Source organism: Dipteris shenzhenensis, chromosome 13 (assembly GCF_047967505.1).
Source record: "Dipteris shenzhenensis isolate YYH24624 ecotype China chromosome 13, Dip_SZ_1.0, whole genome shotgun sequence".
Taxonomy (NCBI): Eukaryota; Viridiplantae; Streptophyta; class Polypodiopsida; order Gleicheniales; family Dipteridaceae; genus Dipteris; species Dipteris shenzhenensis.
In genome coordinates this window covers 10615846-10687934 of record NC_141608.1, presented here as the reverse complement: position 1 = coordinate 10687934, position 72089 = coordinate 10615846, and the positions used below count along the sequence as shown (strand labels likewise).

At 43.2% G+C, this 72089-nt stretch overlaps 1 protein-coding gene across 1 annotated transcript; it reads left to right on the top strand.

Moving 5' to 3' along the window:
- The first annotated feature begins 21776 nt into the window (after positions 1–21776).
- On the top strand, positions 21777–59456 carry LOC147895011 (glycosyltransferase BC10-like). The gene is made up of 10 exons (XM_087383359.1): positions 21777–22336; positions 25188–25289; positions 25434–25534; positions 25653–25724; positions 25856–25946; positions 32144–32224; positions 32387–32446; positions 32572–32694; positions 58795–58833; positions 58958–59456. Exons 1-10 carry the CDS (start codon positions 21974–21976, stop codon positions 59087–59089), a joined length of 1164 nt encoding a protein of 387 aa, XP_087239485.1. The 5' UTR covers positions 21777–21973; the 3' UTR covers positions 59090–59456.
- The last annotated feature ends 12633 nt before the right edge of the window (positions 59457–72089 follow it).

Sequence of the window (72089 nt, the reverse complement as noted above, 5' to 3'; positions counted from 1 at the left end):
GAATTTCAAAGCAGAAGTCCTAACAACAATAGACAAAAAATGGAAGGCAGATACACTGGAGCAAAAATTCATAAAAGATTTCAACACAACTGACTCGACAAGTGGCTACAACAATCTCTGTGGAAATCTGTCATCTGCAAAAAAATACTACTTTCTCAAAAATAGAGACATAGTCTAGAGTACTTGCATGGAAGTCCATTTTTGTTACTTGAATACAACTTCTAATTTTGAAATACTTCCTCAAAAATAGTAACATAGTCTAGAGTACTTGCATGGAAGTCCATTTTGGATACATAAACAAGACTTCCAATTTTGAACTATTGTTAAGTGATATTTTTGCAGGAGTCCTGAATTTTGTATTCATTAAAGTAGGAACTCTTCTTTTTTTGGGTATTCAAGAAACTTTGGGAAATTTTAATGTGTTATAATATTGGCAAAAAAATATTACTATTTAAACTTGTCTTCAAAGTGGATCAAGTATTTTTCCTATTACTCTTCGCCTCAGCACAGTTTTTGAATTTTGTCGCAAATGAAAGAATATCAAAACAAGAACGCTTCCTATTTGTATTCCAGATACTTTCACGAATTATGTAGCTATTACAATAACAACTACATAATAGCTGCCTACCCGAATCTAGTTTTGGTGATCCCTCTATGAGTGTTGCATTTTTAAGACAATCATTGGCTTGCCGTAGGTAGCCTTAGGCCCCATTTAGACTAGGCCGGTAGAAGGCCTCGAGGTTTTGAAACAGAAGGACATGAACGCTTGTGTGGTGGTTCACCTTAGCACTTTTGAATTTTGTCACGAATGAAATAATTCATGTCCATTTTTAAAATATCAAAACAAGAACGCTTCCTATTTGTATTCAAGATACTTTCATGAATTATGTAGCTGTTACAATAACAACTACATAACAACTGCCTTCCCGAATCTAGTTTTGATGATCCCTCTATGAGTGTTGCATTTTTAAGACAATCATTGGCTTGCCGTAGGTAGCCTTAGGCCCCGTTTAGACTAGGTTGGCAGAAGGCCTCGAGGTTTTGAAACAGAAGGACATGAGCGCTTGTGTGGTGGTTCACACACCACTTGGCAAAAAAGACATAAAAGACAATTGCACACTTAATTTCACCGATAACTTATTGGCTTAGTGGTTGAGGAGATGGGTGTAGACCTCGCTACGTAGGTTCAATACCCAATAAAATTCATTTGTGGGTCAAAATTTTCAGAAATCCTTTGCTCGAGCGGCCTTCTTACTCCAAACAACCTTTTTTTCTTTGAGCATCCGGGCCCGTGACTTTGATTGGTCAAAGTGGGACAACGCCCCTTCAGCTTTTCTTTTGGAGGTCTTCCGTTGGCCTAGTCTAAACCCTACCTTACTTAAGATTCAACTTTGAGATGCTAAAAATAATTTCTAGCATTTTTCAATGTGTTTTTTTTTTCCAAATTCCATTATTAGTTGGTATGTTACCTTTAGAGCATCTCTTTCAAATTTGGGTGTGCTTTTTCGGACATGCATTCATTCCCTCTCTCTCCTCTTTCATTTTTTGGGACATGCATTCATTCCCTCTCTCTCCTCTTCCATTTTTTGGGATGTGCATTTGTTCCCTCTCTCTCCTCTTCCATTTTTTGGGACGTGCATTCGTTCCCTCTCTCTCCTCTTCCATTTCTCTCTCTCTCTCTCTCTCTCTCTCTCTCTCTCTCTCTCTCTCTCTCTCTCTCTCTCTCTCTCTCTCTCTCTCCCTCTCTCACTTTGGGTAGGCCCATTGAATACTATTCAACTTTTTCTCCCCCTTTCTCTCTCTCTCTTCTCCTTCTTCTCTGTCTCTCCACAAGACAGGGGATCCCATGAGCCCAGAGAATTACAGGGCCATTATGATTGGGCATGTCATGTCCAAGATTTATGCATCACTACTTGATTCCGAGGTTAGTAGATTTGTGGAGTGTCGAGGACTTAGAGCAATAAGACAGAGGCTGGAGTCCAGCAAGATCATGGAACCATGGATCGCATTCTCACGCTTAGGTGTATCATCGAGGAGGTGAGGGCACAAAAGTAGAGGGTTTACTATTGCTTTGTGGATTTCCACAAGGCATTTGACATAGTCTTAAGAGGTTGTGCCTATAGGATTTGGCTTATGACTAGGAGATCATTTGGGTTGTCATGGCACTTTACGAGAGAGTCTCAGGCGGAGTTTGAGCAGGATCTGGGGGGACAAACGAGATCATGAGCACTATTGGGGTCAAACAAGGGTGTCCTTAATCACCTATCCTACCTCTACATAGACGAGCTCGTGAAAGTGATGCAGACAGGGGGGATGGTTGTTCTCTTGCTGGCATGCTGATTTGGATATTGTTTTATGCAGATGATGTGGCTCTTTTGTCTTCCTCGGTAGAGGGGCTCCAGAGACACCTTGATGGACTACAGTCCTTTTGTGAGTCTCATGATTTGAAGGTCAACCTAGGTAAAACCAAGGTTATGATCTTCAATACATCTCGAGCCACATCTCGAGCCGTCATGCGCCAAGAGCAGTTCACATTTGACGGGTCACCTATTGAGATAGTTTCATCATACACGTATCTTGGGGTTGTCTTCCCCAGACCCATCTTCACTATGAGACTCGCGATGTAGGCTCACTTGGGCAGAGGATACGCTTCATTAGCCAGACTAGAGAGGCAGTGCTTCCACTTGCATTTTCAGGATCCATGGACCAAGGGGTTGCTTTTTGACTCCTTGGTCTGCCTAGCGGGGATGTATGGCAGCCTTTGTTGGGGGCCAACCTTATCGGATACAGAGTGGGCTCGTGTGGAGCGGCTACATGTTCTCATGTTATCATGGATGATTCGCGGTAAGCTATCCATTCCTCACCAGATCATTTAGGCTAAGTTTGGGTCATCCCCATTACAGCTAGATGCTGCATATTTTAGGTTATCACGTATCTATACTGAGTCATGGAGTATGGGGATTACTTCTAGGTGCAGTAGGCTAGCATTCTCCTCCTCTATGGCACTTTCAAGAGGAGGTGATTAGAGCTATTGGTACACATACATAGAGAGATGGTTTGAGCGATTGGGGCTCCACATGGATAGACTCCCTCCCTTCCAGTACAGCATGGATGCTCCTTTTTCTCCCCTCCTGTCACACGAGGTCAAACAGGTAATCAATGAGGATCTCTTACAGCTACACACATTCTGGACCTAGTTGGGACTGACCGAACTCCCAGTGAAGCTTAGCGTCTTCAGAGATCACTACTTACATATCACAAAGGAGGGTTTCATTGACCCACCAGGATACACGCAGATCCATTTACCCCACTTACTGAGGATCTCTATTGGGCAATTATGGGTCTCCACATAGACTTTGTATCAATAGTGGCAAAGCAGAGTGCCTACCCAGGGAGAGGTGCATATGCACATTATGTGATATGTAGAAGGTTTAGACAGAGGAGCACTTCATCTTTAGGTGCCCTGTTTACTACGAGATCCGAGGGCGTTTCTACTGTGTCTTTAAAGATAGCTTTGGGGTTTTGTCCCAATTCTTCCGCTATCCAGACCAAAAGATGCTTGGCAGGCTGAGTACTCAGGCACCACCCCGGGGGATTCACTCTTCATGAAAGGGGACATCACTTGCGTGCATGAACTTCAAGAAAACCCCCTATTTAAGATCCATGTAGGATGATAAAACACCCCTATTTAAGCTTATAAGATACCACCAAAATTCTGTTATGTCCCCCCTTTCCTTAAATCTACGTTCTTTCTCAAGCATTTAGATCGCACAATAAGAAAATTTAGATTACTTCCCCTATGACTATTTAAAACCATACACAAAACCAAACATGTTTGGACTAGTTATCCAAGGTTACCTATACTATGTCCCCCCCTCTTAAATATGGCATGGCCCCCCTAACTTAAATTCAATATTGGGAAAAAATAAAAGGCCCCCCACCCCTAATGTATAAGCTTATGCCTCATTAAAAAAAACCCCCCTATTGTACACTCACGTGATATCATAAGTTTCCTCTTGTGAATCCCTCGGGGGCACCACAAGAGGATACTTCGATCACGGAGGTAGGAGCACACTTCTTCCTTGGTAGATCCCTCTCAGAGCTCTATCACGAAGTTCTTTTAGCCAAATCACATGGACCCCCATGAGACGAGGCCTCGACATGATCGTGACCCAGAGCCAGTGACTCGATAGCTCAAACAGAGGATTGATGCACAGATTACACTTAGGGGATATCCCCTCCCTATTCAGTATCGGAGCCTGGCCGACAAGGGTTATTGTAGCCCTTGTCAAGCACAAAGCTATGACCAAGAGATGTCACAGGGCCACCCCCGTGAGTGGCCGACAACACTTTATCGTGATTTCATGCCTCCATTGCCTCATCCACCCTGATGTCTTGATGATGATGATGATGAGATTGATATATAGTCAACCACCAACATGACTATGTTGTACTTAGTGCTGCTTAGTACTACCATTCCGCATTTTTTGCATTCTACATTGGTGTGGATGCTCATTTAGTAGCTCCACCCTCATAGCTTGTTTGTACCAGGATTTTCACATTCTCAAAGACCCATCGGTCTTCCGAAGTCTTTAATAAACTTTCTTTCTTTCTTTCTCTTCTTCTTCTCTCTCTCTTGGCAAGCCACATGAATGAAATTCATCTTGTTTTATGATTGTCTACATGCTACAGAGGACGTTTCTATAGCCAAGAATTGTGGAGAGTCAGAAAATAGTTATATTCGTCCTTTTCGGCTTGAAGATAGGAAGTTCCACTCATATCATGAAAAGGAGATGAAACAAGCATGAAGATAGGAGTGACGTGATTTTCTCCCTATTGGCGGTCAAGAAAACTCTCAACAAGACCTTGAATGTAGGTGCATCTGTCAGAACATAGGCAAAGAAAATTTATATCTACTTGTTCTCACATAAATCCCTACTTTGAAGGCTGGAAAATCTCTACGTTTTGAGTGTGCTCATGGGTATGTCCTCTTGGGTTATCTTGCCTTCTTGTCATAGAATGATATCTTTTCATGATTTATAACTGGATGTCCCTTTCCATAGGATGTAATATAGTGATAAATGGATTTGGCATTAAGGATATACCATGACCCACATGGGCTTGGTAAGCTGACCGCACATTATGCTAAAAATTATAGCTAGAAAGCAAAGCCCATGTCTCTTTTCAAAGGTCAACAAGACCTCACGAGAGGGGTAGATGAGTCCACTACACACGCTCCAAGGCTAGCATGTGCATATGACCATATGTAAATTATCTCCTGGCCTGCTGCTGTTGCGGAGCATTATTGAAATCATCCCACAAAATAGCATTTGCATCCAAAGATACTATTACATAGCTTGCAAGATTAATGCTCTAGGATCTGATGATTATGGGCCATTGACCGAGGCAAACACAATTATCTCTTCTCGTAGAAGACATTGCATGACAATTCATTAACCTTCTTGATCATTGAAGGAAGGACATGTTTCACATGCTAAAAAATAAGCTATTGCCCACATAGAAAGTGCCATATTCTACAAAATGCCATATCCATGCTGATTATGCTCTTGTAAGGCCACTATATTAGGCTATAATTATTTGATGTATGCCTAAAGAATTTTCCTTTTTAGGAAATCAAATAACCTCTATCCATTATAAGTGAAACATTTTATTTATGCTAGCATATTTACAGATATGTACACACTTTGCGACACAAATAGGCAAATCAAGACTGCATGCCAACCTTAACATCCAAGACATGATCCTGATGTGATATTATTTCCTGTTGGTTAGGCAGTAAAAGGGCAACGTTATCCTCTAGGATTATGCAGGGACTACCGTTCTTACCCATATATAGTATGTAATCTATGAATAAGGCAAAAACTACATGCATACTCTTAGGGAGGATGTTGTCAAGGCTGAAAGCACTCGTCAAGGATTGACAGAAACTAGTCACTTTCAAGAAATATCTCATCCTGAGGCTACTTGTCTATGTTAGGCAATGTAATGACCATGGGAAGGTTGAGAAGTGGGTAACCAAGGCCAAGCAAAGAGGGTTGCTTCTCCCAGGATTTTTAAAATGGTTTGCACTATAAGAGGTAATAGTGAAAAATTTTTGCCAAGTAAAAAATGAGGATGGTAGCTTGACTAATTCACGAGCACAACTTGCTCATGCCTGTGTTAGCACTATGCCAAACAGTTTAGGCAAGTTGTTTCTATATCACATGTAATGTCCACACTACAGGAACTTCTTCAGCATATCAGTCTAGTTTTATCTCTCATTAGGCCTCACAAATTGAAGTGCCTTTTAGGGATAGAGAATTGAAAGATGCCATCCAATCATGTGGCAAATGGAAATCTCCAAGTTGGGTCTCATGTGGAGTTCTTCTTGCAATATTGGGATGACATTTCACTTGCACTAGTATGTCCCCCCTACATTGAAAAATGGAAAACTCAATGCTTGGGAAAGTCAAAATGCCACCTAGTTGAAAAAAGGGCAAATTAAATTATTCCTAAGAAGCATTTGTGTGAACCCTTTATAGATTGGAGGTCCATGACACTCATGCCTCTCATCTACAAGCTAGTTGCTAAGATGATATTGAGTTATATCAAAAGTTTCTTGCATGAGGGTTACACCCTCCTCAATATGGGTTCATTCCCCATGCTTGTCATTTGTTACTATTGGTGGTTAATGTCATGGCTGCAAAATTGTATTAAGTTTTTTTGCTTCCTCCTTGGGTTTCTACTCATGCAAATCATAAGAAAAATGTGTATGGTCTATGACTCATCCTTCTCAATGGTGGAGAAAGATATTGCAATATATATAGACTTGCAAAGTCCCCCTTCATCAATAGATCTTATTATGGCAAGTTCTACTTGGAGTTCATCCATTTGGCAAAATCTTGGCCCGCCAACTTATTGCTCCTGGTACTTGTCGTAGATGTTTGTCCCCATAAGAGTTTATGCCTCATCTATTTTGGCATTTCTCTCCGACTCATGACTTCTTGTTTTTTTATAGCAACACCTTTAGGCACATTTTTCTAGTGCTTGCTTTGGCAAGCTATCCTAGTTTTTTTGAATTGTTAACCCTGTGGCAACAAGGGCCAGAAGTGCATTCTAGAGCAATAACGATGAGAACATTGTGTGTGTAGAGTAGCAGCAAAGCTCCGCTTGTAATATCTTGAGCCCAAAATATGGTATAATAAATCTTAAAGGATAAGGATAGCCAAAATCCTCTCTAGAAGAGATCCAATCATACTTGCAAAATCAAAATCTAGAGAGAGAAATATTAAATCTAGAGAGAGACTAAAAGCCTACACTTTTTGAGGTCCCCCCACTTTGTGTAGGGACCCAAAAAGCCCCCCCACTTTGTGTAGAGACTCAAAACTCTGCCCACTTTGTGTAGAGACCCAAAAGGTCCCCCTAAAAAGAGGAGGGACTCTTGTCCAAAGGGTCTCCTACAAAAGAGGTCCCACCATAGAGGTACCTACGGATCATGTAGAGACCAACATATATAAATATCTCTCAATGGAATGAAGCTCCCACTCTTTGGGGTTCAATGTTCAAGATCACTATTGTGTTCATGTGATTGATATCCATTGCGTCCATGCTCTCTTACACTATGATATTCTAGCATGGCCTTACCCTTACCCTAGTTGTTTTGAAATTGTTAACCCTGTGGCAACAAGGACCAGAAGTGCAGTCTAGAGCAACAACAATGAGATCATTGTGTGTGTAGAGCAGCGACAAAGCTCCACTTGTAATATCTTGAGCCTAAAAGATAGTATAATGAATCTTAAAGGGTGAGGATAGCCAAAATCCTCTCTAGAAGCCCTCTTTCTCACCCACATGCACATGAGATCTGCTTTCCACCCTTTAGCCTATACCTCTCACCAGAATACGACTCGAGAATCTATGCTACAATGAGTAATAACACAACTATAGGTGACAACACCCTCGAAACCTGCACTTGGGAGAAATAGTTACAACATTTTGGCACTGTGCACCTAGCGTCGGGCGCCGCTGCCACTTTGCCCACTACCATTGCATGCCATCGCTAGTGCATGCCACCATCACCTCGTAGGAGAGAGAGAGAGAGGGAGGGGGGGAGAGAAGAAAACGTAGAGAGAAGAGAGTTAGAGGATTAGGCTTAAAACTAATCATAATTAGTAATCATATTTGAATATTTGCAATGGATCAGATGCCTTTGATCTTGCTATGATACAATGGTTGGATACTAATGGTTCCAACTATGCAGTAGGGAGTATGTTATGTCACTTGGCAAACACAACAAAGACTACCCAGTATACTTTGCAAGCAAGTAGCTAAATGATGCAGAGGTGAATTACAACACAATAGAAAGAGAAGCTTTGGCAATGATCTACAGGGCAAAGAAATTTCAATATTATCTATTGGCTACTGAGTTTATCTGATACACAGATCATCAAGCCTTATTATATCTTGTGAATCGGCCATGTACCACACGCCAGATCACTTGATGGCTTCTACTGCTACAAGAATTCAATTTCAAAATTGTGGTGAGAAAAGGAGCACATTTCATTGTTGATCACATGTCACGATTGAGGACATGAGAAGAGCCGGAAGGAATAGAAGATGACCTACCAGATGTTGCATTATTTTAAATTGACATCGTGCCTAACTGGTGCACAAACATCATTCAGTACTTAATGGCAAGAAGACCACCCCCTAAAATGAAAGCAGTGGATGCCATAAAACTAAGAGCTGAGAGATTGGCCGTGCAATAGCATTGCTGTCCAAGCAATTTCATAGAGGACGTGATTGGTGAAAGGGAACCTACCAAGCAGCCAGTCTCTATTATTCGGCTTGGTTTGGAGCATTTAATTCCAAAGCTAATGCAAGAGCTCAATTTGGAAAGTGAGGAAGATCCTCGAACAATAGTTTTGACTACATGCCTTCTCAATTATCAGCTCCAAGTACTTAAGGATGTAATTATGCAATATAAGGATGCATTTGCATGGAGTTATATAGAATGCATGGTGTGCCACTGGCAATTTGTCAGCACCAGATACCTTAGTTCCAATTGCTAAATCCGTTCAACAACAATGACATAGAATGAACCCAAACTATGCCAAATAGGTCAAAGCCATACTAGACAAGTTAATCCAAGAGAACATTTATTACAAAATGGGGTGCTTATGCCACAAAATTTATTCCTTTTAGATTATAGAATGCACCTTCTACTTTTCAGAGGTTCATGGCTAATACTTTTTGAGACTATCTCACTGAGTTTATTGCTATCTACTTGGATGATTTTTGTGTGTATTCAAACACCACCCAGCATCTCATGTACTTGGACAAAGTCTTTGACATATGAGGACAAGCATGCATACCTCTCAACTGGCCAAAAGTGTCTTTTATGTGCATGTTTGGCCATGTGATTTCTAAAGATGGTATTTGCACCAAGCCAGGTAAGATCAAGGCTATTGAGAAATTCCTAAACCCAAGAACCTCACTCAACTAAGGTCATTTGTGGGTTTTATTAGTTTTTACAAGAGATTTATCAAGGATTTTGCGAGTCCATTGTATGAAATGACCAAGAAGGACACCAAATTTCAGTGGACCATGGAGTTAGCTGCCTCTTTCCATGATTTAAAGAAGAGAGCCACTAAGACACCCATCCTTCATCAACCAAGGTGGGATTTCATCTTTCATGTCCATGTGGATGCATCTGGTTATGCCATTATGGCTGTTTTGGATTAGTCAGAGGGTAAAATGGATTACCTAGTTTACTATGCATTGTGCAAGTAGGCTAATGACTCAAGCTAAATGCGACTATACATCACCAAGAGGAAGGCACTTGGCATTGTCTATAGCATACAAAGATTCTAACATTATTTTCTTGGTAATCAATTCATCTTCTATGTGGACCACTTGGCATTGTTACATTTGATCAACAAAACAATCATTCAAGGCCACTTGGTTCGATGGATGCTTTTACTGCAAGAGTTCAATTTCAAGATCATTAACAAACCAAGAGGAAAACTCATGCTAGGGTAGACTGTTTGTCTATACTTCCTGATGTGCAATTGTTTTTTGTTGGGTTTGTGGGGATACCGAATATGATGAATTGATGCAATACCTCTCTCAAACAAACTTTTTTAGCACATGTCCAATGACAAATGCAACAGCTGGCTCTAAAAGCGTGGCGATACACTGTAATTGCTGGCCATTTGTATCACCAAAGACTAGATGTTATACTATGCAGATGGGTTTTACCACATGAAAGGAAAGTTGTTCTCATCGAGCCTATAGGTGGACATATTGGTGGAGAGTTAATGGCTCGTAAAGTTTTGTAGGCCAGGCTATAGTGGGAGACCCTATTCAAGGATGCTCATGCTTGATGTGCCAAGTGCAATGTATGCCAATGAACAGGCCGACTTATGAAAGACCATATGCCTCTTCAACCAAGCCAACCTTGGGAAGCTTTCAAGAGATGGGGATTAGATTTCATGGAACCATTCAAGACTGCTCAATATACACTAAAAAATTATGTCTTGGCAGCCACAGATTATGGCACCAAGGCAATGAGAGGTGACTCGGCACATAGCACGGCTAAGTTCTTATTTGAAAACACCATCTACAAATTTGGATGTCCAATTGAATTTGTCAGTGACCAAGGAACTCATTTCATGGACAAAGTATTTCAATCTTTGACCAAGGAGATCATGGCGACATCATGACCCGCGATGCAATGGCCAAGCTGAGTCTTCCAAAAGACTTATTAAGCTCATCATCACCAAGACGGGAAGCACTCACCAGTGTGATTGGGACATAAAGCTACATGCAACACTGTGGGCTTATCATACAGCCTACACAGTAACAACAAAATTAACTCCATTTTGTATGGCCTTTGGATCATAGGTAGTAGTCCCTTTGGAATTCATGGTACCTAGTCTTTGAGTTGCTACCAAGCACCATCTTTGTGAACCAGAAGCTATCCAAAAGCAATTTAGTTGGATGAGTTACAACTTTGAGCAGCTTGGTTACAAGAAGTAATCCCTATGCAAAGCTTGGCATGATAGGCACATTGTGCCCAAGCATCTTAAAAAGGGAATGTTGGTTCTCCTTTTCAATGTCAAGCTTGGCCTTTTGAAGCCACACTTCTTTATAGTCCAACAGTGGAAGGAAGAGTGGCACCTCCACCCAGATGAAGTTCTTGTCAGCATTAATGCCTTGCATCCATGGCCATCAAATCTAGTACCTGGTCATCCTAATCTAGTAACTCATCCTGATCTTCTTCATGCTTATCTTATGGACCAAGATGCCTCGTATCCTCCTCCACCTTGATCACCACCCTCGGTGACCTTGCCAAACCCAAAACCCTTGAAATGAAGAAGGCATCTTCAATGATAGCCCAGGTGTTTCAAGTCATCCTATTTTGAAGACTAGCTCATCACTGCCACTCCATGAAGAAATGAACATCCGCAAGCATGAAGAAATGAACATCCGCAGGGACACGGATGATGGTGAGCCAAGGTGAAGTATTAACCCCTGGTCAACAAGGAACCTGACCCAAGCACCAGGCAACCATATCCTAGTTGGACCAATGAGGCACCAAGCATCAAGTGGTCCAGTTAGCGGTTTATAAAAGTTCTCGGATAGGGTCTTAGTAGGTCGATTGCTTGAACCACCTAGTAAAATGGGAACCGGTCTATAAGAGTCTTGACATAATATAGAGACAAGTTTCTTGGCTCGCAAGTGTCTTATGTGAGTGGTCAGTTCTAATGAGTCTCAAGTCTTGTTGCAAGTGAGTGAGTGGTCCCGCCTTGAGCCAAGGCAAGCATTTGTGCAGCCCTTTATTGTTTAGAATTATATTGGCTGAGGCCTTTGATTAATTTATTTTTTTTGCAATTGGTTGTTCTTTGCATATTTGTTTACTCGTTCACACATGCAACATAGACCCGCTAGTTCACGATGATGTTCTACAATCAAGCGCCGAGTAGGGAGATTGTGCCAAGCTAATTGCATAGTGCAAGATAGAGCATCTTCTAGCCAGGCACCATGCATGCACTGGTCACATAGCTCTTGGCATTGAATATTTTGAGGGGTGAGCGGAACCAAGCGATCTCCTTTCCCTTCTTGGAGACTTATGCAAATTGTCCCTAGTCCATCTTCTTGCATTGGTTGATTTTCACCCCTTCTTGAAAGAAATTCCTACTCCTCTCTTTGGTTAATTCCTCCCCTTGTCCTTCCCTTCTTGTATTTCTATTTCATTTCTTCCTCCTATGGGCCTCCTCCCTCCTCTCTTTGCTCAGATTTTGGGCTGCATACATACATATGACATACAATTGTTGTAGTTGGTGTTGTAGGTGATTGTTGTGTGGGGTTTCTCTTCTTGGTAAGAATACCTTGAAATGGGTGGATGGATCGTTTGCAAGTATGACTTAGCTTTCAATTGGACACAAGTGTAGTGCTCCTAAAAATTGACCTTTACTATATATTTTTCAATAGTTGGGATATTGCCTCACCTACATGGATTGTTTTGAATCTTATATGAAATTTTGTGGTATATGAGGACATTTTGGCTCCTTCTCAAATCTCCATTTGTTGACTATGGGGGCATACCAATTAACCTATCCTTTTAGATAGGTTAATCTTCGCACACTTTAGGTTGATCTTTTTAATCTAAGGGAAGGCCACATTTGTTTTTGGTGCATCTAGGATAAATTCAGATGGAGAGGCATGAGGTGAGCAACATTTCCAAGAAGGGATTGCTAAGATTCATACCAACAACCTCTAAATGCATGCATATGATCTTTACCATTATGTTGTCCATTTGTTCATTGTCACTACATGCAAGTAAACCAATAATTGCTATGTTTTTCCTTATTTCAAGGGAGAAGAGCCTTGCAAATGGCCTACGGTTATCCTTTCTCATTCACTTGATCTCTACCCCCCCCCTTCCCCCCCACCCTTCCTGAAATTAATGCATATGGAATTTGCATTTTTTGTTGAGAATGGTATCACATTTGCACCATAAATTAAAGTTGTATTAGTTTTTGCTCTTGAAATGAATGTCTTTCAAGTATGATGCCTAATTCCTTAAACATTGTAAGTGAATTTTGGTTGGAAATTTAGATAGCTCCATAATTAGCCTACCAATTGGGAGTCCACAAGCTAGTGGTGCATGGTTTTGGTGCCCATGTTTGGGAACAAGGCTTTGTAAAGCCATGGTTTTGGGGTAACAGAACTGATTTGGTTACATCCTAACTAGTGGTGAGAGTAGTCGTTCTCCTTATCTGGCTACATACGAACTAGTCATTATCATTCTAGTTGGACGACTCAATATTTAGGACACCAATTTGGTTAGGTAGTTGGTTCATCTTATCTAGCTAGCACACAAGTTAGTTTTACTATAATTGAACTAGATGGGCTTCATTCGCATTCCCTCGGAGAGATTCCATCTTCCCAACATAAGATTTCTAAACTAGGTTTGGTTTTCCCAAATCTAAGGGTCTAGTTTTCATTGAATACCTAAGTGCCTAGTCTTCACTTAATATGTAAGCGTCTAGTCTTCACTTAATACATAAGGGTTTTCATTCAAGTTCAACTTTCCATTGATTATCCATTACATGTAATTATGTGAATTATCGAAGGCTCAAATTTCTCATAAATGTGTCCATTGGAGCTAGGCTGTTGGTGTCTCCCAAAGCCTTGGCACTTATCTACCGTAGCATTAAACAAATTATTTTCCTTCTAGCATTTGGCTAGGATGTAGTTTAGCAGTTATAGCTGTTATGTGAGTAAAACAACTCATCAGGGGCTCAACAACCCTAGAGTATATATACATGAATAAAGAGCCCAATATCCATTTCTTCGTCATGGGGGGAAAAATAAAATATTTAGCCACCCCATGAGTGTTAAGCAATCTTTTGGCATCAACATCAATCAAATGCTTGGGCAATGATTATTACATCCAATAGCTGGAAATTGGTAATTTGTTGATAGAGATCTTGATATATAATCAAAAAAACATTTACAGTATGCATTTGTCACATGTACAAGCCTTAAAGAGGGTTTCTTCCATGAAACAAAAGACTCTCTTCCCATCTAGTAGAGCAAGATCAAATAAAAGACCTGACATTTTAGCATACTTATGTGTACCCTTAATTGGTTCTCTCTAGCTCCCTTCAATATTTATACAGTGGGTTTGCTTCCACTTTTATATTTATATAGCGGTTCACTCTCACTCTTTGATATTTATATAGTGGGTTAGTCTTGTTCTTTGATATTTATGTATTAGGTTGCTCTTACTTTTTGATAGCTATGTACAAAACCAACTTAGATGCATATGTTGTCCCATATAATATGCCAAGATTAGTCATCATGGACACCTCATGCTATCACAATGTTCTAAACATTATCCAAATACCCCTTGTAGTTTTAGCTAGATTTTCATAAAGTGATGACTACAAGCTTTCAAATAAAGTCAAAACTCTTGGAAATATCAACCCTTGACATATTTTTAGATTGCTTCTAACAATGACACAAGTGTCCTTGTTTTCAAGTACATGTCTTATCATTTTAGGAATTCTTGTTTGCTTTTATGTGCAAGTACTCAAGCTAGTATGGATTTTTGGCCAAAACCCATACCGCTTGGTAACATAAGACACTGCAAACTTACTCTCAACCATGGCACAAAATTGCTTGGTGTAGAATTAAATGCTGAGGCAATGTGGTAGATCTCTCTTTCAAATCAAAGCACCAATCAAACACATCATCTGTTAGATGCATTAGTTTTATGAGCATAAATTCTTAAAAAACTCTTATTGAAATTTTCTCTAGTTTTCAACTAGATTTTCATCCTTGTTGTATAGCTCTGCTATATTCATCAGACATGCCAATGCATTGATGTGAGTGTAAAACCACTTTTTGGATGTTCTTAATCTTTAAAGACATAACTTGTGACAATGCCCGTCTAAGCCATTTTCTTTTTCTTAGCATAATTGGCTAAGAGTAGCCATTTCTAAGACCCTTATAGGCCATCCCTTTATAGCATATGGGTAGGCATTTGGCAACCACATGGGCTTTATGTAGTTTTTGAGTTGAACTATGGCTACTATGGGATGTATTAGTGGTAATCTATTATCTTGCTAGACATCAACTTGCATTCACATCAATTGAATGCATGATAGACCGATGACTATTTTTCATTTCAATGGTCATGCTATTTGGCACTTTGCTAGATTCCTGGGAAGTTTGTGTTGCCCAAATAGGAATTCCCTTCAGCAATGTTTAATGTCTCTTCTCTTGTACTGTTCAATAGTAGGAGTTCACAGAATCCCGTGACCATACTCACGTATTAGCTATGCCAAACCATCACATAAGTGATAGCATCATGTGGATGCTTAGTTTACTATTGCATAACCTCTAGCATATCAGTTAGGTGATATCCTCTTAATGATCCTTTCATCGACCTCAAGTTTCAATGGGATCCTGGTCAAGGCTAAATATCCTTTAGGCATCAATTAGATGCTATCTTTTTGTGGCACCACTCAATTGCTTGGGTGTCAACCAAGATGCCTATCATTTGGGAACCCTACAACTCTTGCCCATGCCCATGCTTAAGAAACCATCATCATGTCAAATTTGAATGAATCTTTGGGAACCCTACATTTTTGCACATTTCCTTAGCATGTTACGATGTCTAGCATCTCCTAAACATGGATGCTTTAGGAAACGTTTGGTGCCTCCTCCTAAACTCCACACTCCTCATCATATATCAATTATTTTAGCCACGGTAACATGTCAAGCACCTAGATCTTTTGATAGTTGGGCAAATGAGCATACCTAGTAGGATCATCAGAGATATTCATAGGTCATTATGCTCATTGTATCCCTCTTTCCTACTTGGCACTAGGTGGTAACTATACGGTAATACCCCTTTTTATGACATCTCCATCTAACCCATTGGTGAGATGTCAATTTGCCCCATTCTTTTGGTGATGCAAGCGAGCATCCAACAATGCATCAAATACATCAATGGCATGACATGGAATTGAGGTATCACATAGCCGAGTCTCCACACGTCCTTATCAAATGAGGGTTTCCATCTCTAAGAATTTGTATTGTGGGCACTTCCACACTCTAGTGTTTCATCCCTGGGGCACCAACTCAATATGTAATATGTTACTACCCTCGTCCAAAATCTAGGGTATGGGGGGACAAGGTCCATATATAATATGCATGGATTTCCTTAAAATTTTTCAAATATGCAAGGGAAAAATATGAAAATTTCATGGTCCCACAAAATATAAGGTATGTACCTTGAAAAATATGCAAGATTTTAAGATTTGTACATATTTTTCATAATATGTGAGGCCCAAGGGGAGGGGTCTTTTGGATGAGGGGGGATAAAACAAAACTAACACTAAAATATGAAAACCCATCTCCTTTCAAATTAGTGTAACTTTTTCATGTGTTACCCAAATTTCAAGGTGTATAGACATATTTGAAGCTCTTTTAGTGTAGAACACAACCATATTAATTTGAATAATTTCTACTCATGGCATATTGTTAAATTCATCTCATACTCAAGATTTTGATAGGTTTTCTTACTAACGGGAGTTGACACCCCAGGGTTTCATCTCACCATTGAGTATTTATACTATAGAGACCACCTGTATCCTTGGTCATTTTATTCCATGGGCCCTAGCCTACACGCTAGAGTGACCATTTATCTTATGCTCCCTAGCCTCCCATATCGCATCCCACCTTCCTTCCTTAGTAGAGGCATATATGATATGGTGTTGCAACCATACAAGCATTGGTAACACTTTATCTCCCTCCCTAGCTAGTTATCCTAATCACCTCTAAAGTCAACTATCCTAATTAACTCTAAAGTCAACTATCCTATAATTAACTCTAAAGTCAAATAGTGGATTATTTCTATATTGATCCTCCCACTTCTTTTCTAATGCACATGCAATGAGTGATTTCTCTACTATTATTTTCCAGATAGGAAAGTCCATTCCTATATTAATGAAAACGATTTTATGGTATAACAATACTTGCACATTCTTGGGTTGATGTATTATACCTTAAATACTCGATCAACCTGTAAAAAGTTACTAAACATGCTTTCATGATTAGATTGGTCCCACTCAAGAACAAGCTTTTCATTTTATTTGGCAAATAGGAAATATTCTATGAATGAAAAAGGGTTGAGGAAATTTCTTTCTTTTGCATATAGAAAAAGAAGTTCACAATGCAAAGGAACCAACTTAAATAGAAACTTTATTTCTTTTGTTAAGTTGGTATATAGTACTTTGAATTTTGACCCATTTTGCAAGAGAATCACAAACACAGTTTTCAATACTTTTGGCTAGCATTTTATCACATATAAGGTTATCTCATCCATTTTTAATAATATTCATAGTGTTCAACAATTCTTCAATAGTTCATCCAAGGGAAAACAAGCTCATATGAACATATTACCTTCATCTCCCATGGTAAGAGAATGCATGCCATCACTACAACTTCTAGGGATGAAGTCTTCTCATCATGTAGACGCTACCAGGATGTATCTTACTGACATAGTCACCCGGTTGATGCGGAATTCACTAGCGAGATGAACACATGAACCAAGAAAAAGAAAATTCTAGGAGAGAGTCACGTCATTGATGGTGGACAAAGGATTTCTCTAATCAATTGAGAAATGGGTACATGGTGCATGCATGATAGGCTTCCATATCATGTGCCTCTTAGTAGCATTGCCACCTACTAGTGAAGCAATCACTTAGAGGAGAGATACACAATCACTCTATTAATGTATATCATCACATATAATCCACATCTCCAAAAGGAGTTCACTCATCAAGGGGGCAATGACAAGTTTCCCTATCATACACCTCTTAGTGGCTTAAGCATGAATGTAACCAAACTAGACAAACTTATTTCATCTAATTGAAATAGATGGTAATATCCATCCAACCAAACTAATGGACTTTGTTCCCAACTAGCCAAAGTACATGGACTTTTGTTGCTATCCAATTGTTTTAGATTGAAGTAGTTCCCATCCAATCATTCTAGATGGACATAGTTCCCATCTAGTTTGGCTATGTCCATCTAAACAAGCTAGATGGAGTTAATTCCACCCAACAAAACTAAGTGAACTTAGTTTCAATGTAACTAAAATAAATGGTCTTCATTCCCCCCACAAATCTAGGAGAGCTTAGTTCCCATTCCATTGAATTAGATAACAAGGTTTCCCATCCAATACTCTAATGTTCAGCTCATAAACTAAAGGTTTTACTTCAAGTTCAAAATTTCCCTTGATTATCCATTCACATGTAGTTATGTGAACTATTAATGGCCTTTTTTTCTCATAAGTGTGTCCATTACCAAGCTAGGCTACTAGTGTCTCCTAGAACCTTGGTAATGTTTAGTGTGCAACATTAAACACATTTGTCTATGATTAGGTTTATTGACCTTCATAAGAATATGGATGTTTAATATCAAATTTATGCCCTTACTAGGCTATGGTCATTAGCTAAATTTCCCTAGGATATGGCCAATACATGTCCTAATTACTAGAAATCAATGCTCCACTCTTATGTAACTACAAGGATACCAACTAGCTATACTTTGTAAGGCTCCCATAATGAGGAGAAGCTATTAACGAGCATAGATGCCCAATAGGTTTCAATATAGACACTGGATAGAGGTTGAGTGTAGTGTGATGGTCAAAGACACAAGCATTAGTGAGGGTGCAAGGTAGCGCTCAAGTAGTGGGAGTCTAGGGTTGGAAACCTCGAGGAATGTTTAATTGGCCATCGACCTAAGGTCAAACGATTGTGCACCAATTTTCCTCACCACAAGGGCTATAAAATGATAGCCTATGTATCTTGTCAGAATACACCTTCTAGCACCCTTGTATTCACTTAGTTAAAGCCTCTGTCCTGTCCTCTACTATTTTCAATATGCCATTGAAGTTTCTTCATTGAAGCTCTTTGTCTCTCTCGTCTACAAAGATCTTATTGTGTGTTTTACGTGCAAAAGCTATATTTTCTTACATGATATTAGAGCTTTGGATCTAGAGTCACTCTAGACAAGAAGTGTTGGCTATTCTTTTCTATTTATGAGCAGATTTGGAGAGATGGATCAAGTCATACCAAGAGCATGGCCCCCATAGATTGGCTTTAAAGGAAAGTTGGACTAGAGAGCTACACCCTAAAATGATAGTCTAATTGGGCTCTCGCACCATCCCCACCCTTGCGAAATGATAGCCTAAAGTGGCCACCTTTTCCCTAAATTTGATTGAGCAAGTTAGTCCTAACTTCATAAAAAGCTTATTTTCATTATTATATCTTTCCCTAAATCGTGCCATAAACACAATATTTTGTAAATCATGCCTGATTTGATATGTAAAATGATCCCAATTTGGAGTTGGCAAATGAGTTTAGCTTTTTTTTGGTGACGAACACACATTCTTCTAAAATAATTTGAATGTCATTGTCGCCTAGTTCTAAATGAGCACTCGGTTTTCTAAAACTTACCTTTAAGAAAAAAGCTACTATGGACCTTAAGGATAGTTGTTAGCAACCTTTTAAAAGCATTGCAATTATGATTTTGTCCTTGATTCCAAAGGGGAATCTAATAGATAGGCCAACTAACCCAAAATAAAGACCATCTAGCTTATAACATCATAAGGACTACAAGGACGATAACGTAGATCCTTAGAGAGAGATTAGAGGAGATTTAGCATTCTAGATTCCAAAATCAATATTACTATATTACTACTTTCTTTGTATTCCAAAATCAATGTTAATGTATTACTACTTTTGTATTACTAGAGAGCACAATGCTCAACATGGAGGGGAAAATAAATTAGATGCTATAAATCAAAGTGGGGGCAATGATGGTAAATTCGAAGTATGTTACAAAGAGACTTTCGATGTTAAATTCTAAGTATGTAATGATGTTAAATTCTAAGTATGTTACAAAGAGACTTTCAAGTCAGATCGCCAGCTTGACACCACACAAAAAAAAATCTTGGGCTTAGGTCATTGCCTTCCCGAGAAGTTTGCTCATTTAGCCCTTGAAAATTGTATATTAAATTATGCAAGATCTACACAACAAAATGTCTTTGTCAATATATGCTTAGCCTTATAGTGAACCATTTAATAATCTAGTAACATGATCGCTATATGTTATTGCAAAACTTGCTCTTGAATGTAGTAATCAGGGTGCTCAACTCAATGAAAATTTTCATGAATGCTTAATGTCTTAGTTTCAAGCAGTTAAATCTTAGGTTTGATATAACAATGATTGCTAGATTTAGTTGTGTGCATAAGTCGAGGCTAAACAAAGCTAATTTTGGGAATGCAAAATGATAACACTTTTAAGTAATCAAGCTAATTGATTGATTCATTGATTAATTGAGAGAGAGAGAGAGAGAGAGAGAGAGAGAGAGAGATACACTTATAAGGTGGGACGAGTGGATGAATCAATAGAAAGCTGGAAAGGCAATGCTGATGGCATGATGTTGTTAGTACAATAAGGATAGGTAGATAGGGTTAAACAAAACTATATTCTCAAATATTAGAGCATGTTAAAGCAAAGCAATCCCAATATTTTATAGGTACAATTCATTCTTTGAACTTTAAACTTAGATTGTTTTTTCTTACTATTGGGTATTTATTTCATGTGGGATTATCATTGCTCTCAAAAAGCATGAATTTTATAGCATTTCGCATAGGTGGAACTTATTTTTTTTAAAAGTTTCTTCACACACTTAAAGGGAAGGTAGTACATTGTGGTTCCTTAGGGGTGGGAGATGTGGCTAGAGGGGGTGGTGTGCTAGGGTGTTAGATAGTGGGCTCCTTCTTGCCAGGGTGGAAGTCAGTCAACACTACATAGAATTCTCCTCCATGGGGGGGCATGTGGCAGGGGGGTGAGCGGATTGCACGGTCCTCAAAGTGGAGATCCATGGGGATTGCAAAGCAAGGTTATAAAAGGCAAACAATAAGGGGAGGGGGGGGGCAAAGAGTTATGGAGAGAGAGAGAGAGAGAGAGAGAGAGAGAGAGAGAGGATTGCACGGTCCTCAAAGTGAGCGGATTGCACGGTCCTCAAAGTGGAGATCCATGGGGATTGGAAAGCAAGGTTGTAAAAGGCAAACAATAAGGGGGGGCAGTAAAAAGAGTTATGGAGAGAGACAGAGAGAGAGAGAGAGAGAGAGAGAGAGAGAGAGCGCTCTAGGGAAGCGTTGTGCTATCTGGTAGTGGATGATAATTCTCGAGAGGGGCAGATAGGTGTGTCTCGGAGAAAGGAGAGAGAGGAGGAGAGAGAGAGAGAGAGAGAGAGAGAGAGAGAGAGAGAGAGAGAGAGGACACCTAGGGAAGAGACGTGCTATTAGGAAGGGGATGATAATTCTTGAGAGGGAAAAGCAAGAGTGAGCACTACTGAGGGGCCGGGGGGAGGTGGGTGTGTGTGTGTGTGTGTGGGGGGGGGGTCACTGAAACAAAAGTGTGTGGTTTTTGAGTTCCCTTTTGTGAGATAACTCGCACGTGTGTGCCGTTCCACATGTCGCTCGATCCGCCTTTCGCTTGTGCATGCATGTGAGACATGTCGGGCAACAAAAACCCCAATCCCGAGTAGTGCTCCGAATAGGAGAGAACATCCTGTCCAATAGAAAAACTATAGAAAAACTAGAGGGTTCAATCTTGTTTTTTTCTGGCCAAAAAGTGGAAAGAGGGTCTAACCCACACCAAATGCACCCTGGAAAGCAAAACCATGCCTTTTGCCATTCCCCTGTCATCTTCTTCATTCTTAGGTATTAGGCAACCTGCTCACTTTCGTCGTCTTCTTCAACAAAAAATTCACCAAGCTTTTGGCTATGGCGAACCTCTGAAGCTCTTGGCAATGGCGATCCTCTGAAGCTTCTTGGCTATGGCGTCCTCCTCCTCCTCCTCCTCTCCCTGATCTCCTCCCATGGCTTTGGCCCTGGCTATGGCTTCTTCTTCTTCCTCCCGTAAATCCTCCTCCCGTCGCCTCGCCTGGCTCTCCGCCCTCTCCCTCCTCGTCGCCTTCTCCATCCTCGGTGCTTCCCTAGCTTACCGCTCCCCTTGCTTCTTCCTCTCCCCCTCCCTTTGCCCCCCCTCCTTGCTCCTTCGCTCCCCCCCCCCCCCTCCCCCTCCCCCCCGTTCCCGCACCGATGAGGAATTCGCCTCCCTCGCCCTCAGTTCCGACCTCCTCTCTCAGCCCCGCACTCTCTCCCTCCTCCCCAAGATCGCCTTCATGTTCCTCACCCGTGGCCCCCTCCCGCATGAGCAGCTCTGGGAGCGCTTCTTCCTCGTAAGCTCCCTACCCCGCCTGCTTGCTTGCCTTGCCTTGCCTGCTGGTTTTCGTGCTGCATGTCGTTTTGTTTGGGTGGTTGGGTGAGCTCTGAGCTCCTACATTTTGCTCGTCTTTGAACCCCCTGCGATGTTGCTCCTCCCTGTGTTTGTTTAGCTTGATGGCGAGCTCCAAACGAAGGCTCCCATAGACTTGAAACGCCGTCCCGCACAAAGATGCTCGAATTGCGAAGTATGGGTCGTGAGACTTTTTTAACAACACGCACGGATCATCGCATCTTTTGTATTTCTGGCGTACGCGAGAAAGACTTCGCATCACATTGAGGTGCATTGGGACCCATTTTTCATTCCGTATCTCGAAACTTATGCAAATAGAAGCCAACCTGCACTACCGGCTGAGAAAGCGCCTTCTTGGAGGGGTCCTATGTATCTTGAAGTAGAGACCAGTTAACTTTGGCTAACACGATAGAACTTAATAATCTCACGAGAGTGCGTATGAACCGCCATCCTACCTTGTCGGTAATGGGATCTCCTGTATCATGTAGCAGTGAAAGAAAACATAAATTATTTGAATGGCGACGTAGTTGAGAAGTATTTTCGTTGGGGTCGCAGCACCCAAAAACACTACTTTTGCTGTGCATTTGATGGGTTCTTTAAAAAGATGAGGCGAGAATCGGAGTAATCCCTAGTTGCTCTTGCAAATGTCGAGTCAGAGAACAGTTGAATTCGTAGATGCATAGCGAGAACGAAAACAACGCTGGCCTTTACGTATCCGATTATGCCCTTCTGCGCCGCCTTTGTGTCTAATTCTGGCCATCTTGAATGAATTTTGAAATCTTAGACAATTTGGCGCCATTGTGACTCTCGTATACGGCTGGAAACTTGTTTAGGCAATCACACTTTTGGCTGGTCCCACATGCCACGTGTTAGGCCGTTTCCTCCTCCTCCTCCTCTCTCTCTCTCTCTCTCTCTCTCTCTCTCTCTCCCCCGGCCCCCCCCCTCCCCCCCTCCTTCCCTTCCATGTAGAAGTGCTTACTGCTCAATATATTTGATCGTTCCAATGCATCCCAAATTTACATGGGATATCAACCCATTGATCTGCCATGCGTCTCTAGCGCCTTTTTTTGGGCCTAACCCTACATTATATGAGAGGCATAATGCCCAAACAACCCCCCCCACATTGCTAAACCCAAGCTATATTACGTACCAGGCGCTCCCCTCAAAAGTATCTGCTCCTTGAATTGCCAAATGTGTTCACTGAACACCGCCACTATCACCACATAACAGCGGCACACCATTATCTAGTCCCACTGCTCCAGTCACAGGCCATGGTCAGCCAGAAACTAGAACATGCCGAGAACATGCGCATCGTAAGTTGTTGTGCAGTTAATTACGGCCCTAGGTGCCAAGCATGTGGCTGAGTGTTCGTCTGAATGACAGCCACAGGCTCTGATACCACCGCATAAGCCCACGACATGGACTAGCATGTGGCCCGTCAATCTCCACATGCCCCTTGTTAGGCCGGATGCCTAGCTGCCTGCTTCTCTCTCCCACAATGATAAGCCCACGACATGGACTAGTATGTGGCCCATCAATCTCCACATGCCCCTCGTTAGGTTGGATGCCTAGCTGCCTGCTTCTCCTTTAGTGCTAGCCTTCGTCATGGCTGAGTCTGCCCTTCACCCCCAGAGTGCTGACAGAAACTCAGTACGAAGACTTTGTATAGATGGATGCTCAAGTATGTGTGGGTGTGGAGATTTGTATGTGTGAGAGCATATGTTTATACTATGGTCTACACCCACTGTTGGGGGCTGACGACGTCAGTGGAGATGTTAGTTCCTGCTATGCGTGATGGAGTTTATGGTTTTCAACCTTATGAGTGACTATCATGAGATTGAAACTGCACTATCTTGTGATTTTAGAGGATGAGTTTGGGCATGTTCATGGACTCATCTAGGTATATGCTTCTCTCTCCCATACACACACTCTCTCTCTCGTGATCCCTACAAAGGGCCCCAGTGGGTATATTGAAAGAGGATTTAGTGCTTACTATATTTCACCCTTCCAATTAATCCCTTACGTTTATGGGATATGAACCATGAATGTGCTACGTTTCTAGAGCCCCCATTGCATATTTTAGACCCTTACGCCCCTATTACGCAAGAGGGCGAGCAATGCTGCCCCAATAGTTACATTTTCTGACTCCAAGTATCGTCTCTGCTTATAAATACCCTAATTGAATCCAAATGTTGTCATGGGGATGGAATTCTGATTAAGCAGTGAGATTCTAGAACACTTTCCTTTCTCTGCTCCCTGCATAGTGTTTCTTTTCTAATTTTGGATTTCGTTTGGTTAGTATTTCTGTTTTAGTCCTCTTCTAAAGACTAGCTTTCCTGCTCCTCTCCTTGATCTTGGCTTGGTTTACCTTTGTCTTTTAGGGTTGGAAATATTAGTCTTGCAAAGGCACACCTTTGTTGGGGGACTAGTCCGTGGTTTCACAAGTGGGCTAAAACTTTAGATATTGCCAATGTTGACAGTAGATTATCAGAAAATGCTCACTGTTGATTGTGTGCCTGCAAGCTTTCTATTGCACATTTTTATGGTTTGATATCTGCTCATTAAAGAAGATGTCTCATGGCTCATAGGTGGTTACTGTTGCCCTATGGCTGCTTTGATATGTTCAGCTGCTGAATGAGAGTGCATGCATTCATCCTTTGTTTGAAGTCTTGATACTTGGGGCTATGTGTAGTGGCCAAAGGCATGGCCAGAGAAAATGACGTTGATCACTGGCTTGTTGCAGTTTATTGTGGAATTGACACAACATGGGCTTCGTTTGCGCCTGCCATGACCAGGGGCACGAAGGCATATACTCAATTTATGTGCACAGTCCTCCTCAACAAGGGAATTCTTGGAAAAGTCTGGTCTTCAAAGATCGGGAGATACCTAGTAAAAAGGTATTTATACAAGCAGCCTTTTTAGGTTCTGCTTAAGTTTTTTCTATTATTCTATAGTTGAAAGATATGAAGTTTGCCTTTACTGCATGAAAGTATGTTATAGGTGCAAGGACATGTTTTTCAGTGAACCTGATTTCTCTGCAGGTTGAGTGGGGTAAGATTGATATGATTGATGCTGAGAGACGCCTTTTGGCTCATGCTCTTATGGACAAGGATAACGAGTACTTTGTGTTATTGTCTGAGAGGTAGTAATGCAGACTCTTTTCTTGGTATCGTTTGGTGTGCTTACATAGAGCTCTTTACTTTATCAGTTTTTTCATGTTACATTATTTTACTACTCAAACCATTGCATATTTATTTTAGCTGTGTTCCTCTGCGGAGTTTCAACTATATATACGACTATCTCATGAACGCAAGTATCAGTTTTGTTGATTGGTAAGAAGCACTTATTATATTGTGAGCTAATACTCAACAGGAAGGGAATCGTTGCTGGATATACTGATAAATAACAGAAGAAATGCACTGTTCTGGGTATCAAAGGTGGTTTCTTTGTTGTTGGCGTGCAGCTTTTATGATCCTGGTCCCCATGGAATTGGGCGGTACTTAAATGAGATGAAGCCTGAGATTCAAAAAGAGGACTTTTGGAAGGGTGCGCAGGTATTTATTTTGCTTTTACTATCACTCAATATGCTTTCAATGAATCGTCTGCCTGGTGGATTGTACAATTTCCTACGTTTTCATTTTTACTAGAGAGAGCCATTGGATTCAATTTTGTTGATAGGAAAAGTGTTCATCCTTGGCATGCAAACTCTGACAAATCTGATTGTCCTTAAGGTTCATCATACCATCCAAGCACGCTATGCATATTCCATGCATCTTAATTTGGCTCCAGTATACTTTCCTCTCAGGTGCTGAGGTACCAGATTTGAGTGGCCGTACCAAAACAAAGATTGTTCATGAGAGTTAGCAGTAGTTGCCTTGTGTTTAGCTGCTAGCACTTATACATAGGTCACGTCTCAGATCTACTATGTTGTCCATCTGCATTGAGAAAGATATCGTAATGTCATCCAAAGGCCACAAAGGGCTTGAGAACGTGTGTATCTCTCTACAAAGGTTGTGCTCGATGTATTGTTCGTTGCCTTTCATGCATGGTTGGGGAGACACTTTGGGGGGACTGCAGTCGTCATGTAACCATGGATCAGGCTAGTACTTCAGTTTAAAGGGTGTTCAAGTGATGCTTAGCAGGTCCTGATGTGTGTTAAGTTCATGACCATCCCTTGTGAAAATTCAGAGAAACTAGACATGCATCAACTACCACTGCAAAGGTCCTGATACCATGTCAGATAAATAGAGAGCTTGCATGCTACATCCAACTCCCCACAGAAGATGACTTTCCGAAGATCACACAACCTGAACAGAGACTCTGCGAGCACACAATAGCATAAATCACAAGCATAGATCTGAGAAGTGTACAGCATATAGTACAGGCAAAGCATGTGTTTGCTTCAAAATAGGACATGCAATATACACTATCAAGTAGCAGGGTGAGCCTTGCTAGGCTGCACTATGACTCTTGGATCTAGTGGCATGAATTCCAAAAGGGGGCTCAAGGCCCCCTTTATATAGGTGAGGGCTGGGCAGAGCCCATGTAGCCTGGCCTGCAGCTCATGTGGCAGCCCATAAAGTGTCTGTTGGGGTAAAGGCACTATTGCCACCCAAGTACAGTTAGTACACTTAAGTACAGTTAGTACTTTTATTTGTTAAGTACACTAAGTACGGTGTACTTAGTGTTGTAACCTTATCCTTTCATACAAAAGGTTGACTGTGTGCTAGGGGAGGTACACACATACTTCTTATCCCCACACTCTTGTGTCCATCGAGGTGTGTGTCGGTGTGCTCTCTCTTTCTCACTCTCTCCTCCCTCACAAGTGGTATCAGAGCTTGAGCCTGCCTATCTTTCTCCCATTCGTCCAGCAACAGCGCCAGCAGCAGCCTGAGCTACTGCATTTCGACGTTAGCAGCATCGATCTGCTGCTTCAGCAGGGCCGGCAGCATTCAGCGCTGCCAGCACCAGCAGCCAGCGAGGCCAGCCGACGCCAGCAGCAGCGCTACCAGTGACGCCATCAGTGGCGACGCCAGCAGCAACGCTACCGGCGACGCCAGCAGCGACGCCACCAACGACGCCAACAGAGGCGACGCCAACAGAGGCGACGCCAGCAGCGACGCCAACAACGGCGTCGCCAACAGCAGCGCCACATAGGGTATGCCTTCAGGGCCCAGCGTCGCCCATACAGGCGACGCCTTCAGCGGGTCGCCAAGTCGCGGCATAGGCGACGCCACCAGCAGGTCGACAAGTCGCCACACAGGCGACTCCTCCAGCGCACATCCAAGACGGCCCGCCAGGCCTACGAGCTCTCGTCAGAATTTCTCCAACTGCTCCGGCAGTGTTATAGGTACAGGTGCATCCTTCGAGCTCATTGTGAGCATTACTGGTATTGGGGGAAGTAGATAACTGTCTATGCCTACTGTGTGAGGAAATCCTCAACATTGAATTGCAGAATCAAGGGGCTTTTGTAGCCAGTGCCAAGTATTGGCTTGTATACGCACGCATTGCGTTTATCCTCCTATTTGGAGTTGATTCTTGCAGGATTCGTATGCATTTGTTGACCCACGGGACAGTAGAAGCTGCATTGAGTACTACATTGTAGACTTGAGCACTGAATGTGCCAGTCAAATTGGGGGTTTTGCAATTGGATGCATATCAGTGCTGGGGGAAGCAATTTAATGCCTTACAGTGGTCAGTGAAGCGGTAAATGCACTCAAATTCTGAGAATTTTTGTCTCCAGTCAAGGGGCTTTTGCCTAAATCCTACTCTAAACTGTGTTATACAGTTTTAGTGGTATCTTGAAGCTTGAAGTTGACAGGTTTGAACAGTCAAACAGTCATTGTATAGAAGTACAGAGTGCAAAATACACTGCTGTTTTTCACTGTAATTGCAGGGCAGATGCTGCTTTAATGTCAGAGTATTGCTGATTGTACAACAGTGCATTTAATGATGCAAACACAGTTGCTGTTCGGATACTGCAGCAAGCAGTAAACAGTTATAATTCTCTGTTTAATTGGGAGAAATATTTGCAGGTGCAGTTCCTGTTGTTCCGCTGCAGGAATTAAATTTTTGAGCACAGTTCAAGTGCCTGTGTGCACTTGGTTTGCAGGGAGTCAGGCATCCAAGTGTGGGTTATATTTCTTGCTGATTGTAATGGCTTCATCCTCGGAATCTTCTCTTCTTAATATTAAAAAATTGCAGGGTGCTGCTAACTACTTGATGTGGAAAAAGATGGTCCTGAATGTGCTAATTCTCAGGCAGTTTCATGCTCCTATTATACACAAAGGTGTGAAGCCCACTTACAGGAAAACCTCCTTCCTATAAGCACTTGAGGGTCTTTGGCTGCACTGCGTATGTGCATATACGCAGAGAAGATCGCAGCAAGCTTGATCCTAAGTCTCTTAAATGCATTTTTCTTGGATATGGTGACAGTGGTGAGATGGGTTACCGCCTATGGGATCCTGTGAATAAAAAGCTAATTCGTAGCAATGATGTCTTATTTGATGAGTCATGTATGTTTAAGGCAGTAGATAAGCCTTCTGATGCTACAGAGGTTGACATTGATGACTTGGGACATCCTGTACAATTCAGGCAGGCTGCAAATCAGCCACAACAGCAGCGTAATTAGCCAATGCATGATGCTGCAGCAGGTCCAAATGGACAGCCCACAGTGGCGGAAGATGTACTATGGGACATGCCACCTTTGGAAGACCTCCTAGGCATAATTCTGCAGCCTGATCTACTGAAACAGCCACCTGTTTTAGGTGAGCAGCAAGTTGGACAGCAAGACCAATGGGTCCGAAGGTCCACTCGACAAATGAAACCACCAGACAGATTTGTTCCAGGAGCAGATTTTATTATGCTTACAGATTGTGGAGAACCTTCCTGTTACAAGGAAGCCGTGCAAATGCATGATAAAAGGCTATGGGAACTAGCCATGAAGTTTGAAATGGACAGTCTTCATAAAAATGGTACTTGGGAATTGGTGCAGTTGCCTAAGGGCATGAAAGTACTGCCATGCAAGTGGGTGTATAGATTGAAAGTCACACTTGGAGCTAAGCCAAGGTATAAAGCCAGGTTGGTTGCCAAGGGCTTTAAGCAGGAGTATGGTGTCGATTTTGATGAGATTTTTTCTCCAGTGGTTAAGATGACCACACTTAGGATTGTACTTGCTTTGGTTGCATGTGAGAATTTGGAATTATGCCAAATGGATGTGAAGACAGCCTTTCTTCACGGTGATCTTCATGAGGAGATCTACATGCAGCAGCCAGAAGGATTTGCAGTCAAGGGCAAGGAGTCACTTGTATGCAAGCTTAAGAAGAGTCTTTACGGGCTGAAACAGGCACCAAGAGAATGGTATAAGAAATTTGATACCTTCATGAAGTCCCAAGGTTTCAGGAAAAGTGATGACGATCACTGCTTATATACCAAAAGGGCTGCAAATGGCAGCTTAATCATTCTCATTTTATATGTGGATGACATGCTTATTGCTGGTAAAGCTCGTAAGGAGCTTGATGACCTTAAGAAAAGATTGCATGAGGCCTTTGATATGAAGGACCTTGGTGATGCAAATCACATACTGGGAATGCGGATACGGAGAGACAGGGGACAGCGTTTGTTGTATTTGTCTCAGACCGAATATATTGGCAAAGTATTGCACAGGTTTCATATGGAGGGGGGGAAGACCCTTAGTTCTCCATTGCCTCCATATGTGAAACTCAGTGCAATGGACAGCCCACACTCAGATGCTGATAGGGCTGAAATGGCCAAGATTCCGTATGCTTCAGCTTGTGGCAGTCTCATGTATGCCATGGTTGCTACCAGACCTGATATTGCGTTTGCAGTGGGAGTGGTTAGCAGATATATGGCAAATCCAGGCAAGAAGCATTGGAATGCAGTGAAAGGTATCATGAGATACCTGAAGGGCACACAGGAGTTGTGCATATGCTTTGGCAAGCGAGATAGATTTTGCTGGTCATCCAGATAATCGGAAGTCTACTACTGGTTATGTTTATACATTCATTGGAGGTGCAGTGTCATGGATGTCAAGGATGCAGCAGTGCATAGCCTTGTCTACCACGGAAGCTGAATATATTGCAGCCACAGAGGCATGCAAGGAGGCCTTATGGTTATCTCGGCTAGTGGGAGACTTGGGCATTACAGGTGATATTCCATTGTTGCATTGTGACAGTCAGAGTGCTATTCAGTTGGCACACAATCCTGTCTTTCATGCAAAGACAAAGCACATTGATGTGAAGTATCACTTCATCAGGGAGGTAATAGATGATAAGCTGATTCAGCTTGTCAAGATTCACACAGATGATAATCCAGCAGATTTGTTGACAAAAGGCTTGCCTGCAGAGCGGTTTGCACATTGCCGACAGTTGATGGGTATAGGTTGAGTCTCATTTTGGCCTTGTACTCCATTGTGTATATGCTGTATTTCTCTCATTTATTTTCTTACTTGAGGGCATATTGCTTTTAAGTGGGAGGTTGTTGGGGTAAAGGCACTATTGCCACCCAAGTACAGTTAGTACACTTAAGTACAGTTAGTACTTTTCTTTGTTAAGTACACTAAGTACAATCCTGTCTTTCATGCAAAGACAAAGCACATTGATGTGAAGTATCACTTCATCAGGGAGGTAATAGATGATAAGCTGATTCAGCTTGTCAAGATTCACACAGATGATAATCCAGCAGATTTGTTGACAAAAGGCTTGCCTGCAGAGCGGTTTGCACATTGCCGACAGTTGATGGGTATAGGTTGAGTCTCATTTTGGCCTTGTACTCCATTGTGTATATGCTGTATTTCTCTCATTTATTTTCTTACTTGAGGGCATATTGCTTTTAAGTGGGAGGTTGTTGGGGTAAAGGCACTATTGCCACCCAAGTACAGTTAGTACTTTTCTTTGTTAAGTACACTAAGTACGGTGTACTTAGTGTTGTAACCTTATCCTTTCATATAAAAGGTTGACTGTGTGCTAGGGGAGGTACACACATACTTCTTATCCCCACACTCTTGTGTCCATGGAGGTGTGTGTCGGTGTGCTCTCTCTTTCTCACTCTCTCCTCCCTCACAGTGTCCACCTGGCTGCTCCGTGCTGCAGCATACATCTGCCCCTTCGGGGCCCGGGCTCCATGTGCTACTTATGTGGAAGCTGTCCTTGCTGCCCACATGGCAGGCACAGACCTACTTCTCTCTCTCAGATCTGACACTGTGACAGCACCTTACTCTACGGACATGGATTCCCTCTGTTCTCATCTGATGCTGCTAACCATCCTCCCCCATATGGGGGCTCACAGGTAGGGAGGTGAACCCCAGATCCCAACACCAACACACACTCGTAGATGTGCATGCTCCAGAGAGCAGGGGAGGGGCAGTTGCAAGTGTGCATGTTGCTCATTGTATGCCTTTTAATAGTTCGAGGAGTAAAGCTATTGTGAATGCAAATTTAATGTTTTTGGGTATTTAAAAGTGATGGAATATTTGGGCTTTGCAAAACACTACTTTAGATCTTTTTGCTTAATCTATTGGGATACTATATCCTGTGAAGCGGTCATGCTTGTATTTCTTGCCTTATCAAACAATCATTTTGTGACCTCACCTTGAAGACTCCTTCTATTCAAGGAGTTGAAAGAATGACAGAACGAACTGAATGTGCATTTTTTATTGCAAGATGATTCATTCTGAAAAAGACTTGAAAGAGAGTTGACGGGAGCATGGCTTACTGTAGTGCTTCTTTTCCAGTGGTTTGCAGTTAATCGAAGGCATGCTCTACTCATAATAGCCGACTCCCTTTATTATAAGAAGTTCAAAAGCTTTTGCAAGGTATGGTACAGTTGTTGTTGGAGTCAATATTTTTACTGAATGTGGGAAAACATCCCCCCCTCCTTTTTCCCCCTTTCCATCTGAGGTGAACAAATGATATACTGATGATCAGTCAGCTGATGTCTCACTGCTCAATTCTAACCAAGCTCTGGTTGCATACAGCCGGGAAATGAGTTTCATAATTGCTATCCAGACGAGCATTATGTGCAGACCTACCTTCATGTATGTGCATTTTCCATAATGGAATAATACAACCTCTAATACTACTTTCTGTTGAGTTGTAGTTATGAAGCGTTTAATCGAAATGCCATTTTGAGCCATCATGGTTATTTTTTGAAAATCCTCAGATAGTGGATCCCATGGGAATATCCAATTGGTCTGTTACACACGTGGACTGGAAGAATCAAAAATGGCATCCCAGATCCTATAAGAAGGAGGAGATAACTTTGCAGTTACTCAGGGAGATCCAGGTTAGTTGGTTTGGTTCCATAAAGCTCCCACATTCTTTGAATTTCAGAAAAGATATGATTACAATTAGAACTGCTGACTATATGAAGGAAGTGCACTCTGATCATCGTTCTTAAGCTCATCTTCTCTCCTGGGAAAAAGAACAATTTTAACATGAATTTCTCCAAGTAGCATTATGAATTTCTCCAAGTAGCATTATGCTCGTGTCATATTAGCTAGTCCCTGCTATGCTGATGGTTGTGGTGACCAGTGTGAGGCTGAAAATTGCAGTGCTCGTTTTGCTTTCATACAATACTTTTGGGCATGGCTTTGAGTGTGCCTCTGATTTTCTGTTGACACAGAGATTTGATGATGTGTTTGCTGCTTTAAAAATCTGAAGCTAAAAGCTTCAACTGTATTGCCTTGACTTTGATGAGGATGCAAGAGATCATGTTTGTGCAGGTTGTCTGTACCTTAATATTGTATGCATCAATTTTTCTGTGTGTGATACTACCCCACAAATATAACAAAGCAAACAAGTCCCCCCGCCCCCCCCCCCCCCCCCCCCCCCCTCCCTTTCTGCCTCCCCCTTCCCTTTCTGATTTTGACATCCAATTTCCCCCTCTGCTTCTTGGGAATATGGACGCAGGCACCACTGCCAGAGACTTTTAAGTGAGAGAAATCAGGTTTCCTTACAAAATATGCTTCAAAAGGAGTTACCTTAGGAACAGCGGAGGTTGCAGAACGGTTGATGATGTGGACTACCGTAGCTGTAGCCTCTGCCCAAAGAAAACGGGAACTTCAAGATGTGCCATCATGGTCTGAGACATCTCCACTACCGTTCTGTTCTTCGTCTCAACTACCCTTGCCACAGAGGCAGTACTTGGTCTGGCCGGATGCCCTTCTCCACATAAAACTCGTCAAATACTTGTGAACAAAACTCACAACCCCTAAAGCTTTCGGTCAATCCGGATTCATTCTCCAAAAGAGCACACCGGGAATATGCCAGGGCCTTCAGAGCCAGAAAATACACCCATGTGAATCCGCTGAAATCATCAACCAGCAACATGAAAAACAAGGCACCCCAGGGCTCGGGACCGTCATAGGCCCACAGAGATCCACATGAATCATCTCAAGAGGTTTAAAAGTCCGCTTGGTAGCCTGCTTCGGAAAGGCCTCTTGATGCTGCTTCCCTTGTAGCATGAACTGCAGTGCCCATGCTTGCTGACCACGTTAGGTAACCCAAGAACCATCTGCTGTCGAGCAGCTCGCCGTAGCGCATCTATGTTCAAGTCACCAAACCTGAAGTGCCACTGGTCACCTTGAGGGGTCCCGGGATAGAAGAGTGTGCCATCAGCTTGTAAATGCCATGGTCCACCGTACCATTACACACTACCTGGCCGGTTGCTTTATCCCTGACTGCCAGATAGCCTACATCGAACAAAACTTGTGAAGTTTTCGTCCATGTTGCGGCTTGTTGGTATTGCGATAGATTCTTTCTATCTTAAGTGGTGCGTTGCCCTTATCAGCTAGATGGTCTAAGCATTTTTTGCTTGGATGCTTGGTGCCCTATCAGCTAGATGGTCTAAGTAGTTGTAGCTTGAACGAAGATAATGTGGACTACTTTTTGATTAGCCTTCTCCTTTAGTGCTAGCCTTTGTCACGGTTGAGTCTTCCCTTCACCTCCGGAGTGCTGGCAGAAACTCAGTACGTGTGGATGCTCTAGTATGTGTGTGTGTGGATTTGTATGTGTGAGAGCATATGTTTATACTATGGTCTACACCCACTGTTGGGCGTTGATGACATCAATGGGGATGTCATAGTTTTTAGAGGATGAGTTTGGGCATGTTCCTGCACACACACACACACACACACACACACACACACACACACGCACACACACACACTCACTCTCACGCTCACGCATGCGCATATATACTGTTGTGCCAAGATTGCATGTCTCTTGAACTGACAGTAAATTAAACCCAAGAGACGGGCATTACAATATCTGAGAGGAGTGCTTCCCCCCCTTTGCCGCCCTGAATATTGATGGTTGAACTGTCTCCTATGCAAATGCCATCCTCAGTGATCATGAAGTTCTTGAATCCTGCTGGGGATGTGGACATGTTTCGAGAGGCTCCACTATTACTTACATACATACATACATACATACATGCATGCATGCATGCATACATACATACATACACACACTGACAGTAAATTAAACCCAAGAGATGGGACAAACAATATCTGAGAGGAGTGCTTCCCTCCTCTGCTGCCTTGAATAATGTCAAGACTGCCTTCACCAAGAACCTTGATGGTTCATTCAATTTAAAAAAAAACAACCTTGATGGTTGAATTGTCTCCTATGCAAAGAAGTTCTCCAACTCCTCCATGTAAGCGTATTCATCCTGCCTTTGGTGATCAAAGGTGAATAAAATGCAGAATATTTGGAAGAGAGATGGGAAAGCAAAGTAACGGCCATGTCCTCAGATGAAATCTCCTTTCATGCCTGAAGAATCTCCTGCTGAAGCTCCTGGATCTGGTTGATGTATTCCCGCACGGTTGATGACTTTGCGGGATCCAACACTCTCATCTGGACCTCAAGAGAGACTCTCTTCATGGGAAAAGTTCTGTTGTACAAGGAGGCCAAGTGCTCCCAAATCCCTTTGGCTACCATCATGTGCCTAACATAATTAATATTGTACGATTGGATATAGTCTAGTTGTACAAAGATATATATATATATATATATTATGAGGAGTGCAATTCAAGAAAATGAAATATATATATATATATATATATATATACATATTATGAGGAGTGCAATTCAAGAAAATGAAAGAATGTACCCTCTGCATTGACCTGGTCCCAAAACTGAGCCAGATTCTCAGCATCCTTCTGCTCTAGGATCCATAGGTTTGCTTCAAGAGGATTTGGCCACGGAACCCCCCATGACTCTCCACACGCTGTAATTGTTGCCATTCAATTGCCGGTCCACTAAAAAGGTGGGTAACACCGGAATCTTTACCTTGTTGTCAGCCATTTCATCTCAGAGAGGGTAGCCATTTCCATAGGAAGGAGGAATAGATTTGAAAAGGGAGGGCGGGTGGGAAAGAAGGTTGAGAAGGGGACTGAGGGAAGAAGAGAGAAGAGGGCTGGAGAAGACGATGAAGAGCCTGTTAGAGAATAGGAGGGAATGAATCACTCAAACCTCCACCCAAGATCTCTCCAACTCTTCCACACACTCAACTCAGATAGATGATCACAGATGCAATAAACACTCACTTAGAGATAACTTAAACGGAGAGAGAGAAAGAGTATATTCATCCACTGGAAGGTGGGCAGAAAATGGTTCCAAGGGAGCAATACAAAACTCAGCGGAGTGCTGGAGAAAACTGATGGAACTCTTTCTCACAAACTGAACCAGCTCTGAGTGCATAGCACAGCCTTGGAAGGAGGCTTTCAGTCTTGCACTGGATGCTGGAAGACTGAAGGAGTGGGCCTTTTATAGGCACTGCCCAGGCCCTTTGGGTTGACTGACCAGCAGGGTCGGTACCCTGTCTGGTGGCCGACCAGATGGCCCTAGAAATCCGACCAGGGTTGGCCCTGGTCGGTGGCCCTGGTTGGGCCAACTTGGCCTGCCATAGGCCCCTATTTAAGGGTGCCCTGTGCAGCCAGTCTGTGCAGCTGCAGGCGCTTCCAAGTGAGGCCCAAGGCCCCCTGTTTCCCTGCTGTTGCAGGCAGCAACCAGCCCGTGTGCTGGTTGCCTATGATGCCAGTCTGAGTCTCTCTCTTTCCCAGCCCTTCTACCTCTCATTGCCCCTTGTCCCCTCAAATTGGGGGCTCACAGGTGGGCACAGTGAGTTTCTAACACCCCCCCTCAATGTCACAAGTGTGGGCCAATCCCCATGCGTTTGATGAGGTGCTCCATCTGTTCTCGAGGGAGTGCCTTCGTGAAGAGGTGGGACAAGTTGTCGGCGGTCGGGCAGTAGATAAGCTCGATCACGTCGTCGATGATGAGCTCTTGAACAAAGTGGTAATGAACTTCGATGTGCTTGGTCTGCGCATGGTACACTGGATTCTTAGCAATGGCTATGCAACTCTGATTGTCGCACATCAGCACTGTTGCGTCCTCTTGACACACGTGCATGTCCTCCAGAATCCACCTCAATCACAGTGTCTCACAAGCTGCTGTACACGCGGCTCTGCACTCTGCCTCTGTAGATGAAAGGGCCACTGTGGGTTGCTTCTTACTCAGCCAAGAGATGGCACCAGATGCAAGTAAGAAACAATACCGTGTTGTCGATCTTCTGGTGTCAACATCACCCGCCCAATCACTGTCACAGAACCCGCCTAGTTTGATGCCTTTGGTGTAGGTGATCCCATAGGTGCAAGTACCCTTTAGATACCTCAGCACTCGTAAACCTGCATCCCAATGACTCTTCCTGGGAGAAGCAGAGAACTGGCATAATAGCCCATCTGCATAACAAATATCAGGTCGAGAATTGGTAAGGTAAAGCAAACTTCCTACCAATCGTCGGTACAAGGGAGTATCGACCGGCTGAGATGTGTCGTGAACACTTAGCTTGAGCCTGACCTCCATGGGAGTTACTGCTGTCTTGCAATCCTCCATCTGAAATCTCTTCAGAAGTTCTCTGCAATATTTCTCCTGTGAAATGAAGATCCTGCCTTTGGCCTGCTTTACTTCTATCCCAAGGAAGTAATGTAATAACCCAAGGTCAGCAATCATCTCAAACTTAGACATGAGTAGCTCCTTGACCTGTGAAATCTTCTTGACATGATCACCTGTTAAGATAAGATCATCAACATAGAGGATGAGTACCAGTGGCAATCCCTTCTCAATGAACAAGTAAAGGTTTGCCTCAGAAGGACTCCGACTTAGCCCTATCTTCTGAAAGATACATCAATCCTTTGGTACCAAGCTCTGGGGGCCTGTTTCAACCCGTATAACGCCTTCTTCAACCTGCAGACCTTTAATGGGGACCCTGGATCTTGAAAGCCTTGTGGCTGCTCCACGTATACCTCCTCCTCCAGGGTTCCATTAAGGAATGCGGACTTCATGTCCATTTGAAAAATAGGCCACTGGAATTGGGCAGCAAGGGCAATCACTGTCCGGATAGTAACCATGCGGGCTGTGGGAGCAAAAGTTTCATCAAAATCCATGCCTTCAGTTTGAGCAAAACCTTTGACCACTAACCTTGCTTTATACTTAACCAAGCTGCCGTCTGATTTGTATTTAAGTTTGTATACCCACTTAGTGCCGATGACTTTCCGTCGCGGGGGCCTGGCCACTAAGTTCCAAGTATTGTTCTTCAGGATAGCATCCATCTCTGCCTGCATGGCAGCCTGTGTGAGGGAAAGAAGGGGGTGGAACGATAGGAGACAGAGACACAAGGAGTGTGGGTGTGTAAAGAATGTGTTGAGCCACACCACAAACTCAAAGGTTTTATTAGGATTAGGTATTCACCCTATGACTGTCTTAAGACAGTCATACGGGTCGTAACATTTTAAAGGGTGGCAATGTGCCTTTACCCCAACAACCTCCCACCTAAAGGCCAATGTGCCTAAAGGGGAGAAAAGAATAAAAATTACAGCAATATACAGTCACTGTATACAAGACCATAAAATAAGAATGGTCTCAACCTAATCCCATGATGCGGCGACAATGTGCAAACCGCTCTGTAGGCAAGCTCTTAGTGAGCAAATCTGCAGGATTATCATCAGTATGCACCTTCATAAGCTCAAGCTGCTTGTCTTCCAGTACCTCCCTGATGAAATGGTATTTCACATCTATGTGCTTGGTCTTCTGATGAAAGACCGGCGGATTCTTTGCCAACATGATAGCACTCTGACTATCACAATGCAAAACTGGCATATCTCCTGTAATGCCCGAATCTCCCACCAGCCGAGTAAGCCATATTGCTTCCTTGCAAGCCTCAGTGGCTGCAATATATTCAGCTTCAGTGGTTGACAGTGCAATGCATTTCTGCAAACGAGACACCCATGATATAGGACCTCCTGCAAATGTGAAAATATAACCGGTAGTAGACTTCCGGTTATCTGCATTTCCTGCATAGTCTGAATCTGTAAAACCATGCACCAATGCGTCCTGCCTACCATAGCATATGCACAAGTCTTTGGTACCCTTGAGATACCTCAAGACGCCTTTCACTACTTCCCAGTGCCGCTTGCCTAGATTTGCCATTTGCCTAGATTTGCCATATACCTGCTGATGACTCCCACCGGACGAGTGGCAACCATGGCATACATCAAAGAACCAACTGCAGATGCATACGGAACCTTGGCCATCTCAGCCTTATCATCATCTGATCTGGGGCTGTCCTTACGGCTGAGTTTTAAATGTGGAGGCAACGGGGTACTAATAGACTTCCCCCCCTCCATTTTAAACCTCTGCAGTACTTTGCCAATGTACTCTTCCTGTGACAGAAACAAAAGTCCCTTGGACCTGTCACGAATAATCCGCATACCAAGAATAACCCAAGTCTTTCATGTCAAAAGACTTATGCAGTTGCTTCTTCAAAGCACTAATCTCCTGCTGAGATTTGCTGGCAATCAGCATGTCATCCACATATAGAATGAGTAGCATCAAACTGCCATCCTTTGCCCGTTTGGTGTACAAGCAGTGATCGGTCTCACACCTATGATACCCTTGGGACTGCATGAAGGCATCAAACTTCTTGTACCATTCTCTTGGCGCCTGCTTGAGTCCATACAGGCTCCTCTTGAGCTTACACACAAGCTGCTCTTTCCCCTTAACAGCATATCCCTCTGGCTGACTCATGTAGATCTCATCATGGAGATCTCCGTGAAGAAAGTCTGTCTTCACATCCATCTGACATAAATCCATGTCCTCATGAGCAACAAGAGCTAACACTGCTCTCAAAGTAGTCATCTTGACTACAGGGGAAAAGATCTCATCAAAGTCAATGCCCTTCTCCTGCTTAAATCCCTTGGCAACCAATCTGGCCTTATACCTCGGTAAAGCATTTGAATCCACTTTGACTTTGTAAACCCACTTGCATGGCAAAACCTTTCTGCCTGCGGGTAGCTGCACCAAGTCCCATGTATCATTATGAAGTAAGGAGTCCATTTCTGACTGCATGGCTTTCTCCCACTTCCTTTTCTCTGTTCTTCCCATAGCTTCCTTGAAGTTGGAAGGCTCACCACAATCTGTCAGCATGATAAAATCAGCCACATTATTGGCTCCTGGAACAAACCTGTCAGGAGGCCGTTGTACACGGGTGCTCCTTCTAACAAAATGCTCCGTATTAGGCTGCTGTCTAGCCTGTTCGTCATGCATGATGGGTGGCTGTACCACCATATTTGGCTGTCCTACAGCGCCATTTGCTGGCATATCCAGTGGTGCATTATTGGCAAAATTGTCTGGCTGATTTTCAGCCTGTATACCCTCTTGAACAGGGTTATTTACAGCAGCCTGCTGCTGCATATTAATGGGCATTCTTTGCTGTCCGACATCATCATAAACAACCCTCCTGTATTCCACAGGTTGCACGGGTTCTTTGTGTACACTATCCTCTTTAAAGATGACGTCATTGCTGCGTATAATCTTCCGTTTGACAGGATCCCATAACCTGTACCCCATTTCACCTTCGTCACCGTAACCCATGAAGATGCATCTGAAAGACTTTGGTTCCAGTTTGGTGCGCAGTTCTTTGCGTGCATGAGCAAAGCACTTGCAGCCAAACAGACGTAAGTGCTTATATGAAGGTGGCTTGCCAGACCACACCTCCTCTGGCACTTTCAACTCCAAAGCCTTGTTCGGCGACCTGTTAATTAGGTGAACTGCTGTTTGCACGGCTTCTGCCCAAAAGCCATGGGGCAGTGCAGCATAAGACAACATACATCGAACTTTCTCCTGAATAGTTCGATTCATCCGCTCACTCACACCATTTTGAGATGCATTATAAGGGGCTGTGAGTTCCTGTTTAATTCCCTTAGCTTCGCATAACTGTACAAAAGCATGTGACACATACTCACCCCCATTATCGGATCTGAGGCATTTCAGCCTGCGTCCTGTCCGATTCTCAACCTGAGCGACAAACTTCTTGAAAGCATCTAAGGCATCGCTCTTATGCTTCAAGAAATAGACCCACACTTTGCGTGTGGCATCATCAATAAAAGTAATGAAATACTTTGCACCCCCTAGTGATAGCTGTGGCATCTCACACAAATCAGTGTGCACTAGATCAAGCGGTGCTCTATTCTGGGGAGTTCTCCTCTTATGAGGAGTCATAGAATGCTTTCCAAAAATGCAATGATCACAAGTAGGCAAATCTGAAAAAGAAAGAGACGGCAGATAACCCAAACGTGACAGTTCTTGCATTCCTTTAACGGACGTGTGTCCCAACCGGCTATGCCACAATGAAACCTTCGGCAGCTCGGTTATGGCAACAACATGATTACCTACACTGGAAACATAAAGAGGGTACAAGGTATCACTCTTATAACCCTCAGCCACTACAACCTGGCCATCAGTAATCACCCATTTGGAATCCCCAAATGTGGTGTGGTAACCACTGTCATCCAACAAGCCAGTGCTAATCAGATTTTTCTTGATTTGCGGCACATGGCGAACACCATCAAGCATAAATATGCGCCCGTCAGGGAATACTATCTGTATACTGCCAATCCCTGCAATCTGACATGCATAGTTGTTCCCAAGGTGAACAACTCCATGAGTACCTGTGTAGGAAGTAAACCACTCCCTATGAGGCGTAACATGAAAAGAAGCACCTGAATCCAAGAGCTAGGTGTGCATGTCATGGCCATCAACAACCAATGTATGTGCAATTACAGCAGAAGAACATAATACATCATGTCTGTCACTGTCACTGTCCTCTGTTGCAACATTCACTGCATCAATGTCATCTCCCTTGGCCTTGCCTTTGCCTTTGCTTCCACTGCCTGCATCCTTTGCCTCAGCCTTCTTGGGTTTCTGATCCCGTATAAACTTGAAGCACTTAGACTTCACGTGTCCCTTCTTGCCACAGTAAAAGCATTCAATATCCTTTTGGCCACGGGACTGACTGCGGGATTTGGACTTGCCAGCAGATCTCCCCTTCTGCTGAGTCCTACCTCTTTCTTGCACCTGCAAAGCATTGGAAGACTTGCTGCCCATATTGTTCTTCCTGCTCATCTCCTCCATGAGAAGAGAGCTCTCCACATGAGCATACATAAGAGTGACATTTGAATTGGACAAGGTTGTCTTAAAAGTGTCCCAACTCTCAGGGAGGGTACACAGCAAAAATGCAGCCTTGAACTCCTCGTCCAAGTTCAAACCCTGTGCAATAAGCTGAGTAAAGATGGCATTGAACTCACTCAAGTGTGAGGTCATAGCTGTACCTTCCTTCATGCGAAGGTCGGCAAGCTTCTTCAACCAATAAACGTTACTGGCTGAACTCTTTTGGGCATACAACTCTTCTAGCCTCTGCCATAGGCCATAAGAGGTCTTTTCTGCCTGAACATTGAACACAAGAGAATCAGTGAGAGTAAGCATGATAGCCGCCCTTGCAGACAAATCAAGCTCCTCCCACTCATCATCTGCCATCCCAGATGGCTTGACACCCTTCACCCTTATGGGCTTAGAAATCTTCTTTAGCAAAAGTACATTCAAACACTGTTCTGCCCATAATGCATAATTGTGTGCCCCTTCCAATTTCTTTATGTTCAGTATTGAGGATTCACTTCCCCCTGATGCCATATTAGACAAGGAAAGTGCCTGACTCCCTGTAAGTCAAAAAATGACTAAATAAAATTCTGATTTCTCAGAAAACCTGCTCTATCAAGAGCCAGGAGCACTCACAATAGTGCTGTTTTTTACTGTCAAAAAATCTGCAGCAAAACAGAAAATTTTCCCTCCAGTCACTGTACCTTCTGACACACTGTACCGTGCTCAAATAGGCATAAAACAGTAACTTCAGAATGCTGCAGCTGTTCCACAAGTGCTTTACTGTTGGAGATAAGTGCACACTAAGTACTATTTCCTAGTCTACATTAGTCTAAGTCTAAGTCTAAGTCTAAGTCTAGTCTTTATGTCTTGAGTGTGTGCCATGTGGCACTTCTACAATTATCCCATAAACACTCTTGCTTTATGTCTTGTACTTTGGCCCATATATTCAATGGGTCACATCATTCTAATCTATCAGTCTAGCTTGTGTCTTGTCTACACTCTTCTCAAGGTATTTCTTGTCTTTCAGTCTTGTCATTTCATTTCCAGTTTCTAGTTCTAGTTCTTTTTCCATATTCCAACATGGTATCAGAGCTAGGTTGATCCCTCTTCTCTCCCCTCAGTCTTCCTCTTCTCAGATCTCTCCCCCGCTGCAGATCTGCCCCTCTTCTCAGATTTCTCCCTCTTCACATTTCTCCCTCTTTCTGTCCCGCCATTGCGCTCCAGATCTGCACTCCCTCTTCATATTTTCCCCTCTTTCTGCCCCGTCATTGCGCTCCAGATCTGCGCGCCAGATCTGTGTGTATTCCAGATCTGTGTGTATCCCGCTTCAGATCTGCGCCAGATCTGCGCTCAGATCTGCGCAGTTCAGCCACAGATCTGAGCGCCAGATCTGCGTAGCCCTGCTGTCACTCACCTGCTGTCACGCCAGATCTGCACAGTCCTGCACCCGTACCTGCTATCCGTACGTCGTCCGCTGTCCGTACGCCGCCCGTATTTCGTACGACGTCCGTACTTCGCCGCCCGTACTTCGTACTCTGCTGTCCGTACAGTCCGTATGACTACGGAATCTGTACCTGCACAGGCCGACTTCTCCAGCTCCATCTGTTCGACCTCCTCGACTGCGCTCTTTTTACACTTCTACTTCTGCCCGGGATTAAGGTACTGAGCTTTTGCCTCTTTCAGTTTGCTGAACAGTCTCTCCTTTTTTTGCTGGTTCCTCCTGCTTCGATGGGCTGTCATATGCTATGGCCCTGACAAAGTGGTGAGAGAACCGGCTTCTGGGATCTCTTCCTCTCATTTATTTCTGCAATATTGTAAGGGAATAGACACTGCCCTTGCATCCTAGCAAGAGGTAAGACCTTCCCACATGGCATCTTCCTCTCAGTCTCTCATATCTATCGACAAATTCAATGGGTCCAACTTTCATACTTGGCAAATCAAAATCAAGTGCCATCTTATGAAAGAAGGTCTTTGGGACATTGTTCACCGTGTTGCTCCCGAAGGTCCATCTGAGCAAGTTGTCACTGCCAAGAACGACAAAGCCTATGCTATCATATTGCTCGGCCTTGGAGATGATTACATTCATCACATCTCCGACATACAGTCTGCTCCTCAAGCATGGATCACTTTGGACACTCTTTTTGGAGCCCGATCTAAAAACTCTAAGATTGCACTTATGATCTCATTCTTTGATCTACATATGCAGGAAGGAGCTACTATAGCCTCTCATGTCAATTATCTTCGCAGTCTTATGGTTCAGCTTGCGTCAGTCAAGTCTCCCATCTCCGAAGATATTGCTATTGCTGTGCTTCTCAAAAGCTTACCTGACTCCTATGCTACTCTTGTCACTACCTTCAAGTATCATAATAATCCTTCTCTTGAGGGTATCATCAATGCTCTCCAAGAGGAAGAAAGAACTCAACAACGCAAGGTAACTGACACTGCATTTTTAGCAAAGAAAGGAAGTTCTAAGGTAAGAAAGCCTTGCACCCATTGTGGCAAAACTAATCATGTGGAGAAGGACTGTTTCAAGGCTCATCCATGCACCATTTGTGGCCGTGATAATCACCGGGAGAGGGACTGCTACTCCAAAACCTCTACATCAGCTCCTGCATCTACCTCAGCCCATGTTGCTGCAACATCTCCATCAGCTGATCCTGCTGTTCCTTCCTTACATGATGAGAAGTGGGCTTTCTGATTACTTCTATGTTTTGTCTACCACCTTGACCACCGATGATGTAGGTCAAGGGGTTCTAGTGTCTTGGTCTTTCTATTTGACTACAGTCAGTCTTCTGTCTATCTAGTCTTGTCTGTCTATCTATCTGTCTATCAATCTGACTGTGTTTTGTTTTAGATCCATCTTGTCCTTACCCTTGTGGACCCATATGAGGATATCACTTGAGGAGGGGTGTCTCAGGATCATTTGTCTGTCATGTTTTCTCTCTCTCAATCTATCAGTCTGTCTTCTAGTCTTGTCTTTCTGTCTTACTCCTAGTGTCCACTTAAGGAGGGTGTTGGAGATAAGTGCACACTAAGTACTATTTCCTAGTCTACATTAGTCTAAGTCTAAGTCTAAGTCTAAGTCTAGTCTTTATGTCTTGAGTGTGTGCCATGTGGCACTTCTACAATTATCCCATAAACACTCTTGCTTTATGTCTTGTACTTTGGTCCATATATTCAATGGGTCACATCATTCTAATCTATCAGTCTAGCTTGTGTCTTGTCTACACTCTTCTCAAGGTATTTCTTGTCTTTCAGTCTTGTCATTTCATTTCCAGTTTCTAGTTCTAGTTCTTTTTCCATATTCCAACATTTACAAGTGCATCATCATCTGACGAAACACAAAACACTGATGTCCTGATCACTTCTCCCACCTCAGATCAGGTATTGCACTGATTTTATATGCATAAACCACTTGGCATACACTGTTTTGTCCCCTGAAAAAAGCTCCAAACACCTCAGCCTGTCACAAACCTGCAACAAAGCATGGGACAAATCCCAACCAATCACCCTTCTGCCAAGGGGATAAAAGGCATCTGAAGTTCTCAAACAGTAACTCAAGTGCTCACAAGCAAAATCTGGGCAAAAGCCCCTTGATTTGACACCTGTACCAAGTGATAAACGCCCTCAACAATGAGATAGCATACAAAATTCAGCACTCTCTTGGCACTTTCACCTGACAATGTAATGCATAAACTGCCCTGTGTACACAGTAACAGCACAGATCCCAACGTACAAACACTGAAGAGAAAATCTTTTGAGCACTGTCAACGATGGACAGTTAGGGACCGAGTAAACTCGATGCGCCCTAGCCAAGCGTGGCTCAACTGAGATTTTCTAAGTGCCGTACACAAAATGTGACCTGCAAAGAAATGTCACTGATACAATGCGGAAAACGAAACCAATGTGGGCACCCTGGCTCCACACTGCCTCAAGGCATATACTGCATACACTTCCAGGCAGAAGCCCTTTGAAATTGTCACCCGAAAATTGAGATTTGCACTCAGCAAAAGCATAAAAGCCCTCTGCAAATTAAGGCATCTGACCTTCTCGAAACAAAATAACTGTGCAACCACCACACTGTGGCACTAGTCACCTCAAGCACGAGGGACACGAGTGTACTTGCTGTACCTCAAGCGCACAGTTTTAAAACTGAAAAATCCGGGAATGCATTAAAAAAAAACTCGTTGTACTTCTGTACCTGCGTGTACTTGCAAGTACCACGCAAAAGAGCAGAGTGCTCTCCCTTTTTCCTTCTTCCCCAAAAAAATTTCTGTGCCTGCTGTACCTGCAAGTACCTGCTGTGCCTGCACAGAGTACCTGTTGTACCCTGTACTTGCAAGGGCACAGATCCCCAAAAAAAAATGTCGAACCTTGGCTGAGCGTACAACCGGTACGGCTGTACTTGTACGTGCACGCGTCCGTACAGCCGGTACGGCTACTTGTTGCGGCTGGTCGCGGTCGCGACTGGCTGGTCGGCTGCTGCCTTGTAGCCGGTCGGCTGGCTGCAGCCGCTGGTGGCTGCGGCTGCCTTGCTGGCTGTGGCCGCCTGGTAGGCTGCGGCCGCCGGTTGCTGGTAGCAGCTAGCAGCAGCTAGCTGCTGCTGCAGCTATGGCTGCTCGCAGGCTTGCTGCGCGCAGCTGGTCGCGCACCTGCTGCGCGTGGCTGCTCCTGCGCGCGCTGGCCTTGGAGCTGCAAGCTGACAGAGGGCACGAGGCCCGAGGGGAGAGGGAGGGGTAGACCGGAGTGAGAGGGAGAGGGTGGCTCTGATACCACTTGTGAGGGAAAGAAGGGGATGGAACGATAGGAGACAGAGACACAAGGAGTGTGGGTGTGTAAAGAATGTGTTGAGCCACACCACAAACTCAAAGGTTTTATTAGGATTAGGTATTCACCCTATGACTGTCTTAAGACAGTCATAGGGGTCGTAACATTTTAAAGGGTGGCAATGTGCCTTTACCCCAACAGCCTGCCATTCTGGATTGTCCTTCGTCTCCTCGAAGGTCCTTGGCTCGTCAAGCTGAGCCACCAACGCAAAATTCACGGATGGGGTCTTTTGAAGACGTTGGGACCGACACAATCCGGAACTTCTACTCTCAGGTAATTCGGTGACCCGAAACTCTTCCAATGTCCTTAGGTACCATTGGGGCAATCTTTTCTGCTTCTCTGTGGAAGGAGAAAGTGGAACTGCTTCTGGAACATCCTGCTCTTCCTGAGTATCTTGTGGAACATCAGCTTTTGATTTTGCCACCTCTTGGATGGTCAACCTGGGGCGGGGTGGGTCGGGGGTTGAGCAGTCTCCTCCTTAATCTGAGGCTCCTCCTGGGATTCAGGTTCCTTTTCCTCGAAGACAACATCCCGATTGATAAGGATTTGCTTCTTTACTGGGTCGAAGACTCGATAGGCCTTGGATTCTTCGCTATACCCAACAAAGATACATTTTTTGCTCGGAGAATCAAGCTTGGTCCTGTCTTTCTTGTGCACATGCACCCATGCGTTAGAACCAAAAATGCGAAGATGAGTGATAGAGGGCTTCTTACCATAAAATGCCTCATATGGAGTCTTGTCCTTGACGGCCTTCGTCTTGGTCCTGTTTAGAATGTGTACGGCTGTATTGATAGCTTCACTCCAATAGGCTTTAGAAAGATTCCTCCCTCGGAGCATAGCAAGCCCTGTCTCTGTGGTGGTTCTATGCTTCCTCTTGGCTACCCCGTTTTGCTGAGAAGTATGTGCTGTGGTGAGTTGTCGCTTGATCCCATGCTTGCGACAAAATGTGTTGAACTCATTTCAGATTAATTCTCCCCCCCTGTCTGTGCGGAATGTCTTGACATCCTCCCCTGTCTCCTTTTCAACTCTGGCCTTCCAGTCCTTGAACTTCTCGAAAGCCTGAGACTTTTTAGCCAAATAATATACCCAGGTCATTCTACTCAAATCATCCACAAAGAGAACTGAGTACTTGGATCTTGCCCACGATGCTGTAGACATTGGGCCACAAATGTCGGTGTGAACCAACTCAAGTGGTTTGCTGGCCCGAAACGAGGCCTCTTGTGGGAACTTATCCCTGTGCTGCTTGCCTTCTAGACAAGCCCTACAGACATCATCCTTGCCTGTAATTGGTGGAAGTCCATCCACCATCTTCGACTTTGACATTTCAGCCAAGATTCCATAGCTGACATGACCAAAGCGCTCATGCCAAAGTTTGGACTTTCCGTTGTCTTCATGAACCAACATTGCATTGAGACGGTACAGTCCGTTCTCTTCAACTCCTTGAGCCACCATCTGTCCATTTGCTTTGGATGTCACAGTGACCTTGCTATCTTGAAAGAGAACTGCCATGTTGTTTTTGTCCATTAGACTTACAGACAGTAAATTCTTGCAAAGGTTGGGTACATAAAGTACTCCAGAGATATCCTTCTCCTCACCCGTGGTTGTAATGAAAGGAATGCTACCAATGCCCTTCACAGGACATGTCCGGCTATCCCCGACAGAAACTTTGGAATATTTCGGGTGTGTACTTTCCATGGTTTTGAACCAAGTCCTTCTGTTGGACATGTGCTTGGAAGCACCGCTGTCAACATACCAACCCTCTTTACCTTCACTGCCTGCTGTACCTGCAAGTACCTGCTGTGCCTGCACAGAGTACCTGTTGTACCCTGTACTTGCAAGGGCACGGATCCCAAAAAAAAATGTCGAACCTTGGCTGAGCGTACAACCGGTATGGCTGTACCTGTACGTGCACGCGTCCGTACAGCCGGTACGGCTACTTGTTGCGGCTGGTCGCGGTCGCGACTGGCTGGTCGACTGCTGCCTTGTAGCCGGTCGGCTGGCTGCAGCCGCTGGTGGCTGCGGCTGCCTTGCTGGCTGTGGCCGCCTTGTAGGCTGCGGCCGCCGGTTGCTGGTAGCAGCTAGCAGCAGCTAGCTGCTGCTGCAGCTATGGCTGCTCGCAGGCTTGCTGCGCGCGGCTGGTCGCGCACCTGCTGCGCGTGGCTGCTCCTGCGCGCGCTGGCCTTGGAGCTGCAAGCTGACAGAGGGCACGAGGCCCGAGGGGAGAGGGAGGGGTAGACCGGAGTGAGAGGGAGAGGGTGGCTCTGATACCACTTGTGAGGGAAAGAAGGGGATGGAACGATAGGAGACAGAGACACAAGGAGTGTGGGTGTGTAAAGAATGTGTTGAGCCACACCACAAACTCAAAGGTTTTATTAGGATTAGGTATTCACCCTATGACTGTCTTAAGACAGTCATAGGGGTCGTAACATTTTAAAGGGTGGCAATGTGCCTTTACCCCAACAGCCTGCCATTCTGGATTGTCCTTCGTCTCCTCGAAGGTCCTTGGCTCGTCAAGCTGAGCCACCAACGCAAAATTCACGGATGGGGTCTTTTGAAGACGTTGGGACCGACACAATCCGGAACTTCTACTCTCAGGTAATTCGGTGACCCGAAACTCTTCCAATGTCCTTAGGTACCATTGGGGCAATCTTTTCTGCTTCTCTGTGGAAGGAGAAAGTGGAACTGCTTCTGGAACATCCTGCTCTTCCTGAGTATCTTGTGGAACATCAGCTTTTGATTTTGCCACCTCTTGGATGGTCAACCTGGGGCGGGGTGGGTCGGGGGTTGAGCAGTCTCCTCCTTAATCTGAGGCTCCTCCTGGGATTCAGGTTCCTTTTCCTCGAAGACAACATCCCGATTGATAAGGATTTGCTTCTTTACTGGGTCGAAGACTCGATAGGCCTTGGATTCTTCGCTATACCCAACAAAGATACATTTTTTGCTCGGAGAATCAAGCTTGGTCCTGTCTTTCTTGTGCACATGCACCCATGCGTTAGAACCAAAAATGCGAAGATGAGTGATAGAGGGCTTCTTACCATAAAATGCCTCATATGGAGTCTTGTCCTTGACGGCCTTCGTCTTGGTCCTGTTTAGAATGTGTACGGCTGTATTGATAGCTTCACTCCAATAGGCTTTAGAAAGATTCCTCCCTCGGAGCATAGCAAGCCCTGTCTCTGTGGTGGTTCTATGCTTTCTCTTGGCTACCCCGTTTTGCTGAGAAGTATGTGCTGTGGTGAGTTGTCGCTTGATCCCATGCTTGCGACAAAATGTGTTGAACTCATTTCAGATTAATTCTCCCCCCCTGTCTGTGCGGAATGTCTTGACATCCTCCCCTGTCTCCTTTTCAACTCTGGCCTTCCAGTCCTTGAACTTCTCGAAAGCCTGAGACTTTTTAGCCAAATAATATACCCAGGTCATTCTACTCAAATCATCCACAAAGAGAACTGAGTACTTGGATCTTGCCCACGATGCTGTAGACATTGGGCCACAAATGTCGGTGTGAACCAACTCAAGTGGTTTGCTGGCCCGAAACGAGGCCTCTTGTGGGAACTTATCCCTGTGCTGCTTGCCTTCTAGACAAGCCCTACAGACATCATCCTTGCCTGTAATTGGTGGAAGTCCATCCACCATCTTCGACTTTGACATTTCAGCCAAGATTCCATAGCTGACATGACCAAAGCGCTCATGCCAAAGTTTGGACTTTCCGTTGTCTTCATGAACCAACATTGCATTGAGACGGTACAGTCCGTTCTCTTCAACTCCTTGAGCCACCATCTGTCCATTTGCTTTGGATGTCACAGTGACCTTGCTATCTTGAAAGAGAACTGCCATGTTGTTTTTGTCCATTAGACTTACAGACAGTAAATTCTTGCAAAGGTTGGGTACATAAAGTACTCCAGAGATATCCTTCTCCTCACCCGTGGTTGTAATGAAAGGAATGCTACCAATGCCCTTCACAGGACATGTCCGGCTATCCCCGACAGAAACTTTGGAATATTTCGGGTGTGTACTTTCCATGGTTTTGAACCAAGTCCTTCTGTTGGACATGTGCTTGGAAGCACCGCTGTCAACATACCAACCCTCTTTACCTTCACTGCCTGCTGTACCTGCAAGTACCTGCTGTGCCTGCACAGAGTACCTGTTGTACCCTGTACTTGCAAGGGCACGGATCCCAAAAAAAAATGTCGAACCTTGGCTGAGCGTACAACCGGTATGGCTGTACCTGTACGTGCACGCGTCCGTACAGCTGGTACGGCTACTTGTTGCGGCTGGTCGCGGTCGCGACTGGCTGGTCGACTGCTGCCTTGTAGCCGGTCGGCTGGCTGCAGCCGCTGGTGGCTGCGGCTGCCTTGCTGGCTGTGGCCGCCTTGTAGGCTGCGGCCGCCGGTTGCTGGTAGCAGCTAGCAGCAGCTAGCTGCTGCTGCAGCTATGGCTGCTCGCAGGCTTGCTGCGCGCGGCTGGTCGCGCACCTGCTGCGCGTGGCTGCTCCTGCGCGCGCTGGCCTTGGAGCTGCAAGCTGACAGAGGGCACGAGGCCCGAGGGGAGAGGGAGGGGTAGACCGGAGTGAGAGGGAGAGGGTGGCTCTGATACCACTTGTGAGGGAAAGAAGGGGATGGAACGATAGGAGACAGAGACACAAGGAGTGTGGGTGTGTAAAGAATGTGTTGAGCCACACCACAAACTCAAAGGTTTTATTAGGATTAGGTATTCACCCTATGACTGTCTTAAGACAGTCATAGGGGTCGTAACATTTTAAAGGGTGGCAATGTGCCTTTACCCCAACAGCCTGCCATTCTGGATTGTCCTTCGTCTCCTCGAAGGTCCTTGGCTCGTCAAGCTGAGCCACCAACGCAAAATTCACGGATGGGGTCTTTTGAAGACGTTGGGACCGACACAATCCGGAACTTCTACTCTCAGGTAATTCGGTGACCCGAAACTCTTCCAATGTCCTTAGGTACCATTGGGGCAATCTTTTCTGCTTCTCTGTGGAAGGAGAAAGTGGAACTGCTTCTGGAACATCCTGCTCTTCCTGAGTATCTTGTGGAACATCAGCTTTTGATTTTGCCACCTCTTGGATGGTCAACCTGGGGCGGGGTGGGTCGGGGGTTGAGCAGTCTCCTCCTTAATCTGAGGCTCCTCCTGGGATTCAGGTTCCTTTTCCTCGAAGACAACATCCCGATTGATAAGGATTTGCTTCTTTACTGGGTCGAAGACTCGATAGGCCTTGGATTCTTCGCTATACCCAACAAAGATACATTTTTTGCTCGGAGAATCAAGCTTGGTCCTGTCTTTCTTGTGCACATGCACCCATGCGTTAGAACCAAAAATGCGAAGATGAGTGATAGAGGGCTTCTTACCATAAAATGCCTCATATGGAGTCTTGTCCTTGACGGCCTTCGTCTTGGTCCTGTTTAGAATGTGTACGGCTGTATTGATAGCTTCACTCCAATAGGCTTTAGAAAGATTCCTCCCTCGGAGCATAGCAAGCCCTGTCTCTGTGGTGGTTCTATGCTTCCTCTCGGCTACCCCGTTTTGCTGAGAAGTATGTGCTGTGGTGAGTTGTCGCTTGATCCCATGCTTGCGACAAAATGTGTTGAACTCATTTCAGATTAATTCTCCCCCCCTGTCTGTGCGGAATGTCTTGACATCCTCCCCTGTCTCCTTTTCAACTCTGGCCTTCCAGTCCTTGAACTTCTCGAAAGCCTGAGACTTTTTAGCCAAATAATATACCCAGGTCATTCTACTCAAATCATCCACAAAGAGAACTGAGTACTTGGATCTTGCCCACGATGCTGTAGACATTGGGCCACAAATGTCGGTGTGAACCAACTCAAGTGGTTTGCTGGCCCGAAACGAGGCCTCTTGTGGGAACTTATCCCTGTGCTGCTTGCCTTCTAGACAAGCCCTACAGACATCATCCTTGCCTGTAATTGGTGGAAGTCCATCCACCATCTTCGACTTTGACATTTCAGCCAAGATTCCATAGCTGACATGACCAAAGCGCTCATGCCAAAGTTTGGACTTTCCGTTGTCTTCATGAACCAACATTGCATTGAGACGGTACAGTCCGTTCTCTTCAACTCCTTGAGCCACCATCTGTCCATTTGCTTTGGATGTCACAGTGACCTTGCTATCTTGAAAGAGAACTGCCATGTTGTTTTTGTCCATTAGACTTACAGACAGTAAATTCTTGCAAAGGTTGGGTACATAAAGTACTCCAGAGATATCCTTCTCCTCACCCGTGGTTGTAATGAAAGGAATGCTACCGATGCCCTTCACAGGACTTGTCCGGCTATCCCCGACAGAAACTTTGGAATATTTCGGGTGTGTACTTTCCATGGTTTTGAACCAAGTCCTTCTGTTGGACATGTGCTTGGAAGCACCGCTGTCAACATACCAACCCTCTTTACCTTCACTGACTGCATATGCTGAACAATGTTCACTGATTAAAAACAACTGTCCAGTCGTCACATTGGCAGAATCATTCTTAGGTTCTTCTTTGTTCCTGGCTTCTCTCTTCCGCTTCTGATCCACCTTCTTCTTTGGGCATTCATTGGCGGAGTGGCCAAGCTTTTCACAGTAATAGCACTTCATTTTCTTCTTGCGGTCAGCATCCTCTGACTTCTTGGACTCCTTTGGCTTGCCTTTTCCAGGCTTGTCTTTGGCGACTAATGCCTTCTCGTCGGTTTGCGTAAAGAGTTTCTCTCGATCTTCCTCCTAAAGCAGGAGTGGGCCAAGCTCCTCAAAGGTGATTGGCTTAGTCCGTTGACCCGCGGTGACCGTAGTCACAAAACTTTTGAAACTCCGTGGCAACTTGTGGAGTGTGAGCAACGCCAATTGACTCGAGTCCACCTTCTGACCAACCGCTGCGAGCTGGTCCCGCACGACTTTCACCTTTGTCAGATGATCATGCACACTATCACCCTCATTCATATCAAGATTATAAAGCTGATGCTGAAGAGTAATGATACGGGCTGTATTATCGGTTTCATACAGCTCCTTCAGTATGGCCCACGCCTTTGAAGACGTCTCTGCCAACTGGATATGAGGAATCACAACATCTCCTGTCGTGCCAATAAGCATTGCTAAGGGTCGAGCATCCCTCTCCTCCCATGCACTGAGTTCTGCTTCAACTAAAACTTCACCTCTTTTGTCCACAATGTCCTCCGGCTTCTCCTCGGTCCCAATGACTATCTTCCACAGCTTCCGTGCCAACAGATGGCTTCAGATCTTGACTTTCCAGATTGGATAGTTCGTCCCATCGAACTTTCCAGCTTCACTAAAATTGGGAATAAATGAAGAAGGAAGATGACTAAAGAAGGAGGAAGGACGAGCAATGGGTGTAGAGGCTTTTGAACGCTGATCCATCTCGGTGAATAGCAAATTGAAAAGAAATTGAAGCAAAAAAGATGTACTGACCTCCCGTGCTAGCCTGAGCTGAAAACAGAATCTCCTTTCTGTCAAGGGACTCCTTCCTTCAGAGAGTGCTTTGATGAAGAAAAGTTGAGAGCCTATGGCTCTGATACCATGTTAGAGAATAGGAGGGAAGCCTATGGCTCTGATACCATGTTAGAGCATAGGAGGGAATGAATCACTCAAACCTCCACCCAAGATCTCTCCAACTCTTCCACACACTCAACTCAGATAGATGGTCACAGATGCAATAAACACTCACTCAGAGATAACTTAAATGGAGAGAGAGAGAGAGTATATTCATCCACCGGAAGGTGGGCAGAAAATGGCTCCAAGGGAGCAATACAAAACTCAGCGGAGTGCTGGAGAAAACTGATGGAACTCTCTCTCACAAACTGAACCAGCTCTGAGTGCACAGCACAGTCTTGGAAGGAGGCTTTCAGTCTTGCACCGGATGCTGGAATGACTGAAGGAGTGGGCCTTTTATAGGCACTGCCCAGGCCCTTTGGGTTGACTTACCGGCAGGGTCGGTACCCTGTCTGGTGGCCGACCAGATGGCCCTAGAAATCCGACCAGGGTTGGCCTTGGTTGGTGGCCCTGGTTGGGCCGACTTGGCCTTCCACAGGCCCCTATTTAAGGGTGCCTTGTGCAGCCAGTCTGTGCAGCTGCAGGCGCTTCCTCTCTGCCTGCATGGCAGCCTGCCATTCTGGATTGTCCTTCGCCTCCTCGAAGGTCCTTGGCTCGTCAAGCTGAGCCACCAATGCAAAATTCACGGATGGGGTCTTTTGAAGACGTTGGGACCGACGCAATCTCGAACTGCTACTCTCAGGTAATTCGGTGACCCGAGACTCTTCCAATGTCCTTAGGTATCATTGGGGCAACCTTTTTTGCTTCTCTGTGGGAGGAGGAAGTGGAACTGCTTCTGGAACATCCTGCTCTTCAGCAGCAAGGGGTTTCAGACTGAGTTTCAGCTTGGAGAGGAGGCGCCTGCAGCTGCACAGACTGGCTGCACAGGGCACCCTTAAATAGGGGCCTGTGGCAGGCCAAGTCGGCCCAACCAGGGCCACCAACCAAGGCCAGCCCTGGTCGGATTTCTAGGGCCATCTGGTCGGCCACCAGACAGGGTACCGACCCTGCCGGTCAGTCAATCCAAAGGGCCTGGGCAGTGCCTATAAAAGGCCCACTCCTTCAGTCATTCCAGCATCCAGTGCAAGACTGAAAGCCTCCTTCCAAGACTGTGCTGTGCACTCAGAGCTGGTTCAGTTTGTGAGAGAGAGTTCCATCAGTTTTCTCCAGCACTCCGCTGAGTTTTGTATTGCTCCCTTGGAGCCATTTTCTGCCCACCTTCCGGTGGATGAATATACTCTTTCTCTCTCTCCGTTTAAGTTATCTTTGAGTGAGTGTTTATTGCATTTGTGATCATCTATCTGAGTTGAGTGTGTGGAAGAGTTGGAGAGATCTTGGGTGGAGGTTTGAGTGATTCATTCCCTCCTATTCTTTAACATGGTATCAGAGCCATAGGCTCTCAACTTTTGTTCATCCAAGCACTCTCTGAAGGAAGGAGTCCCTTGAGAGAAAGGAGATTCTGTTTTCAGCTCAGGCTAGCACAGGAGGTCAGTACATCTTTTTTGCTTCAATTTCTTGTCAGTTTGCTATTCATCGAGATGGATCAGCGTTCAGAAGCCTCTACACCCATTGCTCGTCCTTCCTCCTTCTTTAGTCATCTTCCTTCTTCATTTATTTCCAATTTTGGTGAAGCTGGAAAGCTCGATGGGACGAACTATCCAATCTGGAAAGTCAAGATCCGAAGCCATCTGTTGGCACGGAAGCTGTGGAAGATAGTCATTGGGACCGAGGAGAAGCCGGAGGACATTGTGGACAAAAGAGGTGAAGTTTTAGTTGAAGCAGAACTCAGTGCATGGGAGGAGAGGGATGCTCAACCCTTAGCAATGCTTATTGGCACGACAGGAGATGCTGTGATTCCTCATATCCAGTTGGCAGAGACGTCTTCAGAGGCGTGGGCCATACTGAAGGAGCTGTATGAAACCGATAATACAGCCTGTATCATTACTCTTTAGCATCAGCTTTATAATCTTGATATGAATGAGGGTGATAGTGTGCATGATCATCTGACAAAGGTGAAAGTCGTGCGGGACCAGCTCGCAGCGGTTGGTCAGAAGGTGGACTCGAGTCAATTGGCGTTGCTCACACTCCACAAGTTGCCACGAAGTTTCAAAAGTTTTGTGACTACGGTCACTGCGGGTCAACAGACTAAGCCAATCACCTTTGAGGAGCTTTGCCCACTCCTGCTTCAAGAGGAGGCTCGAGAGAAACTCTTTATGCAAACCGACGAGAAGGCATTAGTGGCCAAAGACAAGCCTGGAAAAGGCAAGCCAAAGGAGTCCAAGAAGTCAGAGGATGCTGACTGCAAGAAGAAAATGAAGTGCTATTACTGTGAAAAGCTTGGCCACTCCGCCAATGAATGCCCAAAGAAGAAGGCGGATCAGAAGCGGAAGAGAGAAGCCAAGAACAAAGAAGAACCTAAGAATGATTCTGCTAATGTGACGACTGGACAGTTGTTTTTAATCCGTGAACATTGTTCAGCGTATGCAGTCAGTGAAGGTAAAGAGGGTTGGTATGTTGACAGCGGTGCTTCCAAGCACATGTCCAACAGAAGGACTTGGTTCAAAACCATGGAAAGTACACACCCGGATTCCAAAGTTTTTGTCGGGGATAGCCGGACATGTCCTGTGAAGGGCATTGGTAGCATTCCTTTCATTACAACCGCGTCGTCTCTGTGCCATCCCTGGAAACGCCTCCTCTCCAAGCTGAAACTCCCTCAAACAAGTCACCCCTTGCTGCTGTGCACCTGGACAGTCCATGCCTGTTTAGTTACAAGAAACGGTGTTTTGGCTGTCAGAAATGGAAACGGTGTTTCTGTTTCCCTGATTTTTGGGGAAACCCTCACTGCGGGTTTTTGCGCCTGCTGCCTCTACCCTCTACCCACCTGCTGCAGCCTGCTCTACCCTCCACTCTCCTCTACCCTCCTCTATTGTACTCTCCACTCTCCTACTCTCCTACTCTCCTCTACCCTCCACTGTCCTACCTCTTCTCCACCCTCCAGTGTCCACTCTCTTTTACCCTCTCCACTACCCTCTACTCTCCTCTACCCTCTTCACTCTCCTCCTCTTCCTACTTCTCATACTCCCTCCGACCTCCTTGAGGAGTCCTCATCTACTCTCTCTCTCTCTCTCTCTCTCTCTCTCTCTCTCTCTCTCTCTCTCTCTCTTCTCTTTAAGCACTATATTGATAATTTTATTATGTATAAAATTTTAATTTTTACACATAAATTGTACTATATTGCCGTTCTCGTTTCCCCGTTTCGGCTCGGGCCGGGAACTCTGTTTCTGCCGTTTCCTTTTTGGATGGCAACTATGTTTACACTTCTTCGAACAGCAGCCCAAATCTCCACGCAGTTTGCTGGCTCCAAATGCCCTCCAGGATGCTTGACAAGTAGGTCCACATGGGACTGTGGACATCCCCTCAAGGATGTCCTGCTTCCCAACCCCCTGCTGCTGCTCACAAAATCAAGGTAGAAAAGTTTTTGTTACCTCTTTTTTCTTCTCTTTCGTTTTCTCTTTTATTTTTTGTGTAGATTTTTGGACTTTAGAACAACAAAAAATCTAAAATTGTATGATTGGATATGTTCTAGTCTTACGAAGGTATGCATATAGAAAAATTTTGATGCTCTGAATGAGCATGAAGCCACAAAAAATCTAAAATTGTATGATTGGATATATTCTAGTCTTACGAAGGTATGCATATAGAAAAATTTTGATGCTCTGAATGAGCATGAAGCTTACATACTCTCTCAGTAACTCTGTGGCCGTACTAGGGACTCGGTGCAGAAGCATGAGTGCTGCTTTTAAAAGCTAGCCACCCATCATCAAATGCGAAACTCCATTTGATGAACACCACCCTTCACTAAGCTTATGACACAGGCTTAACTGATCACTAAGCATAGGACGTAGGCTTTTGACTGCAGCTATGGGATAATAGAATTATTTTTTCCTGGACAACTGTTATTGCTGTAGGTCATATCCATTCGCACCACCCTTCATACTTTGCCCTCCCTTCTCTCTCTCTCTCTCTCTCTCTCTCTCTCTTTCTCTCTCTCTCTCTCTCTCTCTATCTATCTATACAGAAATATATATCGATATTCTGAATCTTAATTTAGCATCCAGAATTGTGATTGGCATTGATTTTTATTATTATTGTTGACCTCTCTTTTCAGTATTTGAGAGGTTGTCTGGTCAGCTGTCTCTCTCTCTCTCTCTTCAATCTTTTTATAGATTGTGTGCGCCTGCAGAATTCTCAACAAGTCTTGATTTTTCTTGTTATGCTAAATATGTTATCCTGTCCTTGTAAAAGGTATCTCAACGGGAGGCCATAAATTTCACCTGGCTGGTCTAGCTTTTTGACAAATGAAATTTCAAACAGAAATGAACATAACTTGATGCCTTGTTTATTTTATTTGTCCTATTGCTTTCTGAAGTTTGTTCAACAGCTCTAGATTGCTTGGGATGATAACCTGTGAGTTTTGGAAATTGTCGCTGCCTTTGCATTCTAAAGATGAGCATTTTTGCAGAACATCAATGAAAGTGTGCATGTTACAAGTGATTCCAAGGTAAAGCACCAATCCCTTAGTGCAGCTAAATGTAAGGTCCTAATATGCACTTCATATATGTGAAAGAGTACTGGTTCCAGGAGTGAGCTCTTGATCATCAGCCTTTATTTTTCTTTTTGGGCAGAAACTTGAGATGAGACGGCCATGCATTTGGAATGGTGTACAACGTCCTTGTTATCTTTTTGCAAGAAAATTCCCCTTGGATACTGCCAGTCTTTTCATGAAGCTGTTTTCAAACATTACATATACGGATTGAGCCATCTTAAACTGAGGTTGCCTTTAAAGGCTGATCATTGGTGGTGTCAAGAAGGAATTTTAGGAGAAAAGGAAAGGAAGTTCAAGCAACTTCTCTCTCTTCTCTCTCTCTCTCTCTCTCTCTCTCTCTCTCTCTCTCACACACACACACAGAGTGTGTGTACCTATTGTACATATGTTACATGTGTGTAGCTCCGCCCTCTAGTTAGATAGTTTGCTTGACCTTGTGTGCATGCGCTCCATAAACGTAAATCACATTGGCAGTCTTGCTGACTGGGAAGCTAGCTAAAAGGGCTTCATGACTCTAGTAGCATAGCGGTGCCCCTATGAATGTCTAATAACAGTGTTTTGGATGTCAAAAAACTTTTCCACCGTATCCTTTTAAATTCATTCACTTCAAGTATTCCATAAAAAGAGATGAGAGCGAAGTTCTAGCTTAAGGCTCTATGTAAAGCTAGAAGCATCTTTGTTGGGCTGTAAACCCTTGCACCTCTCTCTCTCTCTCTCTCTCTCTCTCTCTCTCTCTCTCTCTCTCTCTTCAATGGTAGTTGATCTTCTTTCCAAGAAGCCTTCATGTGTCTCCTCGATATATGTGCTCAATCCCCCACCCCATCCTTGAAAATTTCAAGTAATTGACTCTCTCTCTCTCTCTCTCTCTCTCTCTCTCTCTCTCTCTCTCTCTGGCTATAAGTGCGTTCGGGGGCATTGCTCTTCTGCTCTCGTGGGGTTGCCCTTGAGGGTTGATTCCTCCCTCCCTCTTGCCGTCGTGTTTTGTGAATCCTTTGCAACCTTTGTGCATGAACTTGACTACCTTTGACATTGGAATATGAGCATTGCCATGCAGTTGTGAGCTTTCTTATGTGTTGGCTTAGGTGGTTCTCAGAGCTTGGGGGAGGTGTTGACAGTTGCTTGAATTTGTTCAAAGTTTTGTGTCGATAGCCCTAGCTTTTATATGTTTGCCATAGCTTGTGGAAGGCATTACTCATGGAGAGTCAAAATTCATTTTCTTGCTAATAGCCGTGATGTGCCTCCTTGATGCATGTGCCCAATTTTCCATCTCATCAATCTAAGGTTCCTTGATTCTATGTGCGCACGTGTGCTCGTCGTCGTTTGTGTTGCAGGTCGTCAATGTTTGTGTGTGTCACAGGTTGGTGGACTCACTCGCTTTGTGATGCTCTTGTGCCCTATACTTGACTATTGCTCTTTCAGCTTTGAGATCTTGCACCTCTTTCGCAAGTTGCTTGTGCAACTCCTTGTGTGTGTGTGTGTGTGTGTGTGTGTGTTATCAAAAAACCTTGTTTGAGGTTTCCCAATCAATAATATATAGTAGTACAAAAGAAAAGTGTGTTTATGTGTTGGTGTTGAGAGTCTCCACTCGCGGAATCAGGTTGGAGGGCAAACAAATAAACTTTTTTCCCACAATTTAGTCTTTGGTTTCTTTGCTTGGTCGGGTTTTATATGTGCCCAAACTTTCATTCTTTACTTCATGTAGAGATGTTTGTGTTTGTGTATTATGGGACATGCAAGTACCAGCAACCTCAATAATGGTCTTCATGCCCCTACTTTGTATTCGTCTTCAAACTTTGATTCCTAATGCTTGCTACAAATGCAAGCAAATTGGTAAATTTACCCGACATCCCTTAAGACTCCAATTAATGTGCAATTGGACTCCCACTCCAAGGTAACGAGTCCCTCTCCTATTTTTGCCTCTCTAGCTATTACTAGCTTGAAGAAAAGGTTGACATGTCCAACCATGATCCTTTGATGCTTGCAATGCCCAACCCTTTTGAGGCTTTGGCCATTAGTGCTAGGCTCCCCCATAGATGTAGGTGACAATAGTCACAAATGTAGGTTACCTTTATCACATTGGAGACCTCCTTAATCAGCCAGTTCTAGTCATCTTCAAAGGCGACACTTCCAGACTTCCAGGAGTATGCTATTGGATGATAATATTAATAATGATTTGATGGGTGTGATATTTGTGCATGTATAGCAGCTAGATGAGTAGGCATATATTTGTAATTGAGATAGTGGATTGGATGGATCAATTATCCTCTCTGGTTATGACAGCTCAACAACCAATGGTTGTGTCTCAACCTCTTCATATAATTTTCTCATTCAAACATATACATCCTATGATGAAAAAGGTTTGACCTTATGATTCAAAGATTTCGCCTTTCAACTTTTGTTAAGAAAACTTAGAAGGAAAAAAGATTTTGCGCTTTTTGGTAGTACCACGTTTCCTCTTCCTGCTCTTCAGTGTTACTATGGACAATCCTTTTATTGTCACCTCTTGTTGATGTGTAATTGTTCCCCTTTTTCCTTTGGAATATTTATGGGCTTTCACCCCCTTGTTGGGAGTTTCCCACTTGTAATATTAAGTACATGGATTTCACTAAAAAAAAGTGTGTGGGTGTGGGGGTGGATGCATGCTATTCCCCTTATGGCCGGGGTTATCCTTGTAGTCGTTGCTTGTCCTTGGGGTGGTTGCTTGTGAATCCTTTGCAACCTTGATGCATGAAATTATTGCCTTTGATTTTGTGGGATAGGAGCATTGCCATTGAGTCTTGAGCTTTGTTATGTATGTACAATTGATATTCAAAGAGAGAATATAAGATCTCTCCTCTTAAGCTTGGGAGGAAAGCTAGCTAAAATGGCTTCATAAACCTACCCCATGACTTTATTATATTAATGACTTGGAAACAAGGAAAGCTACATGACAACCCACCTATGAATGTATTATATCAATGTTTTGGATGCAAGGAAACCTTTTTCCTCGTATTTGTTTAAATGCATTCACTTCAACTATTCCATGAAAAGAGATGAGAGCAAAGCTTTAGCAAAAGTCTTTGTAAAGCTAGAAGCCATCTTTTGAGTTAATAACCCACTATAACATAACCCCCCCCCCCCCCCTTCCCCCCTCTTCCCTTGAAAAGAAGCCTTGATATATCTCCTTGATGCAAATGCTCAATCCCCCATCCCCATACTTCAAAGCACAGTACTTAAGAGAGAAAAAGAATAAAGTATGTGAATGGGAAGGACACACATATTCTTTTTCAACTTACAATTCTTTTACATGATTTGTAATCACTTGGGAAGAGTCTCATTTTATTAGCTATGTTGTATATCACTCTTTCTCTTAGGATTTAGTACTTACATTCTGCATTTTTTGCCTTTGCATGGTGTGGATGCTCGTTCAATAGCTCCACCACCACAGCTCGTTTGTACTAGGTTTTTCACAGTCTCATAGACCCATCGGTCTTTCGAAGACTTTAATAAACTTTCTTTCTTTTATTTTAGAAGGTGATGTAGGGATGCAATCAAATTGTTTTTTTTTTTTTTGGTTTAGCTTTTCTCATAGTAGCATATAGTTCTACATGGGTATTGCTTTATAAAGAAGTATGAAATATGGGCTATTTAGAATGCACAAGTGATGGAAATGTCTCAATAGAAGCAAGGCGTGCTTTTTCCAAATACAAGGTACAAAATGACTTAGTTTAGTATTTCAAGAACTATTTACATGGTTTATTACAAGTAGGCTTAGAAGAAGTTATGACACTGATCCTAAGGTTATCGGTGGGTGTGTTCCATGTCAGGACTACTTGACTCATGGATCTTAGATTTTCTTTTAAAAAGGGGGCTATAAAGGTCAATTGTCCCAACAAACGATGAACATAATAGATCGTTATCCATGTGGATACCTTAAACTCTATGGGAGGCCCAAAGAATATAGTTGCAAAAAAATAAAGAACCTATCTTGGTGCATAAAGATAGAGAATCTATTTGAACCTATCTTGCGATGAGTTACAAGCTTATCTAATTGAGTTATCCTTACTTTTGTGTGTGTATATAATGTAGACCCCACATGTTGAGTCATGTTTGTCTTTCGAGTAATGTCTTTGTTTAAAGAAGTGAATGCAAGTGTGTCTAATTTTGAAAAGTCAATGTGCGCGCGCACACACACACACAAAATTTAAAAGTCTTGCTTGAAATCACATAATATTCCTATTCTAGTCAAGAATACAACATAGTCATAATCTAACTCAATAAACAAGGGATGGAAAAAGGCTTAGGCTTAGGAATACTGGCTTTGAAATAACTCTTACAAGCTTGGATGATAAACACCATAAAGGCCGCACATCATGACATGCACAAATGGAGCTAGATTCTTACTTGAGCTACATCAACTCCATACTTCAAATGAATCCATACTAGAGGATACATAATATCTATAGTATACATGTGTAAGGAGATAAGGTAGCTTATCTCATGTTACACTCTAATGGAAGTCTAATAATTTATTTGAAACTTTGGATCCACTTTTCCCAATTGTTTTGCGACCTAATGTTTGCAACAACAACAAAAAACAAGCACGTCATGGAGATCAATAGCTGTGTGCTATTTCATGTAAACATAACACTATCAATAAGATACAAAGAAGGACTTAGATTGTAGAGAAATTAAAAATCTTCACAAGCTATGGGAAGCAAGCATCCATATCAGCTTGAAACTTCATGGTACAAATCAACCTCTGAGCATCAATCCAAACAACATAGACAAGCGTTGCGTGCACTTTTGTAATTTTGAATTGTGTGTTTTAGGTAGATGAGGAGGCCTAACCCATGAATTTAGTTGTTTTAGGAGAAGACCATCCATGTCAAGAACCATTAGTTTTCTTTCTCAAGTTGGATATTCATGAGTGATGCTCGCCATCTCTTCTTGTAGAATTTCCTTAATGGTACTCCTAGTTTCCAAGGGATGTCCTCTTGCATGACCTCCATGACAGCTTCATCAGTTAGGATGCCAGGAAAGACCTAATTTGTGACTTGGTTATGACTTCCACATCGACCTTGGAATGCTCCATTGAATCCTTTGCTTCTAAACCATGCATGCTGGCATGCTTTGACATAAGCACATTGGCCACATCAATTGCTGCATGTAGATCAATTGGTTCAACACCAACATTGGCATCCTCCCGTGAACTTTTTCATTCAAACCCATCCATACTAGTATGCTTTGATATAGGCACATCAAACAAATAACCCAGTGCTTGCAGACATTAGGGGAATTTTGGGCTAAAAAAGGACCTCTAAGATTAGGACCTTAAGAAATGAGATTAAAGGGTTGGCCAATAAGAAAGCTTGAGCATTCAAATAATGGATGCTTTTACGTCTCTTTTGATTGCTGGAACAACTAACAACACGTCTAATCAATTTGGTAAATGTGTTCAAAAGGAACCATGGCCATTGGATTGTTGTAGGACATCAAAAGTGGATGACTCACAATAAATAAGGTTGATCCTAGCCCTTGAAACTCTGGATAAGCATATGAGCCCTAGGATAGAGTCCAAGATCTATGGTGAGGGATAGGCACTGCACGTGGGCCCTTATATAGAAGGCAGATTAGACAATGCAAACTTGGTGCACCTCGATGAGGTGGCCACTTGGATGGCAGTGGATTTTATTGGAAGTGCATCCAATAGTGGAGATTTGGTGAGCTTCCACTTGATTGGCCACTTGGATGGCGGTGGATTTTATTGGAAGTGCATCCAATAGTGGAGATTTAGTGAGCTTCCACTTGTCTCGGGTAGTTAATATGGCAGCCACTCGGCCCAAGAGAGATTGTGAGGCCTTAGATGGATAGGTTGATCTAAGGATGAAGAGTAGGTGCCTCACGTGTGCCCTTGGTTGGGCAGGATATTAGAAGGTAGAGAAAGGGTGCTTCTTGCACACCTCATGCACACCTTACTAGGATGATCCAATGGATCAAAAGCCCATTCCATATGTACCATTGGATAAACTACTAATGCATCCACACCATCCAAATGCACGACAAGTTCCGGGGGGGGGGGGGTTGGTCACCTTGTCACATGAGTTCAACAGATGGGCTTTTATTCATTACAAATTTATAAAATTAGAGATGTTCTTGTTTTCTCATGCATAGGAGCCCTAGATTGTTTACAAGTCCTTGATTTGCTCTTCATTTGTGTACAAGTCCTTTTTTCCTTCTTTCATTACGATTTCCCCCCTTTTTTGCTTATTCCTTAATAATATTTACAACCCAACTACCCCCCTAGATATGGGACTACCTCTAAGATTTTTAATGTTGAATGATAGTGTTTATACATCTACCCCTTTACTTTTGTAAACTCCCTGATGGTTGGTTAGGCTTTTTTATATAAATATTTTAAAAATTGGTTGGCAATTTTTTAATTTAATGGGGCTGGAATTTAGTTTAATTTTTTATCCCTAAATAAGTAGCACTTGTTCTTTTAAATTAAATTAAATTTACTTAACAACCACACACACACACACACACACACACACATATGTAAAACCCTCTTTATCCTTCTTAACCCTCTTTAATTGATTCTTTTTCTTACTTTGTAATTGCGGTCAATAAAAGGCCTCCTAAATTCAATTAAACCATCCCTAAACCCCCTAATTGCACTATAACTACTAAAACCATCCCAAATGAACCCTAAACCTCCCACTCGTGCCACTGCCCCTAGTCTATAGGCTAGAGAGAGTGAATTTATCCTTGCAACTCGATTGTGAACGAGCATGGGAGGAGTAATCGTTCCCCAAACCTAGCTCTTATTATATATATATAATTATGCAAATGTATTTATATTTGTTACTTTTACTTTGCCTTAAATGTGTGTGAGTTAAAGCAACCAAGTGAGCGTCCTAACTGCTTAACCTGTAGCGGACTTGCATGGGCTCACAGTAGTCTTTGTATTTTGCCAGTGCCTATCACGTGCCCGAGATTTGAGTGAGCAGCTCCTCCTAGCTCTACCAGAGCAGCTTTTGACCACTCTCTTCACCGGAACTGCCAGCCAATAGAAAGCATAAAAAAGAGGCTTCCCGTCTGACTCGACGACTTAATAATTTGTAGATTCTACTTGATGACTAGAGCTCTCGGCTTGCCCACGATTACAAGAGAAAACTCTGCGTGAGATAAATCTACTGTAGGCACGTCAGATTGTCCCGTAGTAGTTTGGACTAATACTCAGGCCGCGAGTGTCTTTTTTGTCATCTCAGCTGTCGGCCAACGGATACTCAGGCCGCGAGTGCCTTTGCCTGCTGTTCCAGCCGGCTTACTCCATTGAGCTCATGATTGCCCTCAATGACATCCAAGGCTTCTACTTTGGCGCATGATCTCTGGGTCTCCCCACAGGCGCATTACTCCCTAAAGTAATACTTCTCCCCAGTTTCTGAACTGGCTCTAGAGCCGTCTAAGAGCTATAGAATTCACTACTACGCAAAGTCTTAGGCTCTGGCTTTACTCGCCCACAGGTTAACGTGGCCTACTATTGCGTATGTCAACGTTGCCTACTATTGCGTATTTCTATACTAAGAGCGCAATCACATGCCCTCCAAAACTCCTCTGGATTAGATCCCATCAGCGGTACAGTTCCGTTGGGAGGAGGAGCTGTTCCCATAGGCACAATGGGCACAATGGCGAGGGGTTCGGACGAGGAGAAGGCTTGAAAGGGAAAGTAGTCATGAGTTGAAATGAGCGTTTGGAGGATGAATGGAGGTTTGGAGGGGGTTTTCCGCACCTCCATCCCACATCCATTTTCAGTGGATGAATGGCGGGAGCTAATCCGTTTCAATGATGCATGTGGCCAAATCTCCAAACATCGAAACATTCATTTTACATCCATACATCCATGCATGTGGCCGTGCTCTAAGGACACTATATTTTGTGGAGACTTGGCTTGGATGGAGAGTTATTTGACTAATGGACTAACAAGCCATCTCTCGAGATAGACTAAAGGTAATACAGCTCATGGAGGAGCGCGTGAGTAGTTCATTACTTATATTTTGCTAAGTTTTTCCATATTATGGGCTCAAGAAAAGAATATAGGACATTTGCTTGCTTGGCATATGTAGCCTATATTCCTCAAATGCATTGTCGTACCAATAAGCCCGGAGGTTACCCATATAAGATTGGGAGGTGTAAATGCTTGAGTTGAACTAATTTCAGCTTTTGGATACTTCCATATTGCACCATAAGTTGATTATGGACGAGTTGTGGTACTTAAATTGCCATGGAAGAAACAAAGTAATAGTCCTAGACTAAGACCTTCTAAGTTTGCGGCTCCCATATTCCCTTTGGGCATATGACTTTGTTTTACATTTAGTCATAGATAGATTGAGAAGATTTTCTACATCTGACCTTGTGATACTTAAGCTAAAAAACCCTAAACAAACTAGATGTACATTTTAATGGAGATTGACACTCGACATTGGAAGTCAAACTCCATGTCATGACCATATACTTTTGTTTGCTTGGGAAGCTTGGACTTACTGGATAGAAAAACCACTTTCCATTAGCAGACTACTTTATAGCCTTCTATTTTACCTTTGGATAGATACTTTACAACCTTGTACTGTATTAAAAATAAGCACGTGAGCTTAATTTGCAAGTTGTGGAGCTTAGGATGCAGTTTAAAGTTGTCCTTTACTTTAAAGTTTACTAGGACTTTACTCTATTATTCATGGAAAAAGAAAAGAAAATGAGAGAATTTCCATGAGAATAGTTATTAAATTTCGTATTAAGTGTGGATTATTTTAAGAGGATTAAAGGAAGCTTGTGACTTAAAGAGGAGATTCTTAAAGTTCACTACGACTTTACTCTATTATTCATGGAAAAAGAAAAGAAAATGAGAGAATTTCCATGAGAATAGTTATTAAATTTCATATTAAGTGTGGATTATTTTAAGAGGATTAAAGGAAGCTTGTGACTTAAAGAGGAGATTCTTATTGGGATCTACTTAAGTGTCTTATACTTGGAAGGATTTCTTTCATGACTTGGTATTTCAAGTAGAGTAGATACTAGATAAAGTTTAATGGCCCAACAAAAGAAAATTTCATTGTTTGCATTTCGAGACCATAACTTGGTTCCATGGATTGAATTAAATTCATTTCATGGATATATGTTAGGATATATTCATTTACATACCTGAGCAATGCCCAGTGAATGGGGGAATGCCCCAATATAAGAGAGGGATTCACTTATAGATTGTTTTCACTTGGAAAGAATGATTCATCACCATGATTATGTAAATGGTAATTGTCAACATTGGAAAGAGACATTGACATTGAAATTCATGACCTTGTTTAGAACAAGGAAAATACCCATGGACCACTATACTATCACTCCTTTATTCCCTACAAAAAGGAAACTTTTTAATAGACTCTTAATGATCATCGGCGGATACTATTGATCTTTCAAAGTAATGGACATGTCGTTATTTTATCGTTTATCTTGAGTATAGTGAAATTTCATTGGATACTGTCTTATGAATATTATGGGAAAATTGATGTTTAAATTTCATTATATTCATTCACATTTAGGATGTTCTTGGCATATTTGATGTGTGCATACATTTAATAGTGATACTGATAAGTGGAAAGTGCCAAAAGGAGATCGAGGAAAGGTATTAGTATATTGAGGTTATATTTGGATTTTTTGACCTTGGGAATTCCCTTGGACTTGGTTGGAATACCCAAATTTATGGTTTACTTTGAGATTCCCACTTATTACTTGGATTTCACTAACATTTTATATGCATTTCTTCATATCTTTAATTGCCCACCTCTAATTACTATTGAATAGTAAAATGCCAAGATTTGATTATGCTAATCTAGATCGAGTGACACGAATAACAACTGTGTGCTAGCATTGAAGCTTGCAGTCCCACAATTCATACTGTGCATGCTCTAATGTGCTATGTTTATGGATGGATGCAAGTGAGTCGGCATACCTCTCCATCAGATTTGCATGGAAAACTTTAAGGCAGAAAGATGGTGTTGGCATCTTCGAAGCATACTCTACAATGGATTATCTCCAAGTACTATTAAATATGATTAAACATTCTATTGGAGACTAGCAATCAATATTGTTTACTTTTTGCAATGTTCTGACATGAATGTGAGTATAAAAATTGACTTTCACTTTATAACTTTGTCAGAAGGAATGATATGATATGAATTATTCTCACTTAGGTAGTATTGAGAGAGTGGTTAACAATGGATTCCTCTCATTAAGTGTTTGAAAAGGGCAAAAGTGGATGTTTGCAATTGATTTATTTTGACATTGGAAACTGTCTAGTAGTGTAGTAGGATAGTTGTTTGATAGGCAAAACACACACACACACACACACACACACACACACACACACACACACACACACACACACACACACACACACACACACACACACACACACACACACACACACACACACACACACACACACACACACACACACACACACACACACATATTCACATAGCTACACTTATTTATATTTGTGGCACATTGGTGTGTTCTGATTAGAACTTGTATATCCCTAGTTGTTTAGGTGAATACTTAGGAAAATTTAATTTATTCACATAGCTACACTTATTTATATTTGTGGCACGTTGGTGTGTTCGTATTTGTTCACATAGCTACAATTATTTATATTTGTGGCACATTGGTGTGTTCGTATCTGTTCACATAGCTACAATTATTTATATTTGTGGCATGTTGGGGTGTTCTGCTTCGAACTTGTAAATCCCTAGGTGTTTAGGCAAAGACTTAGGAAAGTTTTATTTGTTCACATAGCTACACCTATCTATGTTTGTGGCACATTGGTGTGTTCTTTTTAGAACTTGTATATCCCTAGGTGTTTGGGCGAAGACTTAGAAAAATTTTATTTAGTTTTCTTTTGGTACTTTTTTTGGGGTATTTTTTAAAGTCTTAACCTAAGGATGCAGACTACCCTTCTAATGTTGCATGTTCTGTTCATTATGGGTGCGGACTACCCCCCAATTTACAATAAGTTCCATTAATAATTTTCTTTCATAGGAGTGTGGGTGTGGATTACCCCGCTGTTTTTTAAAAAAAGTAAAAAAAATGGAGCGGGACTCCCCTTTTTATTTTTATAATTTTGATGCCACACTTTTCAAATCATTTTAGAATCTTGATAGGTGTCTTGCTCTATGGTGTAAGTGGTAACAAGTTGGGGTTTATAGGCATTACTTGTCTTCTCTCACAAAACTATGATGTTCTAACACATTGTTTTGTTTGGATGGTGGCAGGTAAGTGGACCTTGACCTTGGAGCCTAGACTACTTGACGGATTCAACATTTTTGTACCAAATTTTATTTTATGTACATCCACACACACACACACACACACACACACACACACACATATATATAAAATCCTCCCTTATTTGAGCTTTGTGTGTCGTGTTTTTAAAAGGATTTATTTTTTAAACACACACACACACACACACACACACACACACACACACACACACATGCTCACATGCATGCACGCACGCATGCACGCACACACATACATGGAGACAAAAAATAAAAAGACATAGCGTAGTATCGTACTAACTTAAATATAGTATGCAGAAACAAAATGGAGAAAGGAATTCCATCACAAAAGATCTTCGAAGAGTATGTATCATAGGGTGTGCTAAGAATCGTACTTATTAATTTCTTCTCTGATCTTGGATGCTTGTTTTATATGGATTGCTTATCTATCTTTGTTGGCTCTTCGTTGAGAATTTTTTTCTAAGTTTCTTAAGTTTCCCAAAGGTTTATTGATTTTTTAGTTTTAAGTGCCACAATCACATCCATCCACAAAGTCACCATCTCATGCACTCCACAAATAAGTAAGATCCTTCCAAGTATCATGCCAAGGATAGAACTCACCTATTTCTAGAAAAGTAATAGCTTCCACAAAGGTTTTAGACATGGAAAGCAACCACGAGTTTTAACATGGAGCAATTAGACATAGTCAATGGCATCGAGGTGTTTGAGTCGGTGTATCTTGCTTCATAGGTTTAAGAAGGATACATATAGTATGTCCCTATACCTATAGGAGTTAGCATACATCTTAATTGGGTTGAGGAGGAGCTTTTGTGGATTAATCCTAAGTAGATATTGAGGAGTTAGCCTAGCTAAGTGTAGCATGGGGCTAAGGCTATGTAACCTAGGCATCACCTCACTTGGCGATGCAAGTACACTAAGGGGTGACTCTTGGATGTATGAGACACCATGGATTTTGTTACTACTCTGCCAAAGGTGATCATAGATCTGCTAGCTCAAAGGAGAGCTTGAATTAGCTCTATAGATAGGTGATGAGTTTGATATCAACATAGCTAATATCAGTAGATCCTAGATTAGGGAATGTAATATTGATATCTAAGTAGTGTGAGAATCTTGTAAAAGCTCGTGTGGATTTCTTGCTTTGTGAAGAAATTGTGATCACTATCAAGAAGATGTTTTGACAAAGTGAGTTGATTTGCATTGCTAGAATCTAAGAAAATAATTTCATAACTTTGATATTGGATATTTTTATGTAAACTTTGAGCAACTTTGTAACCTTTTGAATAATTGCAAGCTGACAATGTATGGACTTTATTTATTCTTAGTGAAACCCTACACACTTTGAAACAATGCCTTTTTTTTGTTTTGCCCTAAGACCTTTGATAATATCTTTTGGATGGAGCTAAGCGGACAGAGTATGGGGAGGGAAGGGGTGGTGGAAGGGAGAAGGTGGAGGGACAGAGCAACAAAAGAGGGAGGGGAGAAGGGAGGGGAGAAGGGAAGAGGGAAGATAGAAGGGGAAGGGAGAGCACGGGATGGGGGGGAGGTAGAGGAGAGGAGAAAGGTCTAGGAGAGGAGAGAGGCAGAGGGTAGAGGAGAGGGTGGTGGAGGGTAGCTTAGATTAATTGAGTTAATTGGAGAGGATACATAGAAACGTAGCTCAATTGATTTACTTGTCCATAGACTGCATATAGGTTGCTGACTATCTGTCTTTACGTAGAGCCTTGACTATATGTGCAACGATCAGTTTGGTAGCCACCATGGGTTGACATTCTCTCAGCGTAGCTGGTATATATGTAGTACATTTTATGTGCCTTTTGCATACTTGGAGTCCTTGTCCCGCTTGTAGACTATGTATGGATCACCATGCAAGTGCAA

Coding starts and splice junctions, on each gene's coding strand:
- LOC147895011 (XM_087383359.1), top strand. CDS start 21,974: ATGGCTTTGGCCCTGGCTATGGCTTCTTCTTCTTCCTCCCGTAAATCC. Junction 22,337..25,187: donor TCTGGGAGCGCTTCTTCCTC/GTAAGCTCCCTA, acceptor TGCCATGACCAG/GGGCACGAAGGCATATACTC. Junction 58,834..58,957: donor ATGTTACAAGTGATTCCAAG/GTAAAGCACCAA, acceptor CTTTTTGGGCAG/AAACTTGAGATGAGACGGCC.